This window comes from Malus sylvestris, chromosome 6, assembly GCF_916048215.2.
Source record: "Malus sylvestris chromosome 6, drMalSylv7.2, whole genome shotgun sequence".
NCBI lineage: Eukaryota > Viridiplantae > Streptophyta > Magnoliopsida > Rosales > Rosaceae > Malus > Malus sylvestris.
The window spans coordinates 5,651,289-5,723,377 of NC_062265.1; the positions used below are offsets into that span (position 1 = coordinate 5,651,289).

The following is a 72,089-nucleotide window of genomic DNA, read 5'->3' on the forward strand; positions in this document are numbered from 1 at the left end:
TAAATGATTTTGACTACGTAATGTACGAGGAATGGATCCTCGGAACTCTCACAAAAAGGATATGGATTCAATTAAAATCATCAAAATAACATTTTCTTTATCATGTCGAAACAGGTTACTCGCGTGTTACTCTCGTATAAACCTGTTAAGAACCCATTATTAACGGATTCTTATTGTGTAACTCGATAACGACCCGATAAGTTATCGTGTTGATCCAAAACTCGTTATTTTCGTATCATTTGTGTTGTGTTAACGGATCGTGTAAAAAATTACCTGGTCTAAATGTTATTGTTAATTATTATTCATTAAGGTAGTAATTGCCTTTGTCTAATTGATGGGATAATTATTGCCTAAGTGGGGTAAAGTTTTTTTCTTTTTTTTTTATTGAACAAACAAAATTATATATAATAAGGGATGGGGAAATGGGCTCATGCTTTATAATAGGATATCAATAATATGATTCAAATTTATGTTTGACAAGAATCAAACTTAAAACCTTTTATTTACAAATGAAGATAAATATTACTAGATCGTAGGATAAGAGGCTAGTGGGATGGAGTTTCTCTTAATAATTCTTTTTTTGTCAAATGATAAATTTTGTTAAATTAAATATTAAATTAGTCACTGATGAGGTTCAAATTCATACTGTCATGTAAACGCCCAACATATTTTCATAAACAAACACTTGCTGCTCTTAATAATTTCACCCAATGAATTATGAAGAAGTCGAAAAGTCGACTTTACCCTCATATGCATAGCGTAGAGCACATAGGCCGTGTTGACATGATTGTCCTTTTCCTCATTAAAAGGTGCTTTTAAACCCCAGATTAGGGTTTTAGAAGCAAAGCGAAGAGTGAGTGAGAACCGCAGACGCACAGGGTGGCCGCGCTCTATCTCTCTCAACCGTCTCAGTCCTTAGGGTTTGCCCGCAGCCGGAATCAAAATTCAAAGGTACTCATTATCTCCTCGACTTCTCCCAGAGCTTGATAATCATTTTTCAATTTTTTCGTATTTCTGCGCTTGTTTCATGTGTTCGTACGACAAATTCCGAAGCTTTTCTGAGTTTCGTATGTCAGTAGCTTTTACATTTCTGAAAATATCAAAGGGTTTGATAGATGCTAAGAGTAATCTGTTTGCATAAACAAGGTGGAAACCTAATCACTGTTGTGGGTTTACTGTTATGATTGAGGGATGCTCTGATTTCATGTAAAATTTAAGCATAAATTTCTTCTTTTGTGTTTTAGAAGTTATGGGGTGGGAGATATTGTTGTTCATGTGCTAGCCAAACATGCCGCTGCACCGATAACTATTGTATATTTTATATATTATGTGTATAGGAAAGGTATTATCACTGTGCATGTTTTGTACATCTGTTGGGGTACCTGCTGTTTGTGTTTTGTTGGGTCTTTTTTTTTTCCGAGAAAAAATTGAGCGATATTTTGTTCTGTCTAATGTGCAGGAAATGGTTTCATCTGATGATGACCGATTGGCCACTGAGGCTGTGGAGAAAGTAACAGATTCAGAGAAGAAGAAGAAGAAGAAACATAGGGACAAGGACAGCAATTTGGACAAAGACTTCATGATCAAGCCCCAGAGCTCAACTCCCTCCTTGGACACCTCTCAGTGGCCTATCCTTCTTAAAAATTATGACCGCCTCAATGTTCGAACGGGACACTACACTCCTCTACCCTCAGGGTTTTCCCCCCTTAAGAGGCCTCTTGCTGAGTACATCCGATATGGTGTTCTCAATCTTGACAAGCCTGCAAACCCCTCGTCGCACGAGGTTGTCGCTTGGATTAAGCGCATCCTTCGTGTTGAGAAAACTGGCCACAGCGGTACCCTGGATCCTAAGGTTACAGGTAATCTCATTGTCTGCATTGACCGAGCCACACGACTTGTCAAGTCCCAGCAGGGTGCAGGGAAAGAGTATGTTTGTGTTGCCCGCTTGCATTCAGCTGTGCCTGATGTTGCCAAGGTGGCTCGGGCCCTTGAATCCCTGACTGGGGCTGTCTTTCAGAGGCCACCTTTGATATCAGCCGTCAAAAGGCAGCTTAGGATTAGGACTATCTATGAAAGCAAGCTTCTTGAGTATGATGCAGATAAACATTTGGTTGTTTTCTGGATTTCTTGCGAAGCAGGAACCTATGTGCGTACGCTCTGTGTGCATTTGGGTCTGCTTCTTGGTGTGGGAGGTCATATGCAGGAGCTTAGGAGGGTCAGGTCTGGGATCATGGGTGAGAAAGACAACATGGTCACAATGCACGATGTCATGGATGCTCAGTGGGCTTATGACACTAATAGGGATGAGAGTTATTTGAGGAGGGTCATCATGCCTCTTGAGGTTCTCTTGACTAGTTATAAGAGATTGGTTGTCAAGGACTCAGCAGTGAATGCCATTTGCTACGGTGCCAAGTTAATGATTCCAGGGCTGCTCAGGTTTGAGAACGATATCGAGGTAGGAGAGGAAGTTGTGCTGATGACTACCAAAGGAGAAGCCATTGCATTGGGAATTGCTGAGATGACCACTGCTGTGATGGCAACTTGTGATCATGGTGTGGTGGCAAAGATTAAGAGGGTGGTGATGGATCGGGATACTTACCCAAGAAAGTGGGGATTGGGACCGAGGGCATCCATGAAGAAGAAATTGATTGCTGAAGGAAAATTGGATAAGCATGGGAAGCCCACTGAGAATACTCCGCAAGAATGGATGAGGAATGTGGTTTTGCCTGTTGGTGGGGATTCTATTGTTGCAAGCACTGCTGGTGCACTTGCCACTGAAACTGCTGTGGCAGAGAAGGAGACCACTCTCGTAGACAAGGAGAAGAAGGATAAGAAAAAGAAGGACAAACATAAGGATGAAAAGGAAGCTAAGGAGGGGCGTAAGCGCAAACTAGAGGAAGCCACAGAGAGCCCTGTTCCAGTTCCTGCGAAGAAAAGCAAAGGCGAAGAAGTTGAGCCTGAAGTTGAGAAGTCAGAAAAGAAAAAGAAGAAAAAGGACAAAGAGAATGGCACCGTGGATAATGTTGAAGCTGGTTCACCTGAAGCAGAAAAGTCTGAGAAGAAGAAGAAGAAGAAAAACAAAGATGCTGAGGACAATGGTACTGTGGCTTCTGCCGGCGCTGGTGATGGCGAGGCTGATAAGAGTGAGAAAAAGAAGAAAAAGAAAAAGAGTAAAGCAGATGCAGAAGAAGTTTAGAGGACTTAGGATTAGAATCTTTAAGTGGCAGAACTTTTGAATGTATGCCTTTCTTTTATTCCATCTACAATGAGAGTTTCCGTAACTGACACTGGAATTTTCGTATCTCATATATGTAATTTTAATCGATTTTCCGCAGGACTAGTTTTTGTGGTTTAGCTTTTCATTGCAGGCTGTTTTTACTTGGCCAAGTATTTTCAATTCATCGTTTTACCTGTATCCTTTGCTTGTTTCTACTTCCCTGAAAAGGGAAAGTATGAATGAAAATACAGTTGCTATATGGTTTCTGGAGTCTTAACAATTTAGTGAGGCTACTGGTTACAGTTCTCTGCCTTTTCAGAGGGACCCCAACTTAAGCAGCATCACTGACCGAGTCGAGCAAACTCATGGATGCAGGTATGGCTTCAGCTCCTAATTTGGATTCAGCTTGGTATATTTTCTCTGTTTTTCTGTTGCACTGCTCTTGAAAAGACATTTCATTAGGGAGAGCGTTGAGTTAAAGAAGCTACCAGTAATAGATGAAGCTGATGCGCAATTTGCTACCCTGCTTAAGACTTGTTCAGTAACTTTGAATTGTCAATTCCATTAGTTTTGGTTGTCCAAACTATGTACAAATTTGCATCATTATCTTCAAGTGATGGATTAATAGTTTGGATGACGGTAGATTAAGGTTCGGAAAGAAAGCCCGCATCTGTGTTTTGGTGACCAGGATTCTTACCAGCCAGACTTAAAAGTGACGCGTTATACAAAGAGTACCGAGATAAGACGATGTTTCCGTTCGTTATTCTAATTTACATTAATCAATATGCGTTCTCATTTGTGATTTGTTTTTTTATCTTACCATTGATATGTATTTTAACTTCCGAGCAGGTACATCAACCCCTTGAGTATTTTCACTTGTGGAACTTTACTGTTGTGGTGATCCTCCTAACTCTTAACTAGTTGCGTTATGTGTGGTTTTTGCACTACAATATGCATCGACTATGCTCTAAAAGATTTAGTACTTAAATTATGATGTTTTATGTAATGATGTTCCTAGAAATTTGCGATAGTTTCACCATATTACAAATAGTTGATGTTGGATTGAGTATCCTATTTGAGGAGAGATTTTATATGTTGGCTGTATTTTCCTATTGTATGAAACTAGGGTTTATGGAGTAATACGAGTTTAAGATTCCTCCCCGCATTTGAGAAGAATAATACATCCGAATTATTCCATAAACCGTAAACTCATATTATTTCATAAACCGTAAACTCATATTATTCCAAAAGCCCTAGTTCCATATTTTAGCATGCTATCAGAGCAGAGATCCTGGGATTTATGCTCTACTTCGACACACGTAAACTAAACCCTAAGGATTATGGGAGAGGATCTTCCAACGACCTTACTGACAAGGGAAGCCATTCGATGAGTCCGATGATTTCACAATTTTTCAATGAATGCTATATGTTCAATGAATCCAATGCCCTTGCCAATTTTTCATGACTATAAAAGTTGTTCATGTACCGTCCCATCGTCGAACTTGGTGGGAGCCACTGATCATGCATGATCTACTGCTATGATCCATGGCACTTCCGCTGCACTAATTGATACCTTGTTGAATGGTTCCGATGTCTCTAACAGATTATGATCTTACCCGGATAGCCAGACAACTATGGATTTGCCTTCTACATTATTAGTGGGGTTGATTCCTCAGGTTAGATAATTGATTCTGGTGCGACTGATTATAGCACCTTTGATTTTGCTGTCTTTGCCTCTCTAACGATTCCTCAGAGAAATTGTATAAATGACCGTATGTCGGCCAAGTTACATCGCAATTGGAATGGTGCGTACTAATTTATTCAACATTTTGTTTCCTACAGGATATTCTTAATAAGGAGATTGTTGGATCGCACGTTCCTCGTGGTTACTGGAATGATGTTGTTGTTACTGTTGTTTATCTGTCGAATCGAATGCACTCTAAGGTCTTGAATTTCCACTCCGTTGAAGACTCTTAAAAGATTAATCTAATAATATATGTTTCCCCTTTTTCAGGAACGATGCAATCCATGAAAATACAAAGAAACACACCAAGTTGAAGGCGTAAATTTATGCTTATTATGTCGTATGCATGAAATCGATTCGTCATCTTTCAAGTATCAGCCAACACGACCTTGTTTCAATGTGTATCTGGATATCGGGGTCGGGTTGATTTTCTTTGCCCAATTAAACAAATAATATTATACCAGGAACAGAGAATTAATTTATAACTACAATGGCTTACTCAGAAAAATTTGGCAGTTTACGAGCAGCTGAATTCCTCTTCTCCCAGGGCCACGAATTTTTATAGCGATTCACAATTTCTTCCATCTTTGCAGCCAAGGCAGCTGCTGTAGGACAAACTGGGAGCTGCATGTCATGTGTAAACGGCAACCAGCTAAGGCATTTCAATCACCCGAAAATGCATAAGAAGATCACCCACAGCAAAGCCTGTCATAACTTTGAGTGCTGTCTCCAGGGACATCCGCCTTCAAAAGCCTGCTCTAACACATCTTCCATTCGCTTTGCTAGTATTATCTGTTATGGGAAAAATCACAGATTATGTCGTTGATCATAATCACATATCACGTGTCCAGAAACCATACACGGTATCTACAGGCAACAGCTGAGTATGCAATAAAAGCAAGCTAACAAGCTATGGAGATAAAAAAACTTAATAAGCTGGCCTCGATGAATTTTACATCACACACATAATTGAGAAACACCTTGCTGCAAATAAAACCAAAATTACCTCAAGACCGGAAAGAACAGCTGACGGTACATCAGTTAAATCCTTCAGATTCCTCTCTGGAAGAATGACTCTTGTAATACCACAACGGTGGGCTGCCAATACCTGTAGCAATATAGATTCAAATGATCAAACAAAGCCTCTGGCTCATTACTGATGTACCAGAATATTATATGCATTAGCAGAGAATTTTGCTTCAATTTTCTCACCTGTGGCTTTAAGGTTCCTTTAAATATTATACAAGAAAAACGTGCTATAAGTGTTTTGGGAATGACACAAGTTTCTCGAAATAAGCTTAAAAAGTTTCTCAAAACAATTCTGAAAATGGTGTAAAACGTTGATGATCAAGAAAACCAATGACAGAACAAATGAGAAATAAGCACATTTCCAGAAACCTGTGTTATTCCACTTGGCTAAAATCCCAATCAATTTTCCATCAAACATCCACTTACCTAGACGATGGTTATAGAAAAAGATATTAAAATGGAATGACTATAGTAGTATATAGCCTGGAGATTATAAAAATGACAGTACTAAGAAAAGTGAAAATCTCTGTGCCAAACAAGTTTGATGTACAGTATATTACTTGCATATGAAAAACAAGGTCACATATAAGGATAATGTTAAATGCCCAACTAGCAAACAATTCAAAACACTTGACGGCAGTAATCGTATAAAAGCATGAATATGACTAGATCTCAAAACCATTCAGTTCATACAGCATGTGTTGTACATGCAGACAGACTTACGTACAGAATCACGGATTATCATAATTAGATTGGTAAATGAGGTGAGTATACCTTGTCCTTGACACCACCAACAGGTAGTACGAGACCCCTCAATGTCATTTCTCCAGTCATTGCTGTATCTGCTCTTACTCTTCTCTGACAGAACAATGAAACCAGTGCTGTTACCAGAGTCACACCTGCAGAGGGTCCATCCTTCGGTACAGCCCCAGCAGGAAAGTGTATATGAACATCCCGACCCTCCAAAAGATTGGCTGCCTCAGCTGTTGCGAACTTAAGATCCTTTGCCCTGCCTCTCACCTGAGACATAAGTAAAATCCTCAGTATCAATCATTATAACCCAACATTTACAGAGCAGAAATTGTAGCATCATGGTTGATGCATACTGTTTTATATAAATTAAAAAACACTATATACTCTGTGCACACAGGGATATACCAAGTTCAAGGAATACAGATTACAACATTTTTCTATACTAACCAGTCCCAAAAACCGAAGTAAATCTGACGGGATGATCGGGATCTCAACATAAATGTCTGTCAGTAACGAAGCATTCCGATTTTTTTTATTGGAATTTTCGGATTTAATATCCCGGATTTGATTTCGTTGTGCCAAAATGGGAAACTTTCGGATTGAGTTGGTCAGAATCAGAATTTCCAATCTAACTTGCTTATATGTTCCTCTTCTTTTTCATTAAAGTACAACTATGATTACCTTACACAATACCTATTTGAAAGAATAAACCCAAATGGCAAGAATAAGTGCAAGTCATGTGACTGAAATAAAATGGATAATAACAGTAAGTTGAGTGCTGTTATTATCTCTTAGTTGTCTTAAATATCAGTTTAGAATTTTTTTTTTTTTTTTTTTTTTTTTTTTTTTTTTTTTTTTTACAAGCCAGACTTCAAGCAGTCTTACCCCTCTATGACAGACTGCTTGAAGTCTGGCTTGTAAAAAAAAAAAAAAAAAAAAAAAAAAAAAAAAAAAAAATATCAGTTTAGAATGGTGCATGAACAATTCAAAATTGTGACCATCGAGTCACCACCATAAATGTTTGACTCATCATGAAGAGGAGTATCAATATTTCAGATAAATAAAATTAATTTAGAAGAAACATTTTACCCATGTCAATGCTATTTGTGCTGATTCTTTGATAACATCTCCAAGTTGACCAGTGAGATGCAATTCACCCTTTCCCCCCATTGCTGTGGCCTCCACAAATTGAACCTCTCCACCAAAAGCAGTCCAAACAAGCCCAACAGAAACACCTGGTGTTGCAACTCGTTCTGCAGCTTCTTTGTCATCAAATCTTGGAGGCTGCATTACAACACAAACAGACAACCTCAGAAACTCTTAAGCAATAATGACAAATCAAGCTGGAATCTCTTGGGCGATATGCGTATGTCAAGCTGAAAAATTAATACATGGTAAAACCAAGATACGTTTTTTATAAGAAGTATTCCTTGAGCCCAAAACTCGCTCCAAAAGTATCCTACATATTCGTTTACATATAAATTTTGACATTGTAAGACTTGTCAAAATGGCATAGTACCTTGATTGTATCAAATCCATTGACAAGTCAAACTAATTGAGTTTCTAAATTACAAGCAAACACTATGCTAAGTCCAATTATGAAGTAACCTTTCTTAATGATTTTAAAAAGAGAATAATTACCCCTAATACTTTCTCCAGCATATCCTCATCCACAACCAATGGCGAATCAATCTTGAAAGTGCTTGATATCTCATGCTTATTCACACCCATCGGAATAACCTCCATTTCCACTTCAGCTCCATCAGCAAGTCTGTTTTCGAGTAGTGGTGAAGCAAGCGAATGTACATCTTTGCTCAGAGGGACAGCTTGTTCTTGCTCTGCAACTTTTACTGCAGCTGCACGAGCCAAGGCAGCTAAGTTTCTCTCCAGATTCCGAACACCAGCCTCTCTAGTGTACCCTTGAATGATAAGTTTCACCATGGCCTACCACAGTAGACAGACAAGTTTCAATATGATATTTTCATAAACCAACATTGGTTACGAATGTAACCATTGTTTTGTGAGTTGTGACATAAAACTTGATACTGGAAACTAGAAAGAGGGTGCCTATTTTCAGATCTAAAGAAAGAAACTATTGGAAACCACAAGTTCAATACCATTAATACTTGTACTTGATACAAATCGGAATGAACATACCTCTGGGATTCTAAGAAACTCAGAATTCAACCCATGCTGATCAAGAACTCGGGGAATTAAATGGTGCATGGCTATCTTCAGCTTTTCTTCAGGTGTATATCCAGGCAGCTCAATAACTTCCATCCTGTCCAAGAGTGGTGGGGGAATAGGCTGCACCCTATTTGCAGTTGCCACAAAAATCACCTTTGAAAGGTCAAAGGGAACATTCAAATAGCTATAGGACTTGAATTAAGGAATTGTGTCAATATAGAAACCCTGTTTGCAATGTTATTTGGTAGGGGTTTAGGGAAAGCAGCATCCTTCTTTTTCAAAAAGAAATATAAAAAATTATGCCGTTTAAAAGTAAGCAGCCATGTAATATTTCTTAAGCCAAGCAATCATGTCACAGGCCATTTTGATAGCAACTATATCTGTGTTTGTTTTCTACAAGAGTTGAGTGTAAGATATGCATAGGTCAAACCCAAAATCCATACAGCATGAGGATGTTTTCAGATTAACTAAATAAATAATCAGACCTAAATAAGGTATAAAGAACAGGATACTGATCATTGAATGTTTTATTTTGCTCAGGATCAAGAACCTCCAGTAGAGCTGAAGCTGGATCACCGCGCACATCAGAACCTGTCTTGTCAATTTCATCTAGCAGCATGACCGGGTTGGAAACAGCTACTTTCTGATATACATCATAATTGAGAAAAACTTTAGTGCAAGTCCTAGTACATCAATCCTATACTTGGCTGGGTGTGGATATGGATAAGTGGTTTTTGTTGTTGTGTCCAGTAATGACTTAAGCCGCATACAAAAAGGAGAGAGCACAAAGGAGGCTTCTTCAATTCTGAAATTTGTTTGTCTAAAGGCAGTGATGGTGATCCGATAGACAAAAATTATCACTTATCAATTACAAAATACTGTATTTTGTCTTCTTTTTCTTGGCTGGTTCGATACCCTTAGAAGATAGCATTTTGATTATAAGTCGTGACTGACCATCAAACCCATCACCATCCCTTACCAAGCATTTGAATATCACACCACAAGTCCATGAAAATGTTGACTTGGACGAAATTATACCTTTAATCCATCAATGAGCCTACCCGGCATGCTTCCAATGTATGTCCTCCTGTGTCCTCGGATATCAGCTTCATCCTTTACACCACCAAGGGATATGCGTATAAATTTTCTGCCCAAAGCAGCAGCAATAGATGACGCCAAAGATGTTTTTCCAACACCAGGCGGGCCAACAAAACACAACACTGGGCCTCTGGCATCTGGTTTTAGCTGCAACACCCACATAACCAACATATTAACATCAAATATTTTTAATAAAAAAATAATCAGACAAAAACTAAACAATTTGCCACCTTGCGAACAGCCAGATATTCAATAATCCGCTGTTTAACCTTAGTTAAACCATAGTGATCACTGTCAAGACGCTCTTTTGTAGCCCTTAAATCCAATTCATATTCTTCACTGGCCTTCTGCCAGGGAAGATCAGCAAGAAGCTCTAGGTAAACACGTGAACTATTATATCCAGGTTGTTGGGGTTGCATCTTTTTCAGCCTCCTGAAACATGAGGGGAAAATAAAATAAATAAATGAATGAGATCCCTCTAAACTCTAGAACTTGAAGTACAAGGCTGTGTACTAGAAAACAACAATGAAAGCAACCACTTCTGGACCAACTTAACAAAGCCCAATTTTTTTTTTAATTATATTACCACTGACACCTAAGAATTAGTGGCCCCAGACATTTTGCGTAAAGCTGCATATTTCAAAGTGGCTTCAGATTTTAAAATGCAATAATATACACTGGCCGATATCCTCTTCTTTACTGAATACCTTAAGAACAATATATTCAAAACAACTTTAAACACACCAACATTGGCAATGATGTCAGGATTATATAATACTGGGGACCAATTACAGTGTCATCATTCCCTTTTCTCCAAAACCCTTTATGTCAGACACTCTCTGTAAAAGGATGGTAATCATATCTTACTCGACATGGAAAAAAAAAAGCCAAAGTTAAGATTACATCGAAGTTCTAGTAGTAATACCAGTATCTATAGTATGGAAAATTTTGTTGGAAAAACAAAAGGACAAAACTACTTGCACACAAGAACACAGTAACCCTTGTTCCTTTCTTCTAACCAAATCATACCTCAGCTCTCTCTGTGCGTGCTTCCAGATGTTTGAAGGCATTCCTGAACTTTGCATCTTTCTTTCCAGAGCAACAACATCGTCTTCATCGTCATCATTGTCGCCAAGCTCCTCTTTTATAGCTCTCATCTGCAATACATTTCAAAAAGTAGAAAGGAATTGGAACCATCAGCCAACTAAATGATAGAAGAGAACAGTATGTATCTCCAATTCAGAGGACGGTTTCTTTAGATATTTCCTAAAACATTCAACATGTGAATCCACCTAGGGTAAGTATTTTCAATATCAATATCCATCAAGGTCCATGATATAAACAGATATTAATACATTGCAAACCTAGAGAAAAAAAGGCACTACCTATAATTAAGTAAAAACTAAAAAGTAAATTTCATCAACCCAAGCAGCCCCTGACTTTCCATGAACCACAAAAGATGAATTGTATCCTTTACAACCTTCCCAGGGGTATACACATGAGAAATCAGAAATACCTCTGAATATATTTTTCTTTTTAAAAAAATAAAATAAAACCTATTTGATAAGAGTCCTCCAGCACTACAACAAATTGTGCCAATCCTAGAAATTTTCACATGTGCATAATTAAAGCTAACCTATCAAGTGAAAAATAATTACATTTAGAATCTGTTAAACCTTGAGATTCTACACACAGTAAATTAGAAAACCATTCCTTCATTCTCAAAATTCTTTGATTTTATTTAAAAGATCCCTTGTTAAATTTAAACATCATAAAAATGTGAAGGCGACTATTTTGACAGATAAGCTATTGGGTTGGTTGAGGAAATTATACTATTAGGCCCAGCATCACCACAAAATTAGCACATTCACCTTCATTCATAAATGACTAATTTACAAAAACAAAAAAAAAAAAAAAAAAAAAAAAAAGGTTTAATAGTTCCCATAAAGATCAAATTCTGAATTTCTTATTTGTTCCACCCAAAATTTTCTATGGCACTTCAAACAGAACAAAACGACTGAAAATGCTACCAAAAGTAAGTTTTAAAAAGAATATAAATAATGAGCACAATACTTTTATCACTAAATAATGAGCACCAATATTTAACTCAGTCAGAAAATCAAAGCTGATGTGAGAGTGCAAACCTGCTGGCGCAAAAGAAACTCCTTCTGCGATTTTGATAATTGACCCTCAACTTTTTGCGTAATCTTCTCTGCTACATGGATAGACTGTCACAAGGTAACACCAACATGACTGCTTAAACACTCGAGGAAGTGTAAAGATGATACCATGTGAACATACTAAGCATCAGCACCAGTGAATAAACAATTACCTGCAAATGCCTGTCAACTAGCTCAGTAGCTTTGGAAAGTCTTACTTTCAGATCAACTGAATCCAACATACACAGTTGCTCCTCAAAACTTATCTCAAAGCTAGCAACAAATATATCTGCCAACTTGTGAACCGGAACTGTCTCCAGAAGAACTTTTGTTCTTCCTCCAGTCTTTTGTTTCTACAAGCACAAAATGAAAATGAGAGTTACTGATTCAAGTAATACAAGGTTACGCAGTGTTTTATCAGCATAGTAATACTATCAGCAATATGTAAATATGTATATAGATATCTTATGTCTAACAATATCAATATTTCGCAAGAATTCAAAACAAAAAGAAGCCCAGTTAATGCTCAACCAAATCAAGGAATTTCAGGCAAACGATATTCCCTACAAACCTTAAGCATGAACCACAACAAAAACCGAAAAAACCATTTTAAACACAAAGGATTGTTCAACCAAAGGCACGCAGCCTCACAGCTTGAAAAGGAGGTTAAAAGTTTTTAGAGAGGGTAATATCATAATAGGTATTAGGGTATATACCATAATAGGTATTTGTGTGTCAAGCTTTTGTAGTTTCCTATTGATAGTCTGATACCTATATGACTTATTATTTTGAAGAAATTTGGTATGATAAGCCTGCACAACTCAAAACTATATAATCAAAATTACACCAAAGTGAAAAAAGGAAAAAAGAAAAAGAAACAAAAAAAGCAAGACTCTTGGTATCCATGTAATTTTATTCACTGAAATATGCAAACATCACAAGTATTACCTGCTCAAGAACAGAAATCAGCTCCGTAGCAGTTGCTTTGAATTGGCGAGACAATGATATGAACTCCGGATCTTGCTCCACTTGCTCCATTTCTCAAGAAGATAAGAAAGATAAAACAACTCAACATATTGGTATATAAGGGCACAAAACTCATCACCTAAGATTCTACATATAATGTGATAATGATAAACTAATCACAATCATAAATCTTAGGGACAACACCTCAAATAAACCACAAGATACACTCAGGTCAACACATTAGAAGAAACGAGGAATCTGCATATGTTAAGGATAAAACATTGAAAAAATTGTCGATTGTTTAAAGAGGAAAAACATAGTAACCAATGATATCTAACCAGCTCTTCCTAAGAAACAATGATTAAAGAATTTATTCTTTTCACATGAGGGCCTTAAAGTGACAGAACAGTTATGGGGCATGCATTATGTAGTCAGATTCTCAGGAACAATACCAACATGGTATGAGCCAGTGTGTGCGTGTTTGTTTGCAAGAGTGCGCGTGAGAGAGAGAGAGAGAGAGAGAGAAAAAAAACTTTCAGAAACACCCCTAGTCATGGAAAACACACTGCTAATGAACTAATGAACCAGGACCAAATACATAAAGAAATGTGATATACGTGGCAGATGTTACATTAAACAAACACTTAAGATCGGAAGTCTGAAGACAATTACTTGTCATTGAAACAGAAAAGAAAATTCAAACCAAGGAAACAAGAGCTTGGGACCATATGTAGTAAGCCGACCAATAAACCCTAATATCTTCTACCAAAAACAAGCCCATGTACCAAATTGATAACATACCAGACTTTGTCATTTCAAGTGGAGATATTCGTGCAGTATAATATGTTCCCCTTGTGCTAAGTTCCTGGACGTTGAATCTACACAAGCCTTCAAGGACAACTACATACGTAACCCTCCCACTTGGCTTCTCAACTCCTCTTGAGAGATGTAAAGCCCGTGCAGCAACTCCCCTAAGAGTATAAACAAAACTTATTATCAACATAATTACTTTACAAACACAATCTGCAAAAACACCGAATGGAAAACTTATGAATAAACGAACAGAATTAAGCACCAAAACAGAAAATCAGATGAACAGAAAATCAGTAAAATGTAGAATGATCCAGAAAAACGGGTAATGGCCCATTCAAGTGCTAAAGGGCAATTAAACTGATTGAAATAAAGACAGTCACAGCACATGACATGATTAGATGGACCACTGCGTTATCTGTAATGTTAAGTTGTGGCCCCACAAAATAGAAACACTTTCCAATGAAAAACAAAGTAGATTTTGATTCAAGTATACCTTGTATGCCAGTGAATAACTTCCTGCTGATTTTTTCCATCTGGCCTGTGAGAATCGGAAGTACCAACTTGAACTCTAGAGCTTCGTTCACCAGAATCACTTCCCACACCTAAAATTAGGCAAATTCCCAACAAGGCAACAACAACAACAGCAAAAGAAGACCTCTTAGATTTGATTTTCCAATAACCATAGGCATCCACTCATCTGTATCGAATGGAGAAATAAGCAGAAATCACCTTGAGACAACACAGGGGCCACTGTTGCAGCCTCGGCAGCATCTCGAACGGGAAGAATACCAATTAACCCCTTCTCTTCGCGCTGCCATAACTCTTGCTCCACCAATTTGACACTACATTAATCAAATTTCCCAATTTTATCAATTCCATAATCCAGCAGTTAGAAATTCACAATTCCACACCCATATAATGATCAATTACATAGAAAAGGGAAAAAGGAAAGTTGGCATTTGAAATTGATACTGGCAACATTGAAGAACAAAATACGCAACACTTTTGGCAGCAAAAAGTAAACGACACGGTTTCGGCAACCAAAGAGCATGAAAAGGAGCATAATTTCCAAGCAAGCAGAGTAATTGGAGAGCTATAAAGTTAGAGCTGAGCTCAAACAGCTACAATTCAAGTGCATACAGCAGGAATTAAACAGAAAAAAACAATCAATCAAAAGAGTTAGGCTCAAAGGTACCTGCTGGGGGATGTGCAGCGAATTCGAATGATGGCGCCGGGTAAGAGGACCTTGTTTCGGAAAGGAAGGATGCCGAGGCGAGTGGGAAGCTCCACCGATTCCGCCATCTTTGCAATTTGCAGAGAGAGAGAGAGGGGGGGGGAGGAGAAGAAGAAGAAGAAGAAAGGAGAGTCAGAGGAGGAGGTAGAAGAAGAAGGGAAGGTGATGAATGCAATGTGTGTGGTTTTGGTTTTATTCAGCTTTTTTCTTCGTTTGGTTGGAAGATTCTGGGTCGCTCGCTCTGATTTTTTATTTCTTCGAAACCTCGACGCCTTTGTTTTCACCTTTCTTTTTCTTCGAAAGCGCGACCCTACTTATCCCAAACAACAAAAAATAATCCTAAAAATTTGTTGCCTAAGAAATTGGGAAATTTACAATATTAGAAATCTTGAAATGCGTTTTTCTTTTATACCCAATTTGTATCTCTTACAAAACTAAAACTTTCAAGTTTGTGTCACTTTAATATTAACCGTCGACAAATGTTCTTCAATACTTATAAGTGAGTTTTAGATTCGATTCTCGCGAAAAGCGAATTTAAACCATATTATTGCTAATTTATTATGAAACTTAATTCACTGTAAAGCTTAACTCACCCGCGCACTCCTTAATGTATATAATATCGAATGTTAAAAATAAAAAGAAGAAAACTTTCAAGTTTGTGGGACGTGAAAAAAAGATTGTGTTCTTCTCTTATATTTGAATATAAAATTAATAAAAATAAATCACGATGACGTATCAATTAAGCATGATTGATATTTTGATTAAAATTTGATGATATGATGATTGAATATTGACAAACAGTTCCGAACTTGCCAAGTTGCAAATTGAGTGGATTTTGAAAGGTAACATTCTAAGATCATTTTTAAAGAAAATATCAAAATGTTCAAATCAACATTAATAGTAAAAAAAATACAACAACAATGTTTTTCAACCGAACAGTCAAATCTGATGTAGCATGATATGGATTGACATATCTCCTCTTGCAGCCAAAATTGTCAGCAGCTTGAAACTGTTTTAATTAATTATGATGTTTTATGTCTGCTTTTATTTAGACTGAGAATTTATATTAGTTTAAATGGCCAACGACCTTGCAGATGTATCGAATTGCAGCTTCAACACGCATCGCAGCTTCTTCGAATTTGACTGAAAAGCCTGCAACACACATCTTGTAGCTTCTTCGTATTTGCAGCTTCAACACACATATCTTGCATCAGGTATGACAAGCCTGATGATTATTGAATTGGATTTCTATTTTTATTTTTTTCGATTAATGGGTTGTCTTTTGTTTTTTTTATTTTTTTTTTTTAAATGTGATAACTGGTGTCAAGTTACGGTTATAGGAAATTTCATCATATCTCTCGCCATAATCAAGCAAACTCACCAGCTCAGAGTATCGAACCAGGTAGGTTCCATATTTTTTTTGTTTTTTGGAGAGCCGCATTCTACGCCCTACCTTTACCGCTGGGCCACTTATATTTGTATTATATTGTTAACTAATAAGAATTTTTATTATGAATTATTTATAAATGTAATATTTAAAACATAAATCATAAATTGTGAAAAAAATTAATGTAATAAAATAATAATTTAATTTGACATATGGGGTGGAAAGTAAAACTTTAAAAATTGTCAAATTGCCACATAAGCTATCAAATTTGAATTTTGTATTTAAAATTTGACATTTTTTCTGGATATGCTCTAAGAGTGCTAAATCATGGTTATCCACCCGTTCTGAAGGCTGGGAAGACTAGCAGAGGCATTTCAGCATCCCCCTAACCACAAGTCTAGCTTCCACGTAAGAGTTCTAATATTGTACCTTTTCCAAAATAACTAAATAACTGAATCTAATGGCACTTTTCTTAGTTTTCATAATAATAATATTTTAAGCACATTCACCATCTAGCTTTTAATCCTTTGGTTTAAATTTCGACCAGAAGTCACAATATCAAATTGCCCCATTAATAACAAAAATAAAAATAACTAAACTCCATCACATCACACCGCATGAGTATTTACACATGTTTCTTAACATTGTATTTGGATGAGTAAATTTAGGGGTAGTTTGGGAGTGAGGTGCTTAAAAAAAAAACACTCATGAAAAAAAGCTGTGAGGGTTTTAGGTGTTTGGTAAACTGAAAAAAAAAAGCTTATTTTGGAAGCTGCTGTGAGAATAAGCTGAAATCAAAGGAAAAAGCTAAAGCTGCTATTTGCAGCTTTGGAAAACTGGTTTTTTTTCAAATCACACAGAGCTACAGTGCTCCTTTAATGAAAAGACCCACTATCAGACTGTTTTTTTTTTTCAAAAGCACTTTTACAAAAAAGTTTACCAAACACTTTACTGATTTTTTTCACAGCCGCTTATTCTCACAGCAGTTTTTTTTTCAAAGCACAGCAATACCAAACCAGCCCTTAAGATTATCAAAAAAATCTAAAATAACAAAAACTAAAATGACGGAATTTTATTTTTTAGAATTTGTGAATTTTATTATTCGGCTAACCTAAAAGAACAATAAATTTCAAATTTTGGAATTTAATGTGTGTATAAAGTCATTAATATAAAAATGACATATTGTAGTTAGGATATGTGCTAGTAAAGGTGGTGGTGATGTGGTTGTGATGACGGTGATGATAGTGGGTGGTGGCGGTGGCGGTGACGATGATGATAATGGCGGCAACAATGGTGGAAACAACGATATCTAGTGATGGTGGTAGGTGGTGGGTGGTGATGGCGATAATGATAGTGGTGTTGGCGGCAATGAGGGTGACAATTGTGGCCGCTCATGGTTTAGTTTTTTTTCCTTAACTCGCATAGAAATTTGAAAATGATTACACGGAGGTTAAACTTGGGAATTGGAAGTTCTAAATTCCAAGTTATTTTTTTAACACGAAAATTCTAAATTTCTATGTTTATGAATCTAAACAAGGGAATTGATGCATATCAATTTATAATCTGACTTGTCTGAATTCCAAGTTTATTTCTTTCATTCAAACATAGTATAAGGCCTTAGGTTCATTCTAGGGGTGGGTTAAAAAAAACCAAAAAAAAAAAAAAACCGAACCGAACACCAAACTTAAACCGAAAAAAATCGAACCGAACCGAACATTATTAGTTCAGTTTCGGTTTTAGAGGTTTGAAAACCAAACCGAATCCCTTTGCACTTTATGAATGTATGTCTATGATGTTTTTTTTGTGAAACTTTGTTGCCAAGTTTGAAACTAAGCCTATGGCTTTTTCAAGGAGCATACTTGGTTCAATTAGAGACGATATTTTATGGTTATAGAGAAAAGTTTTGGAAGGCTTTGGAACTTGGAAGAACTTCTCTATTTGTTTGCTTTTTAAATAGATACGCTAATCCTTTTTCTTTGCAATTAGGATTGTTGATAGAATAATATTGGTTTATATGATATTTGTATATGTATAACTACATTCCCACTTTCCCTATTTTCTTATTAGTAGTCTACCAATGCAAGCCTCTTTTATGAATTTCATATTAAAAAAAAAAATCAAGTTTTATAAAATAAAATAAAATAAAAATCGAAACCGAACCTAACCAAAATTTCGGTTCGGTTTCGATTTTGGCAAAAAAACTGAATCGAATGAAACCAAACCCACCCCTAATTCATTCCAATCATTCTCTAGCAGAGAAATGCTAATGAGACCCTCTCAAAAATGGGACTCTCCATAGACTTTGACACTTTATGTTTTTGATATAATATTTTATAATGTTGGAACAGGATTTGATGTTAAACTGTAAAGTGACAAAGAGTTTATGAAAAATCCTACATTTGAGAGTCTCCTAATCATTCCCTCGAAAATCCCTCTTTTTTTTTTTTTGGTGTTTTAAGGACTTTGGTCAGATTAGCACATATCAAATCATGACTCTTACTCGTTATTACGCAAAGTCGGATTTTTGGAAATTAATTTTTTTTAATCTACTCATTGTCCTGCACGTTCTTCTTTGTTCAAATGTGATGATTTACATGGCACTACGGCCTTAGTTTGTGGTGGTAATCATGATTTAGGTTTAAGGAATTATTTGATGATTCTGAGTTGTATGAGTTTGACACATATTATGATAGATTTTAGAGAGATGAGTTTTTAAGTTGTTTGTGTGACTTCTGTTCGCATTAATTTTGCTTTTTGAATTCTTGGTTTTGCAATATCGTTAAGATTCATGTTTAAGGCATATCAGGTGGATTGAAAGCGCACAAACAACTTAAAAGAAAAATCAAAGCACACTATTGAACTAATTGACAATGTCAATTTTGAATGGCGACACAGACAACTTAAAAGGAAAGTCAAAGCACACTATTCAACTAATTAACATTTACTTTCAATTTTCAATGGTGATTTGATGCCCATCCCTATTTTAGATAACAAACCATTACAAAATGTATAAATGCATTTGTTTAGGGTTTAGGGTCTTGATTCCGTAAAATATGATCCTTTAAATTTATTTAGGAAGAGGTTGAGAATACCACATTTATTAATTATATTAGTGTATCATAGGATGTGACGATTTGTCCTTAATTTTCTATATAATTTTCTTCCCGAGTGTGTAAATTGACGTTTATGCCCTTGTGGGCAAAGTGACGTGGACGTGGTTATTCGGTTTGAAATTATTTTCTCGTTATCGCAATTAAATAGTACTTGTTGTTATGAACATGTGAGCGTGAGTTAGGCTCAAAACGGACTTGTAACGAAAAAGTTACGTTTAATTAAAGTGTGTTAACAATGGGTAGAATTGTACACGCGTATGTTAATTTTTCAATGTTGGAAATACTGTTTTTGATAAGGGGATAGATTTTGTGTTCCTTTGGATTGCACCAAATCTTATCCTTTTTCCCTTTTTAAAAATCTGTCTCAAGCCCTATTATTTTTCCCTCACCACCAATCATTTCATTTCCCACACTATTACACCTAATCAGATTTTTTTTCTTCTTTTTTACCCAATCAGAAAACCTCTCTCTCTCTCTCCCCCCGCTCTACCCAATCAAAAGCTATCTCTTGCTCACTCTCATCTTCTCCTTCTCTTTCTCTCACCCGTAACTCTCTCATCTGCAATAATAAAGACCATCATCAAACTCCAGAGATCGAGCCTAAAACCATTACCATCGAGATCCTCTCATCCTCACGAACACATTTGTATGAACCGATCACGAAATGGACAAGTTTTGAGTTTCCAACTTGGAGCTTCGACTCGGGTAGAGGTTCCCCGTCGATTTCCAGCTCGAGTTACAAGGTTTTGGGATTTTTGGGAGCACCTAGGCAACTCCTCGAGGCCATTAACCTAGTTTTGAAGTGGAGCAGACAAGGAAACTCACGGTTTTGGGACGTCGAGTTTAGGTTCGAAGCTTTTGAGGCTTTTTCAGCCCTTTTCCGAGTTCTTTTTGGACTCTTAAAAGGTACAATCTTATTCTCCTTGTCATGGGCTTCACTTCCATATAAATTTTGTTGAAAATGGTTAAGAATTGACAAAGTTAAAGAGTTTTGAAATTTTTTCCAGAAACCTGCGAATCAGACGGCAACGTCGGCGTTGGCGAACGGCAGAAGACCATCGAAAAAGAAGACCCAATATTTCGTCAAAGTTGACGCAATATTATGATGCCGTTAGGTAATGCTGTTACCGTTTGCGGAATATTCCCTAGGTGAGGAAGCATCCGGCCTCCGGCCGACATCTGGTCATCGTGTACGAGTCCGTGACTTTGTGTAGAACATTTTCGTATATTTAAACCCTTCGTTTAAGCAAACTATGGGGGTATTTCCTAGCCTATTTGTGTATGTGTTAATTAACTAATTACTACAGTTATTTCTAAGAGAAAATTATCCCGAGGACGTATGAGGTCAAGTTGTGACAACCCCATCCCTAATTTTACGTTTTTATTAATTCTGAAAGTGTGAATTTACAAAAAAATACCTCTACTGGCAAGATTGTTGATTTTTGTTGATTGTCATTTAGTGACGCATGCAAGTTACTATTTTATAGTATTCTCAAAGTTCTCGACGGGAAGATCTCGTAAGCGTAATTTGAATCGAAACCAGAGTTATGATAGGGGTTTTACGGAACCACAATCTGAAAAAGTACTTTTGTAAAGATTACTATTTATTATTTTATATACTTCTCATAATTATTACATTATTATTTTAACATTATTTTGTTATCATATTATTATTTTAATATTAATTTAGAGAAATGAGAGAGATGGACAGAAGAAAAGAAGAAGAACATGAGGGAAAATGAGGGAGGTTGGCTGAATTAGGAGAGGAGAGAGGAAAAGGATGGGCCAATGGGAAGAGGGGAAATGAGGGATTGAGAGAACAGGGATAGGAAGCCCAGTGGGCCAGGTCACAGATGGACCCGCAGACCTGTTAGAAATTTACGAGTTTCGATGCAAATTCTGGCTGTGAGATCCCACATCGCCCAGGGGAGTGGATCATTTATGCCTTATATGTACATGCTCACCTCTATATAGCACAAGACCTTTTGGAAACTTACTAGCTTCGGGTTCCATCGGAACTCCGAAGTTAAGCGAGTTCGGGCGAAAGCATTCCTAGGATGGGTGACCCATTGGGATGTTCTGCTCGAGTGAGTTCCCAAAAACAAAACCGTGAGGGCGTGGTTAGGGCCCAAAGCGGACAATATCATGCTACAGCAGAGTCGAGCCTAGCATATGGTGGAGCCTAGGTCTGGATGTGACAATTTGGTATCAGAGTCAATCCATGGTCAGAAGTGTGCCGAAAAGGACGTCAGGCCCCTAAAGAGGGTGGATTGTGAGATCCCACATCGCCCAGGGAAGTGGATTCTCTATGCCTTATATGTACATGCTCACCTTTATATAGCACGAGGCTTTTTAGGAATTTACTGGCTTCGGGTTCTATCGGAACTCCGAAGTTAAGCGAGTTTGGGCGAGAGCATTGCTAGGATAGGTGACCCACTGGGAAGTTCTACTCGAGTGAGTTCCCAGAAACAAAACCATGAGGGCGTGGTTGGGGCCCAAAGCGGATAATATCATGCTACGACAGAGTTGAGCCAGGGATGCAGTGAAGCCCGGGTCAGGATGTGACACCGACGATCCAAGGCTCGCCACCACCTGGAAATCAATCACCGTCATCCCCTCTTCAGTTTACACCCAAGATTGTTGTGCTTTTGGCCCCGTATCGCGAATAACAGAACTGTCGGTTCTGAGGATGCCACGGCAGAAATCTGCTAATCGCGCGTGAAAGCTACGTCAACCACCACAACCACGAAAACACTCATCTTGAGGCCTGGAACAAAGCCCAATCAATTGTAGGGGCGGCGGAGCACCGGAGGTGACAAATCGAAGCCACCAATTTCTAGGGTTTCCAACTAGTTCGAAGGAAATTAGAGTTTTTCCTGGCCAAATTGGACTTGGCCATAGGTATAAAACTTACTCTACTCATTAAGATCTTCATTCCTATAAAATTTGAGAATTTTTTGAAATAGTTGAATTTTCCGGCGAGTTGGGGCGGCCGACCACCACTTACGGCAGTGCATGGCAACGGCGCGTGGGCCGAGACCCCACCTAACCATCCTAGGCTAATTTGATACCCCGATTCCATAATTGACATCCGTTTAGTGAAATCCTAATGTTTTAATATAGTTACCACGTAGTTGGTAGCCGCTTGGTTATTATATGAATAGACGAATCGACTATTGGATCGGCACCAAAATTTAATACATGATAGTACATAATATTTATGGACATTAGGAACTTACAAATCGGGAATCTGACTTATGGATCTTCCCGAATTGAATTTCTAAAGTTTGTAAAATATAACTTTGACCGCCACTTGAAATTGCGATTGGCGGAGATCCAACAATTAGATCGTAAAGAAGTTTTAGTATGTTGTTCTAGAAGCATAGTGTGGACTTTGGGAAGTCAAGGATCTGAAATCCATGGGTGGATGTCCCAAATTGACTTGTGTAGGGTTGTGGACCCTCCTTAGCATATTTTGAAGCATTGATTCCGAATCCGCCGTCCGTTTTCCGAAGTTCGACAGTTGTAGGATAGTTCCTTTATTAGCCATGTTTTGTACGAAAACATAATTTCATTTGCACGTTATATTTACCTAAATGGTTTCGTTTCTAGGCGAAACAGATCGCAAGGATTCTCGATGCTATGAGATGGGTTAGACTCGGCAACATGATCTGTGAGTGGGTCTTTTCTTTGATATATATATATATATAATGGTTAGTTTCCATATATACATTTACAAGAAATGCCTTATGGTTGAGAAAGTATGAAATAATCATATGGGATGCTCAGGTAAGCTTACTATAAGGAGATGCTTTAATTATATTTATGTTCATAAATAATGTGATGTTGACTAGAGTTATCGAGTCATTGTCGCAAGACTACATTTATATTATTTGTTCATCATATACTGCACCCGGTGTTAGTGCTCGCCTATAACAGGGCTAGTCTTTCATGTGTATGTTCACATCCGCACCGCATGCTCACCTTGGATCCAAGTAGGTGCCATTCCTGTCGTAAAGGTTGCAATAGGCAACTCCGACTCGTATGTGACCACGAATAGTGCCAGTCTTCACGTGATTGTAACACTAGAGCGTATATTATTATTACACCCTGTTTGTACCATACTTGACCAATCCTGAAACTACTGAGCATCAATCAACGTTATACCGTCAAGGATTGATAGGAGCATATTTATGCAACTTACTTAGCTTGTTTCTTGGCATTTATGTTTTTAGTTCGTAGTTATTTTAGTATTTTAAGCTATTTTCGTGTGTTTGTAGGTCCAAAGGGTTAATGTGGCAAAGAAGTGCATTTTGGAGCATTTTTTGGCATGGAATGGATAGCATATGCTTGGAGCAAAAGGAATGGACGAAATTTGAAGTTTGTGCATCATCCTCTCCCTATAAATAACCATTTTAGCACACTCATTTCACCCAACACATTCACTCATTTCACCCAACAAATTCACTCATTACAACCACCCAACACATTCACCTACCACTACATCCACTCATTTCACCCAACACATCCATTCACCTACCACTACATACACTCATTTCACCCAACACATCCACTCATTACAACCACCCAACACATTCACCTACCACTATATCCACTCATTACCACCACCCACTACATCCTCTCCTTAGCCTATAAATACATCCATCCACCCTTCACCATAGGGGGAGAGAAAAAATCCATCCAAAGACACTACATTCACATCTCACAACTCCATTCCTCCATACAAGCAAACCTTAAAACACTCACCAACACCTTGTGCCGTAGCAAAGGAAAGGAAGGAAAGTGCTTGGACGTGCTTGCTGTCCAACTTGGATCGTTTGAGCGTTTAGGTGTTTTCTTTCTTTTGATTCTAATGTTTAAATTCATTTCATTTTGTTTTGTTGTAAATATGAGTGGCTAAACCCCTCTTGGTTAGGGGTGATTTCAAAGCCGTGATTATGTGTGCAATATAATTTGATAAATTCCAATTATGAACTCTTGAATCGTGAATGCAATTGGCTTAACTATTTGATTGATAACTTGTTTGTATTTGTTAATTAAGGGTCGACACTTAATTGGCATGCATAAATTCGTTGCTAGAATATAAGGAAGTTCCACATAATCGTTACAAACTTATATTCACATGTAGTGAAGGTCGCTTATAAACGATCGCGTTAAGTTCAATTCCTAGCATGAGTGACATGATGTCATAGTTGCAAGTGCTTTGTCAATGCTTATGATTTTCATTAAACGTAATGATCTTTGATAGTATCTCTATTATGATGTCATGTAGGGAACTTTTGAAGAATGTTTTGGGTTATCGAATGATGTCATCCAATCCAATAAAACAAGGAAAATCTGAGAGTTAACTAGTGATGTCACGGTTAATTTGGGGCATTGTCGTTCATAATTCAATGAAGTAGTAACTGGAAATCGAGTTATTTGCATACATGTCATGTGTGGAGAAAAAACCTCTAGCTATTCCATCCATCATCTTATTTCTCAAATTTGTTTTACAATCTGTCTAGTTTTTCATACTTGTTTGTTTGTTTCAACTTCATCCAAAACTCAATCCCCCTTTACTTTAGTGTGTCTAATTAGTTAGAATCTGTTTTAATTTGTGTTTTTAAATGTTTTGAGTCAAATAAAAGTCAATTTTCGTCCAAAGTCATTCATAGTGTCTAGTTTAAGTTTATTTAGTTGTTTTAAGCTGTTTTGAGTATTTTAAGTTTGCTTTGAGTCTTGTGAGTCTTGTTAAGTATTTTTAAGTTTAGTTTTATATTTTTGAGTCAGTTTAGAGGTTATTAGCAAGCCCTCTTAATCCCCGGTCCAGAACGATCCCTACTTATACTTATACTACAGTTGTCAAAAGAGGGTTAAATTTGTGTGTTAAGTTAATTTTCGCATCAAGTTTTTGGCGCCGTTGCCGGGGATTAACAACTTTGCTAATCCGTTGTTATTTCTTTTTGTTTATTTTCGTGTCCTTTGTTTTCAGTTACTGACTTTGTTTCTGTTTGTGTTTTTTTTTTTTTTTTTTGGTTTTACTTTTGATATTTGATTTAGTTTTGTTTCCTTGATTTCAGGTACTAGAGAAGTAAGACATGGATTTTGCTACCATTCAAGCTCAATTGGCGGAACTTACTTCTCAATTGTCACAATATGCCGAAAAGACCACAATGCAAAGTGTCCCTACATGTGGTGTGTTTTATGGACAAGGATATCCAACTCAGCAATATTCTCAATTCGCTGCAAATGAAGATGCCTGGGGTTATCAAGGCCATAGTCAATCATGGGACAACATGTTTTCCAACCCTTACAATTCGGATTGGAGAGATTATTCAGATTACATAGAACCTCAACAATTCCAACAAGATGGATATTGGCAGCAATCTAATGAGTTTTATTTAACACATATGCAGCCACCACAGCTTTCCCTACAACAATTCCAATCAAATTCAATTATGTCCACGGATAATGATCAAAATTTTCAATTACTAACCTCTTTGGTGCAGGGGCAGCAAAATCAAAATGAAACAATGCTCAATCAAGCTAAGGAGATGAGCGAATTGAAAAATCAACTTGGAGAGATTATGGAGTTCACGGCACAAATTCAAGAGCAAAGTGAACTCTCCAACTCAACTATTGAAAATTTGAAGGAAGATTTTGAAATCCATGATGCTATCACTTTGGGAAGTGCTATGGAGGTTGGAGGTGAACCCAAGACATCCAAACCAAGCCAAAACATGGATGAACAGCTGCTGCTTGAAGAAGAAGAGAATAACAAGGCCACGACAAGGGAAGAACCACCATTGCCACAACCCCATATGCCATCTATGCTATCCACTACAACCAAGGTAAGCCTAAATTCAATTTGTCCTGACCCCGTTTCACCAAATGTCCTTATTCCTTGCAGGATCATGCAATCCAAGGAAGAAGAAGGTGAGAAAGGCATATTCGAAACCTTTCCAACGAATCAAGAGCAAGAAGTGGATGGGGAATGTCTAGAATTCATCAAAGAAGATACACTTGAGACGAAAATTCCCAAAGAAGTTGGATTTTATGACACAAGACAAGTCATAACTCTCAAAACACCAAATCCGGCCAAGTCCCATATCCCTGCAACCTTTAAAGATATGGTGTTCGTAATTGAGTTTGTGTTGAAGCAAGCAAGTAAGCCATCTTCTCTAACTTTGATTTTATTATATACTAACTTGCTGATTTTGATTATTCAGGCACCTACACTGGAATTTAAACCATTGCCGGATCACGTCAAGTATCACCTTCCATTCAAGCATCAATTCCATGCTATGGGCCCTATCCAAGTTTAGAAGGAAGTTTCGTCCGGCTGGAAGACGTTAAAGCAAACGCTTCTTGGGAGGAAACTCATGTATTCAAATAAGGAAGGTTTTTGAATTGCTCCACAATCAGTTTTGCGTTTCTATAAACCTTCCCTTTTCTGTAGTATTATTTTGCCATGATTGTCATTTTTATTTGTTGCTTGTTTAATTTTTTTTTTGTGTGGGTTTATTTTTTGAAACACTGACAGTTATGCAAGGTATTTTTACATTCATAAAAAAAAGGGAACATTAAGTAGATAAATACAAGAGGGAGCCTTCACAAAGGCTGCTTAGGAGAAATCTCAATAGTCGGCGGAGCCCCAGAAGGAAGAGGCATCGGAGGTTGATCATTTGGAGCTTCATTACGCGGTACAGCCCCAGAAGACGAAGGCAAATGTTGTTGGAACAAACCCACAAACCTCTGATGATCAGATTCCTGCATCTGGTCAATCTTCCTCTTCATGTTTGTAGTATAGTTATGTGCGAGCCTGTTCAACTGTTTATTCTCATGCTTAAGCCCTCTAATCTCGTGTTTGAGACTCATCACTTCAGCCGCCAATGATTCAACTTGACAGGTTCGGGCAAATAGTCGTTGGGCCATATTAGACACGGAACCTGCACACTACACACTGAAAGCCAGAGAATCCTTAACAGCCAACTCATCAGACCGTTTGGCAAGTAGTCTGTTATCTTTGGGAGTGACAAGGTTCCTGGCCACCACCGCAGTTGTCATGTCATTTTTCATCACCGAATCCCCAACGGTAAGGGGACCAGTAGGGGATATGAAGGATGGGCGCCATATGTTGTCTGGAGAAGGCGAGACTGCCTCTTCACCAAGGTTCAAGTCAAAACGACGGTCGGAGGGGCCAAACATTTTCAAAGGTGTTAAAGAAAGAAAAGGTCGGACAAGTCAAGATCGTAGAAGTGCAAGAAGGGAGTTTCTACAGGCGGAAATTCAAGTGTACTTTGAACGTCCTGCGTACCTCTATAAAAATCAGCACTCGATGGGATTTTAGAGATCGAAGAGGCGAGCTTAGAAATCAAAGAGGCCAACTCAAAAATCAAAGAGGCGCTAGCTTTCTCAAAAGCTGGGCTTGCTCAGAAACCACGGCCAATCTTCTTTTCCAGATTTGTCCGCACTTGTCACATGTAACCTCTGCACTCGACAGGATAGAGGCCGAAGAGGCAAGCTCAGAAATCGAAGAAGCATATGCTTTTCCAGACGTGTCAGCATCTGTCACATGCAGAGTCAGCTTTGCAGAAATCACGGCCAGTTTGTCGAAGCGTCGAGTCTAGATATCGAAGAAGCATCTGCTTTTCTAGACATGTCAGCATCTGTCACATGTAGAGTCAGCTTTGCGGAAATCATGGGCAGTTTGTCGAAGCGCTTTTCCAGACGTGTCAACATCTGTCACATGCAGAGTCAGTTTTGCAAAAATCACAGGCAGTTTGTTGAAGTGCTGATTCCAGATATCGAAGAGGCACTTGTTTTTCCAGACGTGCCAGTGCCTGTCACATGCACACTCAGCCTTGGAGAAATTACGGGCAATCTGTCGAAGATCTCTTGTGAAGTAGAAAGCACGTGAAGTTTACTATTAAATCATCCAACGGTTGCTGACAAAAGTGAAATAATAGTACCGGTTATTAATTCCTATAAATGTCACCTTTCACCCTCCATTGCAAGGTAAACATACATAACCTTTCTTCTTCTCCGAGAATGCCTTTCCAACAAACCCTTTCGAGTCACTCAGTGTTCCTTATTCCTTGGGGTACCACTGCAAACAACTCATCCAAAGCAAAAGTATTTCATATCATGAAGGTTGAAAGCAAAAGTATCTCATATCATGCTTTCTCCCTATCCTTTTCCTTGTCGTTGTTTTAGGACAAGGAGAAAGAGAGCAATCAGCCAGCATTTGGTATCAATCTTCCGATCTGGAACCGACTGCCTGGAACCCCTTCCTGATTGCTTACCTAACCTTGCTTTCGAGTACTCATCTTCATCATTTTATGCTTCCTCTTCGTCTACCACATCTGCCTGTGGAACAGATAAGGGAAGTGAAAATGATACCTCGAAACATGTGGAGACAATTTACCAATTCATCCTCAGCTAGGGACAAGGAGAAAGAAAGCAAGAGGTGGGCACTTGGAAAGATTGAAGAAAGAAACAGGTCAACACCTCTACCTCGTGTCTGTCTGCCGTGTAGAAGAAACAAGCAGAGAAGAATGCAGACTGCACAATCAAATCAACCCAGCAGAAGGAGTCTGATTTGAAACCAAGGAACTCTCGCTCAGAATTCCGAACCAATTCGAGATCAAAGCTGTGGAAAGATAACAAGATCATCTATCTCCAAAACCAGATTTGCGTTCTTAAACTCTACTCTGTCTGGTTTTTACTTTGCCATACTTGTCATGTTTATTCGTTGTTTGTTTGATTGTTTGCTTGTGTTTGTGTGAGTTTATGCTTGAAACATTGAGGACAATGTTCGATTTAAGTGTGGGGGGTAACCAAGTTGTTTTGCATGAAATTCGTGGGAGTTTATCACCCATTACTTCTAGTGTTGTTCCTTGCTGTTTTTAAGTGTTTTTATGCTGTTTTGGAGTGTTAGTGTGTTTTGACATAAAAATCCGAAAATCTCATAAAAATTTGAAAAATTGTTTTGAAAAACCCAAAAAGAGTTGTTTTTGTGGGTTTGTTTGTGTCTTAGGGTATCTTCCAACACAATGATGAGGATTTGGTTTTTAATTACATGACTGTTAAAGAGAGTTATAAACATGGATGAAAATTTGATTTACTCTTTGGTGTATGCTTGATTGTGGTTATAATTTATGAATTCACATGCAATCATAAAGGAAAAATCAGTTTTTGTAACATGCTTGAAAGAAGGAACTCAAATGAACGGTACAACCTTGTGAGACTTGAGCCTAAACGTTTATTTGGAGAGTTAATAATATGTGCATCATTATTTTCTAAAGTCGTTGCATGATCTCATTATTCTTTGCTTGGTTGCTACTTAAAAGGCGTTTCATCATTTATTTCTAAATGCTAGAACTCATGCATATTTCATTCAAAGCATGCTATTGATTTGCATAACACATATTCAAGATGAAGTTGTGTAGTAACCACCAAAGCCAAATTGTCGTGCCCCTATTTCATTATGTGTTTAAGTTAACCCCATTGAGCCTTGTTAAGCCTATGTTCTTTGTTAACCCACACTATCCTTACCTAGCCTAGTGTTAGGACCATCCGTACCCTTGTTCTTGAAGCATAGTAAAGCATGACTTAAAATGAACTCTTTTTTTATCAATGTATTGCAGAAAGCAAGTGTGGGGGAATTGATTCTTGTGTGTGCCAAAGTTTTTAATAAGGCACGGGTAGGAAAAAAAATTGAAAAAAAAAAAGTATGAAAAAGAGCTCTATAGTGTTGTTTGTTAAAGAAATGGTTCAAAACATTGAATTCGACCCTAAGTGTTGCATGAATCTTCCCGTTGTATTTAAAAGTTAATTATGCATTCTAAAGTGATTTCCAAGTGTCTATTTCATTGCTTTGCTTGCTATTGCTTTAAGAACGTTTGTTATTGCTATACTTTCTTTATTAGCCATTACCCCCAAGCCCTGTTACAACCCTTGACTTCAATCTTGAGTGTTGTGTGTTTCAATTTGTGGAGTTCGAAATTGGTATGAGCATATGGTGTCACTGGTTCTCGCATCTAAGTAGTAGCATTCCATTCATGAGATCATATCTAAACATGCTTAATAACTCCAGAAAATTGTTTTCTTTGTTATAACATATGTGAGTCCTAGTCTTTCATGTTTACATCAAGCTTCTCACATATAACTAGTATAGGGTGTGTAGTCAGAAAATGTGTGAAAATAGAGAGTATCTTGTAAGGAATTGAGCAAATTCTCTAAGGCATGTTACTACATTCAAAACATCTTTTTAATTGGTTAATTGTGAACTAGTAAGTGGTGACTGTGATTAAGTATGTGCTCAAGTGTGAAGATGACCAAAATATGTGGGAATGATAATTTTTAACATGTCATGTTTCATTAAAAATCCATGAAGTAATTGTTGAAAGGTCTAGGTTGTGTTTTGTTTTGTTTTGCTCGAGGATTAGCAAAAGCTAAGTGTGGGGGAATTTGATAGGAGCATATTTATGCGACTTAAGTAGCTTGTTTCTTGGCATTTATGTTTTTAGTTCGTAGTTATTTTAGTATTTTAAGCTATTTTCGTGTGTTTGTAGGTCCAAAAGGTTAATGTGGCAAAGAAGTGCATTTTGGAGCATTTTTTGACATGGAATGGATAACATATGCTTGGAGCAAAAGGAATGGACGAAATTTGAAGTTTGTGCATCATCCTCTCCTTATAAATAATCATTTTAGCACACTCATTTCACCCAACACATTCACTCATTTCACCCAACACATCCACTCATTACAACCACCCAACACATTCACCTACCACTACATCCACTCATTTCACCCAACACATCCATTCACCTACCACTACATCCACTCATTTCACCCAACACATCCACTCATTACAACCACCCAACACATTCACCTACCACTACATCCACTCATTACCACCACCTATTACATCCTCTCCTTAGCCTATAAATACATCCATCCACCCTTCACCATAAGGGGAGAGAAAAAATTCATCCAAAGACACTACATTCACATCTCACAACTCCATTCCTCCATACAAACAAACCTTCAAATACTCACCAACACCTTGTGCCCTAGCAAAGGAAGGGAAGGAAAATGCTTGGACGTGCTTGCTGTCCAACTTGGATCGTTTGAGCGTTTAGGTGTTTTCTTTCTTTTGTTTCTAATGTTTAAATTCATTTCATTTTGTTTTGTTGTAAATATGAGTGGCTAAACCCCTCTTGGCTAGGGGTGATTTCAAAGCCATGATTATGTATGCAATATAATTTGATAAATTCCAATTATGAACTCTTGAATCGTGAATGCAATTGACTTAACTATTTGATTAATAACTTGTTTGTATTTGTTAATTAAGGGTCGACACTTAATTGGCATGCATAAATTCGTTGCTAGAATATAAAGAAGTTTCACATAATCGTTACAAACTTATATTCACATGTAGTGAAGGTCGTTTATAAACGATCGTGTTAAGTTCAATTCCTAGCATGAGTGACTTGATGTCATAGTTGCAAGTGCTATGTCAATGCTTATGATTTTCATTAAACGTAATGATCTTTGATAGTATCTCTATTATGATGTCATGTAGAGAACTTTTGAAGAATGTTTTGGGTTGTCGAATCATATCATCCAATCCAATAAAACAAGGAAAATCTGAGAGTTAACTAGTGATGTCACGGTTAATTTGGGGCATTGTCGTTCATAATTCAATGAAGTAGTAACTGGAAATCGAGTTATTTGCATACATGTCATGTGTGGAGAAAAAGCCTCTAACTATTCCATCCATCATCTTATTTCTCAAATTTGTTTTACAATCTATCTAGTTTTTCATACTTGTTTGTTTGTTTGTTTCAACTTCATCCAAAACTCAATCCCCCTTTACTTTAGTGTGTCTAATTAGTTAGAATCTGTTTTAATTTGTGTTTTTAAATGTTTTTATTCAAGTAAAAGTCAATTTTCGTCCAAAGTCATTCCTAGTGTCTAGTTTAAGTTTATTTAGTTGTTTTAAGTTGTTTTGAGTATTTTAAGTTTGCTTTGAGTCTTGTGAGTCTTGTTAAGTATTTTTAAGTCAGTTTAGAGGTTATTACCAAGCCCTCATAATCCCCGGTCCAGAACGATCCCTACTTATACTTATACTACAGTTGTCAAAATAGGGTTAAATTTGTGTGTTAAGTTAATTTTCGCATCAATGACCCAGAAGAGTTTCCCTCCAACCAGGAGGCCAATCACAACGCAACACGTGTTGACATCAGAAGCCAATCATAGCGCGACACATGTCAACATCAGAAACCAATCACAACACGACACGTGTCAATGTCATAATGAAACTAGAAACTCTCTTCTATAAATAGAGATCATTCTCTCACAATATTTCCTAATGTCATTTGAACTAAATCACTCACTAGTACTCACAAAAGGAGAGCTTGAACCTATGTACTTATGTGAACCTATGTACTTATATAAACCCTTCACAATTAATGAGAACTCCTCTACTCCGTGGACGTAGCCAATCTGGGTAAACCACGTATATCTTGTGTTTCCTTCCCTGTCTCTATCCATTTACATACTTATCCACACTAGTGACCGAAGCAATCTAGCGAAGGTCACAAACTTGACATTTTCTGTTGTACCAAAGTTCTCACTGATTTTGTGCATCAACACACCCAATCATGTTTATGTTAGAATACCTCTACATGAATTCGTGTGTCAGCATGTGTTGATAAGCACCTAATATGATATGTTGCTTATGTGAGATTTTGTGATTATGGATGTCATGCTTTTATTTACGAGATATTGTGCCGTAATGAATTCTTGAGATTTTGCAAGCTACGGTAAGTATTTTTATATTATACGTAGTAAGTATATTTTGGAAACTATACTTGTTTTACGGCGAGGGATTATAATGTTTTTATAAAGGTTTTTATAAAACTTTATTTTCAGACCCACTCACCCTTGTTTTTCGCCCTTCCAGGTTTTAGTAGATGAGCTTCCATATCGACGAGGATTCTTGGCAAATCTTGGTGTAGACGATTACCTTCGATGGTATAATTCTCACCTTATCTTAATGTATTGTACTGTACTTATGCTCTGACATCACATGTGAAATGGGTTCATTCTCGCTCACAGCGCATTCTTATACTTAGGTACTTTTAGGTTTAAATTTACTCACATTTTCCACATCACTACACTTTATGGCTTTGTCACCTTCCAGGTGTCGGCCATCACAGCTCGATTCGGAGTTTGAGTGGACATTCTGGGTCGGTGTGTGTCACAAGTAAGGCTAGGAGGCTACGATCCATCGACATATCAATGAGTGGGCATTTGTTTTCGTGTATATATAAAAACTTTAAGTTTCCACAAATGCTTTTGGATTGATTTATGCCTATCATGCCATGTTTTATTTAATTTTAGAAATGTTATTACGTGGTTAAGATTTATATACTGTCATGGCATGTTCGTATGCATTTTACCTGCTCATCATACATTGTTGCACCTGGTGTCAGTGCTGGCGCAGGGCCAGGGCCAGTGTTTCAAGTGTATGTTCACATCCGCACCGCATGCTCGCCTTGGATCCAAGTAGGTACCAGTCCTGTTGTATAGGTTGCAATAAGCAACTCCGACTAGTATGCGACTGTGAATAGTGCCAATCTTCATGTGATTGTAGCACTAGAGCGTATATTATGATTACACCCAGTCATGTTCATGTTAGAAATCCTCTGCATGAACTCGTGTGTTAGCATAGATTGATGAGCACCTGATTTTATTATGCTATTGTTGAGATATTATGATTTAGCGTATTTCTAGATTTATTCTTGACTTACAGTTGTTTTCATACTTATACGTAATATGATTTTCTGTAAACTATACATGTTTTATGACGAGGGGTTAGTATGTTCATAAAATAAATGTGTTTTATAAAACTTTGTTTTTGCCCATTCACCTTTCTGTTTTTCGCCCCTCCAGGTCCAAGTTAGCTGGATTATTCTGTGGCGTATGAGGAATATCTGGCGGTTCTGACATATTCATAAATAATATAGGGACTTTTCATGTTATGTAATAAGTACTTAACTAGTTTCGACTGCACTACTTATGCGATCTATGCTCTGAACATTTGTGCTTTATGGGTTCTTCCCATTACTATGCACTTTTTACTTTAGTTTAAATTTATCAATATTTTTATGCTTCACTTCCCTTTTTGGTTACGTCACCTTCGGGTGAAGACCAACATGCCTCGACTCCAGTCGGGGTGTGTCATAGGATGTGATAAGTAATGTGTACAACAACAGAAAAATTTATACCACTAAGTGAGATTAGTAGTGTGAATCCTAAAACGTCACTACGCTCGGTTTTGAACCAAGTTTATAAGTGATGCATACATGTTGCTAATTATTGAGTTTATCTCATTAGATGTTGATTGTATGTATGAAAACCACATTAAGTTATACACAAATGCAGTAAAAAAATGTTGTATTTCTAGCACTAGCATTACTCGTTAGAATTGTTAGATATTCAGAGAGACAAGTCACTGGTGCATTCCTAACCATACAAATATTGTTCCAACCTACTCACATATTACTAGGTGTAGAGTTTTATGACAAAATGTATCGATGTTATTAAGAGTGGATCTCAATTCCTTTATGTAGGACTTTTATTCAACATGGTTTGCTCACTTGGACCACCACATAATACACACAGTGGGCCACACTGGCAACTAAACCCATATCGGACATTAAGCACGGAAGCATAATGTTACATTAAACTCATGGGAACGTGCACTCACTACAAATCACATTGATATTGTTCCAACTTAATAACATATTACTAGATATTGAGTTTTATCACAAAATACATTAATGTTATTAGGAGAGGAACCATACACTGTACTTTATTTTTTCAAAATTTTAATGTGAGGTTTTATATTTAACAAATGTAACATATTATGATATTAATCATACCACACAATATGGTTTATTGCAATAATATAATCGAACAAATGTGATAAATATTGGGAGCTGATTTTCACACACATTTTATAGCTTTTCCCACACCCCTCTTTGTTCTAGGACATCAGATTGAATAAATCAAACGAAAATAACGAACATGATTAGCCAAGATGTGTAGGAAGCTAAAAAAGGTGTGTGTTTATCATTTCCCTAAATATTCTAGCATTATTTTGATTACAAAAGCTAAAACAAGGAAGCTGGTAATCATTTATTAATTGAAGAAATTTTTGATTCAACATGCAATGAAATCAAACCAACCACAAATGACTAATTTTTTATTAATTATGAAATTTTGATTCAACACGTTGTTGATTTAGTTGGTCCGCCAAGGATTAATTTGGGAACGTCCCATTCCCGATAATTAGGACCGTCGGACGTCGGGTCACCGGATAAGGGTAGGTCGGTGGAGGAGCTTACGTGGGCCAGCTCGTGTGTGTATCGTCAACACCACGATGTAAGCTGCTGCGTCAGCAGTGGACAGAGCGGGACCCACCGTAGCTTAAGAAAAGTAAAGCAGAATGGATGTGTATTTGTATGAGTAGACTGGAGGGGTGTTGAAGTGAAAATGATAATTTTCAGATCTCTTCTACTAAATTCATCTAATAAATTAATTTGGGCTATTGAAATTTGATCTAAATACTACAAATAATGGGTCCCTTTAAAATTTATAATAACTTTAGCCGTTGAATTAAATTTCAAAAGTCCAGATTAGGTGATTGGGTGGATTTGGTGAAAGGAATCCGGAGACGATCATTTTCCATGTTGAAGGCCATACAAACTGGATGACATTGATCAATGGTCAGCACAGCCCGGTACTATGTGCATGAAATCGATTTACTGTCAAGTGATGTTTTGGGTTAAAAAAAATACAATATTTGCGTTAAGAAACTTACACATATTATTATTTATATAGATGGACTAATATATAGCCTCTATGAAAGAAATTCTCTCCGGATCTCTCTCTTCAAAGCTCACGGATCAAATGATTTAGACTTTAAAATTTTGATCAAACGGCTAAAAATAGATAAATTAGTAAAACCTTTTAAAATCTATAATAATTTTAAACGTTAAATCAAATTTTTAAAAATACGGATCACTTGATCGGTAGGTTTTGAATGGAGAGATTCAGAAAATATCTCTTTCTACATGGTTGAGACGAGAACTTTTATACGTCATCCATGATTGGTGAATGTTCAAAGGCCTTAAGATGGTAGTTGATTCACGTGGTTGATGGTGAAAGCTATTTGCCAGTCAGTCTTTTTGCCTATAAAGAAACGACAACCCAAAAAGAAGGAATTTTATAAGGGGACGGAAAGTTGGAGACGTCAATGCATGCTTGGTTATCCATCCAGTCAACATATGTTGTCCTCATTTTTGCCACTCAAATCAAACTCCAATATTCAACATTTGCAATTGAGTAATGTTAGAGATACTAAATTTGTTAATAAAATTTTAAAAACTAAAGAACATAAAAATTGATGATTAGTTTATTACTTACACGTTGATAAACATGTTTATTCTTATTGATGACATATAATTTAGTTTGCAAATTTAATCTCCAAATTTGGTCTCCTTAGCATTACCCTTTGTAATTGCATTCCCTTGCTGTGCCACAATAATGTAATTGTAGCATACGTTGTGTTTGTTGTCGAAAACAACTCGGCCTTGGAGGATTTCCAGCCATGTTAAATTGACGTGATTAGATTCACTATGTTAAATTCACGTGATTGGAGTTAAATACGACCAAAAACATACTTTCACTTATTTTTGGGTCGCCAAAGCTTAACAGTTATGGTTGACACCATGTCGATTATGAGTCCAAGCCTAAATTTCTGCCGCAAATGTCACTGGGTCACCTTTATTTTAATTTTTTGTGCTTGGCAATTGCGCCACACATGCCCGCCTAAGAGAGTGGCGCGACAGAAACTGACGCTTGGGGCTTGCCACAACGGTTGGCTTGGCTTCCAAGGGCTACTTCAATAGCCACTAGCCACGTGACCATATCTCAGACGTCCGTTTCAAATTCTCACTTTGTTCAAATTCTCGGATGTCCGTAATACAATTTTTTTTAAATCCAAAAAATATCAGAAAAACAAAAAAAATTCGGTTACTTGTAAATCTAAACAAGATTTTTGATAGATATGGACACATGGCATCATAGTCACCTATCTAAATTAATCTCATGCGTTCAATAATACTAAATAATTTGAATTATCCATTAAAAATAAATTGTAAATAGTAATAGCAATGTAAGTTACTATTTACAATAGTAAATAGTAATAGCAATGTAAGTTACTATTTACAATAGGTGAAGATTGAACCAAATTTGGTGGGACCTATGCAAATTCCACACAAATTTTGAAATCCAACTCCAAATTTTGGAGGAATTGGATTCCCTACAATTTGATTGGAATTGAGTTTCGGATTATTGGAGAATCTAAACGGATTTTCCCTCCTCATTATACCCTTATGTATTTCTAAATTCAAATATTACCCTTCGCATTACCCAACACTAAATTCTGTTGTCTCAGCTTAAAAAAAAAGAATTAAACATTTTTTCACAAAGTTAATTAAAATAAAATAAAGTTTTACCAAAAAAAAAAACAATAAAATAGATAATTAGAATAAGGGCATTTAGTAATCACATTAATTTTCATTCCGATTTATATGAATTGGTAAACAACTTATATAGCTTAGTACTATTTCTACTCCGATTCTTGAAATTTTAGTATACAGTTTCAACAAGAATCTGATTCTGATTCCATCATATTCCAACTCCTCAATTCAATTCCTTTCTTTCTGATTATGGATTAGTAAATGAGCTATAAGTATCAACACCACACTTGGATCATCTCTCAGGTCCCTAGATTCACACTATATAAATAGGGAATGGTTCAAGATATAAATATCCAAGTTCGATTTGGATTTGCTTGAGATTACTTATGTTGGAAACACTTCTAATAACATATACTTTTTTTTTTGGTGCAACGATACTTAAACGCTCATGTTAAAAGTATTTTCATAAGAAACACGTTTAAGTTTTTGTTAGAAACCTAAGTACTTAAAAAAAAAAAAAAAAGAATAGCCCGACCAAAATATAGAAAAAAAAGAAAAAGAAATTGGATCAACTGGCCCATTAAGACATCCGGCCCATTAAGACTCCATTTTAGTACCGCGTCGCCGATACCCCTTACCAAACAGCAACACAATTCCGCCGCTTCTCTCTCAGAGCGGAAACCAAAAGCAAAACCCTATTCTTCTTTTTGTTTTTTTTTTTGTTTTTTTAACTTAAATCTTTTTTTTTAAAACAAAAATCCCCAAAAGAAAATAAAATGCCAACAAATCACTCTTCGAAATCTCTCTCGCTCTTTCTCTTTTAATTCATAAAAGCACAATTCGGTTCAAAAAATTTATAAAACCAATTAAAATACAAAACCCGATTTCGCGCTCTTATGGCAGCTGCTCCTTCGCCCTCGCCTGCCCTAAGCAACTCCAGCTCCGGCGCCACTCGCCCAACCACCACCGCCGCAGCCGACGCGCCTACAGTCGCACCCTTACACCCGGTGCACCGTACTGGCACGCCGCCCAAGACCCTTCGCGGCCTTAACAAGCCTAAGTGTAAGCAGTGCGGCAATGTCGCGCGCTCCAGGTAATTCATTTGAGGGAAATTGAATTCCTTGTTTAATTTTCCTTTCCGGTTGTATTAATTTGCGTTCTGACAATTAGGTTTGGGAGACCTAAGAGGATTATGTCATTTTTGTTTTTTAATCAAAAATTGCCTTGTTTGTTTTTTGCGGTTTTGGTAATTAATTTGAGGGAATTGATTTCATTGGGCTAAACAGTGATGTTGTTTATGGTCTTAAAAACAAGTAATTTGCTGTGAAATGCATGGATTTAACTATGCCTAATGGTAGATAGTAGAAGCTGGATGACGAGATCTTGGTGGACTTGTTGCAATTCTGTTTCTCTGCCTCGATTTGATGGTATTTTCTGGTAAAATTATGATGTGATTCCAGTGAGTGGGGGCTTTACATTGGTGAAGCCGTTCGGTGTCAAAATGACTCCTCTCGCTGTTCAGATGGTATAAAATTCAAGACAGAATGCCTCTGAATCAATTTTAGAATTTGGCGCAAAACTATAATATAGGAATTTGATATAGCCGGTGCTGTATGCTTTTGTATGAATTAAGTTATGCCGTGACCAATGATTAGGAACTTCTTGTTAATATTTGAATGTATTCAGCAAGTACAGTAGTTATTTTTGGACAAGATTAGGTTTTTTTTAAATTTTTTTTACCATAATGCATTCCCTATACAGATTGGAGAAATGGCTACCCCGATCTTTTCTAGATGTATTTCGAACTTAGTTCCATCTCCTATGTGATATAGACTAAAACTAAGAGTTTTGAAGAAAAGTAAAAAGAAATTAGGAGAACTCGAGAAAGAGAGGGAGGAAAGATGGAAGGAGAAAGTTGCTCTCCATGGCGGGTGATGACTGCTGCAGAGAAGAGGAAAAGATGAAGGTGAAGTGTTTAAACAGCTGCCACGACAAAGTAGGAATTGAGTTAAAAGTTGGATGTGATTCTGGCTGCCAGAAAATACGAATAGGCTGCCACATGTTCTTATACTATCATTAATTGATTCCCACTAACCGACATTCCATCCCAATTAGCATTCTACAATTATAGAACATATTTAAATCACCAATTAAAAGCCAGATAACCTTGCAGATGCCGCAGTGGTGGAAAGCAATCATGCCTATGCACTCTAGTGTGGGTTCGACCCCCTGCAATCCCCCTCCCTCCTAACAACTAACAATTTAACCCAATAACGGACTCTATAAATATAAGACATAAAGTTGATGTAATATACCAACCAGGTATACCATATACCCCTAACTGACTCTGTACCAAAGAAGCTAGTATACCCCTTAAGTAATCTCGTTCCATGTATCGACAAGACCCACTACCTAGGTAACATTAGTAAGTATTCTTTCCTTGGTAAATTATTGGTCTAGCTTCTCCATAGTGTATTAGGATTTTACATTGATGTGCAAGCCTTTATGTGATATACTCAACTACTCATTAATTAACATTCTTCGAAGTTTTGAAGTTTGTGGTGAGACTCCTAGAATGGCGTTAATGAGACTTTAAAGTTGACATTCTTCTTCATTTTCAGTTTCAAATTTCTGATTTTCAGCCACTCCTTAACCCCATTCAAGTACCATTTGACCCTAAACATGCAGTTTAGGAGCTTAGGATAATCCATTTTTGTTACCATCTAAACAAAGAAAGAGTGAAATTACTGTTTGACGGTTTTGTTCACAGATCTCACTAAGGCACATCCAAATATAGTTTTCCATGTTAATTTCAATTATTGATCCTTCCCCTTCCAGCCCAATAAGAGATAAGCCTTAATGCGCTGACTTTCTTGATATTCTAGACAAAGGTGGAGGAATTTTCTTTTTCTTCATACAAGATGTGCTATGTTATTAGTATGTTTTTACCAAATGCAATATAGTCTCTATTATGTAGAAAATATGTTATGTTTGTATTACTACATTTAGAATAATATTCCTTCTTTCTGTTTCATGTTATTGAGCTGCTTCGAATGTGCAGGTGTCCATACGAGTCATGCAAGAGTTGCTGCTCAAAAGCTCAAAATCCATGTCATATTCATGGTATGTCTGTTCAAGTCTATACTTTATCAAAACATCCTTGAAGTATGTGGCTATTTTGAAGACCATATAATTATATTCAGTTTTCTTTTCTTTTGTGGAGGGTTGGTTGTGCTTTTGCATTTTGTGAAGTTTAGATGTCAACTAATGGAAAATTCATTGTGGTGATGCTTTTTTACAATTGGCATTTCCAAGATTTATCTTCTACAATTGTCATTTCAAGCTTCGGGACAAAATCTTGTATTGCTTGCTTTTGTTTGTATGGTTTCCAACACCACTTAAAAGAGTATAAATTTCATGTGGAAAAGAGTGATGATAACAACTGCAGTTTATTGAGGGGTCTGAGAAATTCTAGGTATCTTATGTAGTCATGGCTTTCGGCTTTATGCATGGTGATCGCTGATGGCTTTGAGCAACTACTTTGATGAGCGGCAATGAGGGAAAATTGATAGTTTCCTCTGTAGATATATATATATTTTTTTTTTTTCCTAAAGTGCCAATTCCACTAAACATCCCTTTTTCCTAAATGGAGAAGGGCCGGATACCTTTATGGTTCTTGTACGGATGCGTGCATGTTCCACCACCCATGACATCACTTATGCAGAGGACTGAGTAAGCTATATGCGGCAATGTTGGAATCTCAAAGTGGAGTCAAAGGAATAATGATGGCAGCTTAGTGTCTTTGAGCTGCTGGAAGCTTCATGAATAGTCTCAGAAACACTACATTCCTAGCCCTAAGATATTCGGGTGTGTTGGATGAATATCCATATTTGATATGTTGCACAAATTAAAGATGGCAGGGCATCTAGTTAAATGTGATTTTGGTATAGGTTTCGCATGCTAGTGGGTAACTATTTATGCTTAGAGGCATGAAGTGGCATTCCGTGCCATCAGTGGATAAGATGGTTATGTAAAATTTTGATCATAGTTGCTTACCTAGGCGACATGCCTATTAACTTGTGCGTGTCAGAACCAAGTGCTCACTTACACGACACAGGAGACAACAATGGTGTCTTGATAAGGGTAGGATGTGGCATGTCTTTGAATGATTTCTTGGGTTATGTGTTACTTATGATAGGTCGGTTCATGTTTGGGTTTGGGAATTCTCACCTATCCATTTGGATTGGTCTGCCATTTTAGATTAAGTGGGACTGTTTTCGTTGGTTTACAGTTGAGTTTGCTTTTCAATTGTATTTTAGGTGTTTGAACCTGATGGACTGCATGTCGATCATTGTTCTTTTTTGTTTCTGATAAAAAGTTCGGTCATCAATTTTGTCCTTCTTTTATTACTGTTTTTAGGCTTTTTGGCCAAAATGATCCCTGAGATTTGCATAACACATATAAATGGTCCTTGACATTGTCCACCATCCATTATTTTGGTCATTCCGTAAAAAACTCCGTTAAGTGTCCCGAAGCTTTTGGTCGGAAGTTTGGGCAATTTTCAGAGCTTCGTAACTCAATCGTTTCTTAACCAAATTCGACCCATAATATATCAAAATGAAGATAGGAAAGTGTAGAACAAGATTATACCTATTTGGAAGCCCAATGGTTGCCGGAGATGGCTGGAAAATTGCCTGAAAGGTGACTGGTCCGTGGGAAAACTGGAAAACTCACCGGAAATTGAGTAAACTTCAAACGTTCATAATTTCTTCAATACTCAACAAAATCGATTGATTCAAAAACAAAAATCATACTTCTAGATGAGACGAAGAGAATGGTACCTTTCTCGATGGCTAACTTGTCGTGGTTTGGCCGGAAAATGGCTCGAAAGTGGCTGTATTGGTCTCCAGTTAGCCACTTTCGAGCCGTTTTCCGGCCAAACCATGACGAATTAGCCATTGAGAAAGGTACCATTCTCTTCGTCTTATCGAGAAGTATGATTTTCGTTTTTGAATCACTCGATTTTGTTGAGTATTGAAGAAGTTATGAACGTTTAAGTTAACCCAGTTTCCGGCGAGTTTTCCAGCGGACCAGTCACCTTTCAGGCTCTCCGGCAACCATTGGGCTTCCAAATAGGTATAACCTTGTTCTCCACTTTCCTATCTTCATTTTGATATATTATGAGTTGAATTTGGTTAAGAAACGATTGAGTTACGAAGCTTTGAAAATTGCCCAAACTTCCGGCTAAGAGCTCCGGGACACTTAACGGAGTTTTTAACGGAATGAGCAAAATAATGGATGGTGGACAATCTCAAGGACCATTTCTATTGATTTTCAATCTCAGGGACCAAAGTGATGTGTTAGGCAAATCTCAGGGACCATTTTGGCTAAAAAGCCTTGTTTTTAAGATATAACTATTAACCAAGCATTCAAACCTAGTTTTTTTTCATTCTCAAATATTTCAAGAGATCTGCATTGAGCATCATTTTATGGTTTTGATTTCTATGGATAGGCCTAGTGGTTCCAAAGCTCTTATTTAAGGAGAATTTTTTGGTCTTTTAAAAAAATTTCTGTTTCGATTTTTCATCCTTGCATGTTTGTTTCTGGCTTCTCCTTAATATATATGTATTGTCTCTGCAGTTTTGAAAACAAATGCAACTTTTCCAGACAAGGCACAAACCTCAAACTCTCCTCTATTTGACCATCAGTCAACCGAGGCATCACCATCAGGGTGAGTTCAAAACATCAGCAGCTCATTTAACATCTGTTTATATCTTATAATTCTTGTCTACACTTGCACTGTCTCTAAGATTCCTGTCGTTAAATTGTTTTCCTACAAAACTCCATTGCTCTTCTACCATTTATATAGTAATTTGTCATATTTTTCGAAGTTTAAATTGTTGACAGCAAAGCCAAGTTTATTGTCTAATTCACTATGACCTAACTTGAGAATGGATTTGTCAAAATTGCTGATTTTAATCGAGTCGAATCTTCCTATGGAAGGTAATTGGCTCAAGATTTGCACTGGTTTCTAGCTTGTTCTATAGTCATAACTTTGATGGTTTTATTCCCTAACCTTAACAGTTGGCTTTCTAAGCTTCCCATGTTTCAATTGTTTATATTTTTTCTTGTTTGCCTTGGCTGCCATGGGAACTTCATTCAGGAAAGGTCTTCAAAGCGAGAACTGTTTTCGTTCTGGGTGTAGATTTTCTTAAATTGTTGGCTGTATTTCAGGAATTCCCATAGAGTTGCATCATTCCGGCAACTTTCGAACAATTTTGCTCAATTCAATAATCTGCATATTCCGCTTCGTTCTAAGAAGCCTTTGACCAGAAAGGTGCATGTCCTTGGTACTATCTATTTGTTCTTGTACAGTGAGAATGACCTGTTCTAACTATAAAATATTAATTTCAGGATGCTGTGGCTATTAATGAATGGAGATTTTCCAAGTTAAAGGAATACAAGGAAAGAAACATTGAAGTGGAAAATGAAGCTTTCGATCGATACATGCAGAACGTCACCCTATTAGAGGAAGTGTTTTCTGTGAAATCTATTACGGAGGAGTCAATTGGGGATGGATCATCCATATCAAACTATGATACTACTAGTACTATGGAAGATGAAACTGAAGCTATGGTGTCAGGACTGAAGTTGAAGTTGAGATCAAATCCAATGAGAACCAATAACTTCCGAAAGAGGATACAGCAAGTTGTTGATGAGGGACTAAAGAAGCTTCAGAAACGCGAGTTTGATGACGGGGGCAAGAAATCAAGTGGACCAAATGGATTGGATAAAGGGCCCCAAAAAGAAGAAACATGGTGGGCTGAAAGGGCTTCTGCTTTAGGTGATCTCATTGATAAGCTGAACAAAGCCCGAAACGAGGAGGATCTGAAGGCGTGCTTGGAGTTGAAATCTCAGCTCTTCAGTGAACACAAATTGACTAGTAGATCAGAATCTGAGGACGCTGACATAACGAAGAAACAGACTGCAAAGAATGATCCGGACCCCCGAAAGGAGTGGAATTGTTTGTTTCCTAAAGTGATTAGCACTACCGAAATTGATCAAGAAACTCTGAAAAGTGTGGATGCTCACTTCTCTACCCTTGAGCAGATAGAAGGTTTGTGATGAAAGAGATTTAGAGGTAAGAATGCAGTCGAATTTGTAGTTTTAGTTAATTTTAGAGTGTCATAGGTTTGAGAGAGGTGTCGTAGCTTAGTGTAATTTCATCCTTGAGTTGCTCTTCTGGTTCATATATCAACAATGTTTTATTTTTTCGATTTTATATTTTATTTTGACAAATTTCTAAAGATGTTTTTATGACAGTTGCTTCTAATTAGCGTTTTCTGTCTGCTGAATCTTTACTGCAAAGCTGTTATTATTAGTATTATTAAAATCAGGAGGTTCGTCGAACGAAAAGCATCTCTGTTTCAATGGTGACACAAAAATTAGCAAAGCAGTGAGGATGGAAATAGGGTTAGACACACAGCGCTCAATCAAGGTTGGTTGTGTGCGCTAAATTTTTTCAGAATCCAGAAAACCTAATTCAAATAGAAAGGAAAAATATATAGTGGATACACAAGTGGCCTTTTTTGGTTTCGACTTTTATGAAGATCGACCTTCCATATGCAACTGCAGGTTCAAGCTTCATAACATTGTTCTTTCCTTCCAGCATCGGCACTGCTCCAAACCGTCTCTGCCGGTTTGAGAGTCGTTAGCATGCTTTCTCGACGTTTACGTTTGTTGTCGCTTCCCCGACATCCTTCATTGTCTCACCTGTTCTGCTCTACTGCCCCCTTTGCAAACCCTAATTCCAGTTATGCAGCCTTTTCCCTCGCATCAGTTTCCCCATTTTCCCTTGCATCCCCCGACACCTTCATCTTCGAACTCTCATCACCTCCCCTTTATCCACACCAAAAATGAAAATTTCGAGTATTGGACTCGATTTGGGATGTAAATCTCTACCAGACTGCCACATGCTTCACCGGTAATGTTAGAAAATTTGGGCGAATTGTTTTGTGACCTCCGTCATAGTAAGGGAGTTTTATACATTACCTTGGCCCTCCCCACCCCCATGTTGTGTCACCTGGGTTCTCTTCTCGCAGGTTTGGTGGTTAGGGGTACAGCCTAGATGACTAGGTCGGTTGCGACGCTCAGAGATTTGATTTTTGTTGTGGATTTTCTGTTCTTTTTTGGATTATTTGGTTGTGCTCGACTCTTTGCGGATTCTCTTTTGATTTGATCCCTACATGGTTGTCACTCCGGTGGTTGCTGCGATAGTTCAGCGGTGGGCATTTTGTCGGTGTGGGATGGGGCCTCCCACAGTTTATCTTGGCCGTTAGTCTTTGTAATATGTTTTAAGTTTAATACATTTTATCTTTTCGAGTAGAAAAAAAAAAGCAAAAAAAAAGAGGCAATTTTCAAACATTTAATAAAGGAAAGGGCCACTATTCGTGTTATTTGCTATTTCCCTTTGCAAATCCTACAGCTAAAATCAAATGATTGTTGGTTGATCTAACGGTCCTATCGAACTTTTTTTTGTTCTCTTATTTGCTTTTACTTATAATACAACAGCTCTGATAAAAAATATCAAATGTAATGATAAAAAAATAATCTAAATTCTCAAATTAAAATCCAATGGCTAAAATAATTTAAAAAAATATTTAATTCAAATTTTACCTCAAAACTTTATAAATATCTTTCCCTTTGTTCATACATCCACATAAATTATTTTAAATATTTTTAGGTTAAAATGTTTGTAAAATTAAGCTAAGTTTAATTTAAACAAATATTATTTTTCATAAAGTTAAAGAAAAAAGAAATTAGGCTAAATCGATATTTAACAATTTTGTTGTCCAAGGTTTGGGTCATACCATTGGAAGAGAAACCTTGTTTTTGGCCAAAAGCCTAAAGCCGAATGCCTAAATTTGTTTTGGCTTTTTGCTTAGGGTGGGAGTTGATCTATATGAGAGGTCTTAAGTTTGAATTTCAATAATAACGAGTTTATAACTATTTTATTTCTTATATTTTAATATGAATATATCGTTATATCAAAAAATAAAAGGAAAGAAAAGAAAAAAAAAAGAAAAAAGAAAAGCCTGGGCAGCTTGTTTGGGCTAAGAAAAGTGGCTATCAGAGAGGGAGAGAGGCTCTTAAATGCAGGCCATTTAAATATTTTATCATTTTCTGGTAATCTCCTTACCTTCCAAGAAAACCCCAATTTTTGGATTACGTAGTTTTTAAATGATATCTTGTCCTCTCCTCTCACAATTGCCGACGTAATACATTATCTTCTTCTTCTTCTTCTTCTTCTTCTTTTTTTTTTCTAGGTCGCAATTTGAGAGAAAAATACTAGGAGGGTTGGTGGATTGGCCGATTAGAGCAGCTCTTACATTACAGGAACAAAGTTGAATGAGATGATATTATACGAGGGTTTTAATTATTTTTTTTAAGAATCCTGACTAAGCACGTAGTTTCGGTTGCCCTAATAATAATATAACTTTTCCTTGATAGTTGTTTGATTGCTTGTGCTATTCACTTGGGACAAGAGAGGAATATTATTTGGTAATGTAGTAATAGCAACAGTGTGTAACAAACTTTCATCTCGATTGATTGGCAGCCAAAATTGTTAGCAATTAGCGGAGGGAAGCGTGCATCCAAAGTGACTTCAATCACAAAAATAAATAATTTACCACACATAAAGAGACACAAAATATAATGTGGTTCTCCAGTTGCTTCTACAAACAAGAAAGTTAAGGTTAGGAAAATGCAAAAACCATCTAATCCAACACCTTTAATTTGATCTTGAAAGATTTTCCATCATTTTATTACTCCTAAAACATCTTCAAGACTTGCATCACAAGACAAATTCCAAATCTAGTAACTTACTGCACAATGATTAGAGTGCATGATTTATGGGGATGTGTTTGTTTCAGCTTTTGAAGAAGATTACGATATTCCATTCATTGATAAAAATAACATTACAAATACATATCATGAAGATCTCGGCCTCAAAAGAATCCTTCAACTTAACGTCACCGATCATACGTACAAACTGCAAATTTGTTATTAGTATCTTCAACCTAAGCTATAGGTCCTTAAAATCAAATAACTTACTTAATAGGTAAATTAAAAAAAAAAAGCACGAAAGTTCTTAATAATCAAATGACGAACACATGTTAATTCTCATTATAAACCACATGGATATCCATAGATTCATTCACATACATACATATATTGGAGGTCCTCCAACAAGGTTCATTTGCATTATAAACTAGATGAATAAGTATAAACCAGATTGATGAACATGAATGAGTTACTTATAAATTTTGACATTTGCAGCAGCTTTAAATATACAAATTAATTGAATTCTAAATAAAGGTACGCATATCAAACAATAATAATAGATGAAATGTGCAAAAATATGGGTTTGAAAGCCAAACAGGTTACCAAGTGTTGGGTTTTCGAGCGTATTATTAAGATAAATTTAAAGGAAATTATCAAAAATGACTTATTTTCTTAATCTATGCACTAAAATAGAATTTTTGGGATATACACAAGACATGCGACATACATAAAAGCATGATAAAAATAAAATTTTCCTAAAATTGAAAATGACATAATTACCCTCGTATATAAATGGGTTATTTCCTCTTAACCGCTTAGCATTTACACCTTTCTTCAAAAATCTCTCCCGCCCAATCCCAGCTCGGAAACCATAACCCCAAACAGTTGTTTCAATCTCCGATTTACAACCGACTCTCTCGCCCAATCCCCAGCTCGAAGGAAAATCGCCGATGTTTAAAAGGGGGAATCAGAAAGTGACAAGGCACGTCGAGGATTTGCACAGAGAGAGAGAGAGAGAGGCGTATGGTTGGCATACGGCTCTGGCTCATGTAAGCCCCGACTAATCAGTCCAACAAAATATGACTCTCACATAGACGCACCACCACTTCTTCTTCGTTTTCCATAGGAGGAGGAGGAGGTCACGTCATGCTATAATTTTGTTCTTCTTCCCTTCGTTTCGCAGTGGGTGGGTCAGGTTTGGTTCTTCTTCCCTTCATTTCGCAGTGGTCAATAGTTCTCCCTTCCTCACTCTCTTATCATATTGATTTTGTTAATTCTGTATTGACCCTCCCTTATACAAAATCACAATTTTGATTTTGTTAATTTTGATTTATTTTATTTTATCATTTCTCTTATTTACACGTGGGTTTTTATTTCTTCTAGTCTTCTCCCTCCCTATCCAAATTTACGAGTATTAAAATAGGGTTTAGCTTTGGTAAGAGGAAGATAGTGTTGGAAATTTTGAGTAGAATTTCATTGTTTCATATTACTCACCACCACAAGATCCCGTCACTTTATACGGCTTTGTCCCTTATAGAAAGTAATTGGAGTGATGAACCTTGAAGAATAAAATTGGGCTCACCATTAGGGTTGGGCTTTGAGGTGTGCTAATTAATTGATAATTAATATATAATTAATTATCAAGATGGACCTTGGGCTTTGGGGCTCGGGCTCTAATAATTAAATACTTTAATTAATTATTTTCATATTTGATTAATTATTTTTAATTAATTTTGAATTTAATTAATTAATTAATTTTTTATTATTTTAGCAACAGACTCATCATTTAAGATAAAATCTGAAGTGTGAAAGAACACAGAAAGAAAACACCCCTTTGAGAAGATGTCTCCTAACAGATGCATTCCTTCCTCATACCTGTTGCAAACAGACATAATCATATTATATATACATTCATCTACATGGCATTTAGGACACATAAAATCAAAATTCTTCTTCTACAATCACAAATATCCTTTATGAGAGAACCACATAGAAATTAGCCAGAAGTCAAGTTTTCCGGTGTAGGAATTTTGACTTGATCGTTGAATTCTGGTGAAGCAGACGTTTGTAGAACTACAAGCACTGAGTAGGGGCGAAATTTCTGTTTCAAGGACATTGCGGTACGCAAGTCTCGATCTTCAATATTTCTATTAAATATTATTTCATTGTTCATACACTGTTTGCATTTTAGTATTTATTAGCATATACAAATTCATCACAGATTGTTGACATATCTCCAACAAATAGAAGGATATGGATGAAATTGTTTCGTGAACTCGTTCGCTCTCTTCGTATTAAGATCGCTCATACACTGTTCAACCCAAAAACCCAGAGCACACTGCCCTCTCTTCGAAATCAAGAAATTGACGCAATGAGCTATGAATTTTTACAATTTATATGTGGGTATTTTCGTCATTTGCTTTTGTGCATGGTGTGCATGGCCGGTTTGTCCTATTTTAGTCCAAAGATTAAGGAAACATGTCATTTCTGGCAATTTACCTAAATTTAATTCAAATAATTAAATATGCAACGAAAAAATAATAAATAACGTATAATATATTATCCCAATTATATATCTGGATAGTTGTAAATGATAAAGCAACAAAAAAAGATGGCGAAGAGAATGACTTACAAGATTCCTTAGCCATGCGTGTGCCACTTTGTAGGATTATTCTTGTGCTTATATTCTTCTTCTTCATGATTGATCACGTTAAGTTCCTCAAGTGTTGAGCATTTAGGAGTATCCACACTTATACACGGACAAAAGATGATGGAGAGAGAGCTTCGACTATGCTAGCAAAGTAGCAAGATCTCTCCCTTCGAATAATTTTGTGTGGCACACTAGGATGTTTTTGGCTAGGGCTCCTCTCTCTTTTCTCTTAGGGACAAAACCATTCATAAGATAGTATCAGAGAACATATATGAAATTTGTGAAACCGTAGCCGCACCCTTCGGTGGCTTGACACCAAGGAGTCCTACACTTTGTGCCAAGTCCATCACTAAGCCCACTTGGGCTTGTGACCTGGATCCTTTTTAATTAACTAAAGCAAAAGCTTATTTTAATTAAAATCTTGTCCAATAGGTCCAAATAAGTAATCCAATATAATTACAATTAATTATATCTCATCATCAATCTAACGTTGTTAGTACTATCATATAGGTGTGTTATCTCTTAGGTTCTAACTAAAGTCGAAGATACAATTAATTAATAAATTGATTTAACTCACAAGCTATGAGTGACACCTAACAACATTTATTGGCTAACCAGATTAGATAGAAGTATACATGAACTAATCATGATACCCTTTTGAAACTTGATTATAGTTACAATTCAATTCAGTTCTTCTATCATCCATATTCGATCAAGATTTATGTGTCATGAATTTATGTCAAATCACATATAGATCACCATGATGCATCTCATATTTAATTAGTTCTTACAAAACATAGCTTGATCAACAAGTATTCCAACCAAAATTTTTGAGGTGGATCTTCAAGTGGCTTCGAGGGATATCTCCTTCTATTGAACAACTACTAGAAGGTGATAGATTCCTTATTGCATTCATGTACCGCCATACTCATACACGTGAACCCAAGCAACACACTATCAGGCCCTGCGAGCTAGTGAGGGCTTTGAGGTGAAGTCAAAATTCATTTCTATACGCACAAGGTATCCAATGATGCATGAGGTCCAAGAACTATTTGCATACTACAACTCAAAGCTTTGTAATGTTTGACATGTAGTTAGCATCCATACGTTTAAGTTTCTTGGGCCGTCAATGTTAAGTGAACTTGTTTAATAGACAAGCACATGTATATCCACCACGTGTCCAACATGCATAGTATGAGACCCTGCTAACCTTAATGCGATATACATCGGCCTTTCCGAATAGTCAATGTCCAGTTGACTTTCCAAATGGCTAGGAACTTTGGTTAAGGACTAAGTGACTATAGTATACAAGTCTCCATACCCTAACCTCATTTAGGACCTTGCTTCCATATCTAAAATCCTATGGAATCATTCATAGTATACTATCTCTATAAATATAAAGCCAAAACTCATGAATGAATTAATCTTATCCTATTTTTAATTAATTAAAATGAAATTATTTACATAATATCCACTATTACAAAATTGGCTTTTAGGGTACAAATCTAACACAAAGGCATATTGGGCAAAACCAAACAAACCGATCTTCCTTTTTGAATTTTGGACCGCAAGATGTAGTTGAATTAGACCCAATACAATATCATGAAATAGGACCGGAAACAGGCATCCAGATTCATTAACCAAGTCAAATTTGAATGTGAGGCATGACACACACAACACAATTAATGTATCCTTTTCTCATTGTCATTGTTTGTCTTGGAATCAAAGTCTAATTAGTTTGAATGGTTTGCAGGTGACCTCACGAAAAAGAAATCGCAAATGGGTTCTAAAGGGACATACAATTATGACAGAGAAATCCCATCTTCTGAAATTTTCACATAAAGCAATTCAGTTGTTGGATTGGAGACGCATTTAGCTTTGTAGGTTAGGTTTTCTGAATGCCCTAGTGCTTTTTTTCTTGTTTTATTCTTCTTCATATATATACTTGCCTCAACCCACAACTACTACTTTGTTGGTGGATATCATGTATCATCAAACCTTGTTGCCCATCTTTCCTTGAAACAAGGCTGTCATTGCATCATGCTTTCAATTTCAATGGCTCTACTCCATCATCTCAACATCACCTTTTTCCCCCCTTCTGTTTTTGCATTTTTATCAACCCCATTATCATAGCCAGTGCTCTTCAACCTGTTCATCTTAATATATATAATTAATCATGATTAATTATTCTTTTTCTCATTGATCTAAACTAGATTCACTAAATTAATCATATTTACACTAAATTATTGGCCACCTGAAAAGAAGGCAATAGACTAAAATGTTATGTTATAAAATGAATAAAATTGGAGTTGAGAGATGATGCCAAGGAGGATCTTGACATTAAAAAGCAGAAATCATTCAAGTTTTCAAAATGGTTGTACATACTTGCACATATATAAAATAAATTAATCAATTAAGAAAACCTCCTGTACATGAAGTGGGCAAAGTTAATTGCATCGATGATTAAAGCAATCCAATTTTTAAAATATTTTTTCGTCAGGTATATACATATGACTTCCCCCTCTGATAATAGTCAAACTTTACTTGACAATATCCCATCCAACATGCATGCCTCTCACTTAAGATATTGATTCTTTGGACAAGAAAGATCATTTCAAATAACTCTCTCATTCACACATGTATGCTTTCCATCTGGATTCCTTTGTCATTGAGATCAAATCGGTGTATTTAATTTAGGCCACACGGTGAGGACTGAGGAACCATGATTATGTTGGTGATAAAGATTGGTGATTAATTAAGAGCATATTCACCCGAAATTTTTAGGTTCGATTTCTGTTTTTTCTTAACATTGCTTATATTAAAAATTGTAAGATTAATAAACAGAAGGAAGCATCTTTACTGTAAAATTGTTTTTAAAAAGAAGCATATAAATGTATATAGTACATTATTCTAAGTGACTATCACCAAAGCCCATGCCAAGAACAATAAGGAAGCATCTTTACTGTAAAATTGTTTGGTACATGCTATATATCTTCCACTTTTCATAAAGTCTTCATATATGTATGTGTACATGTGCAGCCAAGAATCATGGTTTCTCTATGATTGTGTAGTAGTTGTACACTGTTGGAGCTTTTGATTGATGCGATTCCAATGCCACTGGTTTATGTGTTTTAAACTGTGCTCGAACTGCTCATGTTTTGCCTTGTCAACTCACACACCACCACATGGGCTTTGTGCGCTATTTTTAATTTGCTCAACATAGAAACTCACTTAATGACTCCTACATCATGCATTGATGTTGGTTAAGGTTATGTCAAAAATCAAGATGTCCAAATCTTGTTTCAACTTAGATGGAGACGGTAAAAATATTAGGTGTCATTGTAGGAGTCGGGTTATAATGATACGTCATACTCAATGATATTAGTTTTATACAAGATGTAACCATTACAAGATTCATTAGATTATTACATATAAGATCTAAAACCTTTTAATTTTTCGGGCTACTTAATGTCAGTGGTACATACCATAGAAGAAAAATTGGTCAATATAGATGACTCACTTATACTAAATGGAATTGAGAAAATTTTGATCGGTAACATGTGTATGTACATATATGTACAACGAGAGTTTTATTCGTAAATTTTTGTAATTTTTTTGGTTGAGTTCAATAATCATATTAATCATAAATTTAACAAAATTAACGATATTGAGAACTGTCATGCATTAGTATCGTTTAACAATATGACCGGAATATTTTTATTTATTTAACTTATTGTTTATTGTATGGCATTGAATTAAGGAGGTAAAATATATAGTTAGGCATGCAGTTGAGTCCAAGAACCAAGATGTGTTATGTTTTGGACCATGTTGGCTAGCTGAGGTCACATGTTTCCATAAAAACCCAGTCATTTTATTCATGGACAGATAATATGGCAAGGCATAAGTTGTTTCTGTAGCATGAAATTGACACAAAACAATGACATATTTGTGTTAGTTATTAGGCAAACCTGCGGAGATGATGCCAAATCCTTATGAATAATAACAATTATAATAATACATTAATAAAATAATGATCCTAATCCAGAATTGGTGCCTGCCTGCCTTGCCTCACATGGTCCCTACTAATACTGCACGCAGCTGTGCAATTCTTGTCCCAAACCATAGTAAACATGTTCCAATCACTATGGCTTATCTTAAGTTTAAGAAAATGTGCCATTTCATTGAGTTGAATACACCAAAATTATAGAGATTAGATTATGCATATATATTGCAGAAGAACCGTCTTCTTCAAGGGATGTGAGCAGACAAAATTCAATTGATAATTTCCAAACCCAAGTTAAGTTAAGGTTTACAAAATGTTACGGAATTAGTGATTTACTGAAAAGGAAATTATATACAGTAAGTAATCTATGATGATTATTATTATGAATGAATTCCAAGATTAATAGTTGTCTCTCTTTTGGTGAGCTTATTTTAGTCATAGCAACTGTTGGGATAGAGATTTGAGCTCAACTTTTGCAAAAGTTCAACTTCAAACATTGAACCAACAATCAAATATATAAGACAAAATACAAGATAAAGAACTGGCAAACTTCTTTTCTGCAACGAAGCAGTCAACCACCTAGCATTCCCAACACCGACCAACCCTCCCACATTTCCCTAGCTTAGTTACCTAGTCGTGCAAAACTCAAAGACTAAACACCATATATGCATGCATGCTAAGTATATAGAAAACTGAAGCTTTGATTTTGTAGTTGCAGACGTAAATTTACTCAACTCAAGTTCACGCCGAAAAAAATGGAAATTGAGTACTATTGATTTCCTTCACCACTCCAAAGAAAGGATCCGTCGATTATATGGTTTTAATTTATAAATACATAATATTTTGCTAATTCGCAAGGGACTTGCAGTTAAAATGATAATTAAGCAAATTCCCATATGCTTCCAAGAAAAAAAATGTTGTACTCCTTCATGTTATCCTATGTGATAAGTGTAGTGTTACTAGTGTTTGTTTTGTTAAGTAATTAAAGAAAAGCGCTCGAGCTCTACGTAGCTTAATTGCATCGCATAGATATTAATAATTCAAGGTGGTTGGTGTTGCGTATATTTAAATTTCATCTCGTCTACGTTGAAAGAAGGGCTTGGTCAGAAAATTGCCTAAACCAAACATTTAGTCTTGTTACCCCATTTTGATAAGGACTTGAGAAAATTGAATCTACACGTACTCTAATGAGGCCAAAAACCTTTGGGGAAAAAAGCCTATCTGTTAAAGAGCACCTCAACAGTAATCATGGAAAACAAACAAGAGAAAAAGAAAGATAACCCATTTGCTTTGCTTGAATATTCCCTCTCCAACACCAAGCTAAAACTCTATATTGTATTTAGTGAGTGTCTATTTCACACTTGTCAGAGTGTAACTTTGCAATATGTTTTGGTACTTTTCACATGCAACTTCCAAAGGAAAAATATGCCAATTCTTGTGAGTGACTATTGTTTGTTTGCAAGCTTTGTTGGATTCTACCAAGAGAGAGAAAAGATGTGAGAACCATGCATGATTCTTGGTTCTATGTTAGTGCATGTGTGTCTAACGCGTGAACGGCATTAATGCATTGGGTTTTCCAAGCGCAAGAGAAGGTGTGACTCGGTGTGAGAGCGATGCACAATGAGTTTTCGAAAAGAGTGATTAATTTTTTAATAAAATTTAGCATCGGTTCATAATTTTCATCGTAATTTAGATTTAGTTTCTGTGTTGAAAACTTGTTAATTAAGGTCTTTGAATCTAACAAAATGTGCATGACTGGGTCCTCCCTGAGATTTTTCATCAATTTGATTATGCGGTAGGACACATGATCCACAATCTTTCACTGAACACAAAGTGATTTTTCAACGTACGTAGAACACTACCACATGACGTTACTATTTCACTCAAGTTATAACACGTGATTGTTTTATTAATACAAATTAGAACTGGGATATATCAAACATATCGTCCACGTATTATAACACATAAAACAATACACCACGTGACTTGTGTTCCTCGCATCCATATATAAGAATTTATCCCTTCGCACATTTTTAAAGTTGGATATCTAAGATCCATATGTATGCCACATTATCAAACTAATAGAATACTCGAGAAATATTGCACCATTTTTTTACGTGTGAAAGGACTTAAATAACCTTAATTAAAATCAAACCTATACCTATATAGTTCTCATTGCTCAAGACCCCCTTTACCACCAAATATGATTTTTTTTTTAATTTTAGAAATCGGTGTAGATACATTTTCAATGCTTTATTTCTCAAAAATAATTATTGGATCAAGCTACCAAATTAACACATTTTCATATCATTAAAATGCAAAGTTCTATTTATCTTTTGCATTTACATAATTATTAAAAAATGTTTCATAAAACGTTACTTAGACGGATCCTAGGCAGTTTGAAACAAAATGTAACCAATTCGATATTAATCAAAGTGACATGTAAAGTTTCAAGAAAGAAAACAAGTTGGATGTTTCGTTTCTCAATTGAGTTGAAGAATCCAAAATAAATGGTCACTAGATAGATATCGGGAATTAGGGTTTGAAAGGGACAATGCATTTCTCTAGCTCCCCTTACGAGAGAAAGGCTAGCATTCCAAATAAAGAGAGCTTAGAAAGAGGAAAGCAAGTTTGTTGAAGTAATTATATTCCATTGGCACCTTTGAAAGGAGTGAGAGGCTTCTCTTGTTTGCATCTAAGGTCAATATATATATATATATATATATATATATATATATGGTGCCAATTACGACTACGCAAAATAATTTCAATGAATTCCAGCCCATGGCATTACATATTCCCTTCATCATCAATCCTTGCTTACCTTGCTATCTCCATGGTCCCCATGAAAGTGAAATCAATTTGATGCAAGCTTAAAAATAATGCATATTAGGGTTTTGATTAGTGTGGGACAAATATATTTTGCTTCTTAGTGTGGACAAAGGCCAATTCAAAAGGGAAGTTTCATGGGTCTTGCCTCGTGCTTGAGTGGTTAGAAAAAATGAAAAGGTAGCTACAACCCATGAGTCATAACCTCATAATAGTTGGTTTAGCATCGTGGTCGTGTTAGATCATCATCACACATTATATTACCACCAAATCGCTTTCTTTATACGTATTGCTCAAGGCGTATATTCTTGTTTTATCATATAAGTATACTTATGCATGCATGATACAGTTCTCTAATTGTTTGCTTCCCAATAACCATTTAGAAAGTGGACAACAAATCAGATTGATTACTTCTAGCTGCTCATCCCTAATCCTATGTGTTTTTTTTTAATTAATTAAACCCTTGGTGTTGGCCGACAATGAGTATCAAACTACTCAGATCAATTTTACATGATATTTTAATTACCTGTTACAGAATAGTTTAATGTTGAATTCGACGATAAAATTCATATATGTCTATTTGCTACTTGCTACAATGCTTTTAAACCGTGCACACTACATATATCATGACAATAATTTCTAATTCACATATCACAATAAGTACAAGTAGGTAAAGTAGAGATGATTAGGTTCATATATATTGTTTGGGCAGTGCAATTCACACACTTTTTTTTTACTTCTCACATAACTTTGTTAGTCTTTATTTATTGATCTTCTTCAATTCATTCGATCTAATGACCGGAAATTGAGAATTATGATCTTTTTCACTTCTTCAATTCTTCAATTCATTCACCCATATATATATATATATATATATATTTTTTTTTTTTTTTACATTTTTCTTCTTTTCTCACCTTGTTTTTTCTTATTTGCTTCTGTAAGCACCTTCATCATCATTTTTATTATATTTTTTAAATATATTTAGGCAAAGTTGGAGAACAGAGAAAGGTTCAAAATATCATAGCCGCATCCATGCATATGACATACACAAGGGCTTATATCACCGCGTGTCCTCTCGTGAATATCTTTGTAAGCTTATTCGTGATATTACTTGGTCTAAACGATTTCCTCCATACAGTGATTCAGTCGGTCTCTGGTTCTAAATCACATGAAATGAACTTTAATATTTATTTGATAAATTTATTTTTGGAATATTCTCATGCTATTCGTGATACAAAAGATAATATATTTTCCTCAATAAATCCCCAACATAGAAATTTATAGGGCTTTGACAGGCAAAGGCGAAATTGGAGCACCCAAGAACAAACACCGACATCATCTCGGATTATTTTTAAGTAGGGTTAAGTATATGATTTGCAACAACGTAAAACGACATTCATTTGATTCATTTGCAACAACCAAATCGTTATGAAAGCAGCCTAAGTATTCTGTTTTGTTATATTCTTCAAGATGTGGATGCAGGTTTTGAGTTCATTAGTGTCATTCCTCCTTCGTACCAATCTCACCTGGATTCACAGCTGCAATGTTAAACTCCCATGCATGTTAATTTACACCAGTCAGAGTCTCGCCTAGCTTGCCAGGGAGAAGGTGATAATTGCAGACATGTGTCCCTTTGTAAATAATGAATTCGATACTAATTTATCTTTTACATTTTAATTTAAATATAGTATTGTGTTATAAAAAAATTTAAAAATAAAAAGCATATGCATGGGATATAAGGGACCTAATTCACCTTTGCGTTATGGCCCTCCCTCAAGTATGCCCCGTAAATGGAGCCATGAAATTGAACCCCACTTGACTTGAAAAAACTCACATCGATCAATATTAGTGCATATATTACGGTACAGGCCACCTGTGCATGAATTGATCGATCCCCTCGTAAATGTGGATACCCTAGCTCATAATTTAAAGAATAATCAAAATGGAAATTTAGGTCAAGAGTACTGCACTACCATATATGTGTTGCATATCAACATGTGACTGGTCATCAGCTGCACATAACACATACTTCAAAAAAAAAATTATATTTTTTTGGGTGGTGAAGTTTTATGCTCTACTCAAATTGTGTAAAAGAAAGTGCATGACGGGCGGGTATCAAATACCAATGTACATTAATGGTCGACTCATCATTATCAATTTTGATAGGAACTATCAATCAATATAGTATTAACAAACTATCAATAATGTACCATATACAGTATATTGAGTACATGCTATGAAGCAATCTTCTCTCTTTTATTAAAGTGGTTTTCTTGTAGAATTCTTTAAATCTTTAGTGAAAAAAAAAAAAAGAATACTGATAATTGCTTAAGCATCCTTTTATCAATTATTTGTGGAATGTTGTAAACATTCCTAGTTTAAGTATGATTGTGTAAATCCTAGATAAGATTTGATTCTAGTTATCCTTTCCTATTACAACTTGTATTACTTGGAGAAGAAGGAATATTTTTTCTCCCTTTACTACTATAAATAAAGGCACAATGTAGGAGGGATAACAACACACACATTCCCCTACAATTCTACAAACACACATCTCTCTCCTCTCTCTCTCTGCCGCCGGCCCTAGTCCCTCTGTCAGATAAAATAGACCACAACACGTTATCAGCACGCTCTTCACGCTGTGCTTAGAAGAATTTAAAGAGAATTTATTCGTCTACAATCAGGGGAGTATTACGTTTCAATTATTTTTAATTGATTAAATCTTGATTTTATTGAATTCATATATTGTTATTGATTCAATTTATTTTTCTTCTTATGTTGAACGTGATACAAGCTTGAAGATGAAAGCCGAAATTGAAGAAATAATTTTTCTGCATCAAACCAGTTCATCTATATCATCACGCAATCAGGTTCTTTCCAAACAACGGTTTTTAAATTGATATTTTGCAAGCCCTGATAGCATGAACATTCACCATGATGCATGACCCAACTTTACGTTTTACGTATTTTAGATTCTACATAAATTGTGTATGCTTCATAATCAAAATTGCTACAATTATGTGAATTTGATATTTGTCATGAATTGAATCCTACATATGTACATGCATTGAAACTATTATTTGCATATGCATCAACGTAAATATGTGATTCATTAAAATTATACATGCATATAATATAATTGAATACAAAAAAAAAAAAAAAAAAAAAAAAAAAAAACGAAAAAAATTTTTTTAGGGCTGCACACAGCAGCCCATTCCCCTCTTCTCACCCCGTGGGCCTGTAATCCCACCTGAGGGTTCTTGGCCTATATTTTTAGGCCCCGAGATTTTATTATTTAATATTTTTTTTTAAATATGGGTTTTTATATTTTCACCCACACTTTAATTTGGCCCCGAAGACCAAAAATAAATTAATTCACTTATCATTATACAATATTTCTGCATATATTCTTGGCATATTTGTTTGCATATATATTTGTGTTTGCCTGCAGGAATATATGAACCTGAAGTTCATAATTACTTTGAAACCCGAAGTTTCTTCTAAACATGCCTTGTTTGAAAACCCGAAGTTTTCACTTAAATATATCACCCATGAAAACCCGAAGTTTTTCATGCAAAATTAAACCAATACATGTCTATTAGAACCGGTATGTTCTACTCCTATGTGAATGGATTGATTTTTCTCCATTACACTAACCACATCTTGTCCATCTATTTTGTGATAGGAACATGTCGAACTTGAACAAACTCGACTTCACCGCTTTGGAGGTTTCTGGAAGGAACTACCTCAAGTGGGTTCAAGATGTGAAGCTCCACCTCACTGCAAAGAACTTGCGTCCTGCTATTGAAGAAGCAACAGATAAACCTGTTGGCGAAGCTGAAAAAGCCACTGCTATGATCTTCATCCGAAGACATATCCATGACGCTCTACAAACTGAGTACCTTGCTGAGGAGGATCCACGTGCATTATAGGTCGCTTTGGCTGATCGTTTCGATCACCAAAAGGACATATTCTTGCCTGAAGCAAGACACGACTGGCAGCACTTGCGCTTCCAAGACTTTAAGTCTGTGAATGAATATAATTCTGAAGTTTGTCGAATCCGATCACTTCTCAAGTTTTGCAATGAAACTTTGACTGAAGAGGATCTCCTGGAGAAGACCTACTCGACCTTCTCTGCTTCTAATATTGTCCTGCAGCAACAATATAGAGCTCAGAAGTTCACTAAGTTCTCGGATTTGATCTCTATTTTACTTCTTGCTGAAAAGCAGAACCAGCTGTTGATGAAGAATCATCAAGCTCGACCTACTGGGGCTACTGGTGTGCCTGAAGCACATTATAGCACTAATCAGCACCCAAAACGCCAAAAGAGGCGTGGTAAGGGCGGCCAGAAGCCATCCCACCAAGGTCAACAGAGCCAAGGCCCATCCAAGGGAGGAAACAAAGCCCAGAAGCGCCCAAACCTCGCTCCCAAGGCCCCGAACTTCAAGAATAAGGGCAAAGCACCTGCCACAATGAATGACGATATGTGTTATCGTTGTGGTTCCAAGGACCATTGGTCCCGTATTTGCCGTGCTCCCAAGAAGGTTGTGGATGCATATCATTCTCGTCGTACGAAGTTTGAATCAAACTTCCTGCAAGTGGACGAACCGGAGACTACAAAGATGGAGGTTTCTGATTTTCAGGAGGATACCACTCCTATGGAAGATTAGAATCTTAGACATAGACTTATTTTTCAGTTAAAATAAGACAATTGGGGCCGAATTCCACCTAGTGGCCGAACCCCACCTTGTTTTTTGGTTGATTTTGAACAATTTTCCTTTATGTTTTGGATTATTAGTTGGCGATTTATTTTGGATATTAAGTTTTTTCCTTGAATAAATGAAATTATTTTGAATTGATACTTGTTTTTATAAACTTTTATGCATGTGACCGATTCAAATTAATTTTTCATTCTAGGTATGACTAGTGGGAAAGTTAGTTGTCTGGCAGATAGTGCAACCACGCATACTGTTTTGCGTGAACGCATCTATTTCACTAACTTCGTACCTAAGAATGCACCTCTGACAACCCTCTCAGGCCCATCCAACCTGATCTAAGGATACGGTAAGGCACGTATAATGTTGTCCAATGGTACAATCTTGACCATTGCTGAGGCACTCTATTCTCCACGTTCCGAAAGAACGTTACTAAGTTTCAAGGACATTAGAGATAACAATTACCACGCTGAAACCCACGTAGAAAACGGAGTTGAATTTCTGTGCGTAACTTCCTACGAATATGGCCAGAAGCGTATTCTAGAGAAGATGGAGCGTAACCCGAGTGGTCTGTATATTACGACCATACGCCCCATAGAATGCCACTATGTGGCCGGCCCTACCACAGGGACCGCGCACGAAATTACACTTTGGCATGATCGTTTGGGACATCCTGGACGAATAGCGATGCGCCGTATCCTCAAAACTTCACACGGGCATCCACTAACCCGAAGCTTAGGTTCGATCCATGAAATTGCATGTCAAACATGTTCTATGGGAAAGCTTATTACTAAGCCTTCTTATGACAAGATTCGTTCGAATCCTCCCATTTTTCTACAACGGATTCAGGGGGACATTTGTGGACCGATTCAACCTCCCTGCGGACCATTTAGATATTTTATGGTTTTGGTTGACGCTTCTACACGTTGGTCACACGTGTGCTTGTTGTCCACAAGGAACGCTGCATTCTCCAAACTGTTGGCTCAGGTTATCAAGCTCAGGGCTCACCACCCTGATTATCCGATCAAATCTATTCGATTGGATAATGCTGGAGAATTCACATCTAAAACTTTTGATGACTATTGCATGTCGGTTGGGGTTGAAGTTGAACATCCTGTACCCCATGTTCACACCCAGAACGGCCTGGCAGAGGCTTTCATTAAGCGTTTACAAATGATTGCTCGATCGTTGGTCATACGTACCAAGCTCCCGATCGCTGCTTGGGGCCATGCAATATTGCACGCAGCAAAGTTGGTCCGTCTGAGGCCTGTTGCGACACAACCATTTAGTGCCCTTCAGTTGGTCACCGGATGCGAACCCGACATATCGCATCTGCGCGTTTTTGGTTGTGCGGTCTATGTGCCGATCTCGCCGCCCTTACGTACAAAAATGGGGCCTCAGCGAAGGATGGGAATCTATGTCGGATATGATTCTCCTTCGATTATTCGTTACTTAGAACCTTTGACAGGCGATCTGTTTACCGCTCGTTTCGCGGATTGTCACTTCTATGAGACAGTCTTCCCGTCGTTAGGGGGAGATAAGAACGTCAACGTTCCTAATGAACGACGCGAATTATCGTGGACGACTCCCACTTTGTCTCATTTAGATCCCCGCACCGCTCAGTCTGAAGCTGAAGTGCAGCGCATATTAGATCTCCAGAGCATAGCTCAGAGCATGCCAGATGCTTTCACCGATCTAGCGCGCGTGACAAGATCACATATTCCAGCTGCGAATACGCCTGCAAAGATGGATGTACCAAATGTACGACGGACTACCCTCCTGGAAGCCCGGGACGCCAATTCTGGTGATCCAAGTACATTAGCGGCTAGCCAATCATCTGCCCCTACACAAAAGCGTGGCAGACCCCTTGGTTCAAAGGATTCACACCCCCGGAAGAGGAAAACCACGGCACAAGGTCCTGAAGAGCCTACCGTGAATCCGACTATCGCTTACTCATTTTACCCAACTCATGAGGAAATTCTAGATTATGGAAGCGTCCTTGAAGAGACGAATCCTCCTCCCGAGAATCGTGAGATTTCGGTCTATTATGCTAGCTTAGATGATGTGTGGCGTAGAAATGAGATGATTGTCGACGATGCATTAGCATTTGCAGTAGCTACTGAGATCATGTTGAGCGATGACATTGAACTGCGTTCCGTTGATGAATGTCGACGTAGAGCTGATTGGTCAAACTGGAAACAAGCAATCCAAGTCGAACTTGATTCACTTGCGAAACGTAAGGTGTTTGGACCTGTAGTTCCTACTCCTCCACATGTGAAGCCCGTTGGCTACAAGTGGGTTTTCGTTCGGAAGCGTAATGAGAAGAACGAAATTGTGCGTTACAAAGCTCGTCTTGTAGCACAAGGTTTCTCACAACGCCCCGGGATTGACTATGACGAAACTTACTCACCCGTTATGGATGTGATTACTTTTCGATACCTTATCAGTTTGGTAGTTTCCGAAAAACTGGATATGCAGCTGATGGACGTAGTAACCGCGTATCTCTATGGGGATCTTGATACGGAAATTTATATGAAAGTTCCCGAAGGACTTACATTGACTGGTTCAAATATTTTCAAACCCCGGAACACGTTCTCAATTCGGCTGAGGCGTTCACTATACGGTTTGAAACAATCCGGAAGAATGTGGTATAACCGTTTAAGTGAGTATTTGACTAGTCAGGGATATGTGAATAACGAACTATGCCCTTGTGTGTTCATTAAGAAGTCACATTCCGGATTTGCGATTGTTGCAGTATATGTCGATGACATGAATCTCATCGGAACTCCTGAAGAGCTCGCGAGAACTGCTTCGCACCTGAAGTCGGAATTTGAGATGAAAGATCTAGGTAAGACTCGATACTGTCTCGGCCTCGAGATAAAGCATTGTTCGGATGGAATCCTAGTACATCAATCGAACTACACCCAGAAGGTGTTGCGCCGTTTTAATGAGGATAAAGCGAAGCCTTCGAGTACTCATGTGGTCGTTTGTACGCTAGATGCAAAGCGAGATCCCTTCCGTCCGAAGGAGGATGATGAAGAGATTTTGGAGCCTGAAGTTCCTTATCTAAGTGCGATAGGCGCTTTATTGTACTTAGCTCAATGCACTAGACCCGACATCTCATTCGCTGTTAATCTTTTGGCAAAATACAGCAATGCACCAACACGCAGACATTGGACTGGCGTGAAAGACATCTTCCGTTACCTTAAGGGTACTACGGATTTGGGCTTATTCTATCCCTACGAATCCTCGAGTGATGCCGCACCCTATGCTCATCGGGTTGATTCTCGCCTTGTTGGTTATGCCGACGCTGGATACTTATCTGATCCGCACAAGGCGCGTTCTCAAACGGGTTATGTCTTTACCGTTGGAGGCACCGCAATATCTTGGAGGTCAACTAAACAGACCTTAGTTGCCACTTCGTCTAACCATGCTGAAATTCTCGCCTTACATGAAGCAACTCGGGAATGCCTTTGGTTGAGAGCAGTAGTGGACCATATTCGAAGCTCCTGTGATCTTCATCCCGCCGTTAATGCCCCGACGACGATTTTTGAAGACAACGCAGCTTGCATCGAACAGCTCAAGAAGGGTTACATCAAATGAGACAACACCAAGCATATTGCGCCGAAGTTCTTCTTTACACATCAACAACAAGAGCATCAGAAGATTGAAGTCACGCAAATCCGATCACAAGACAATCTGGCCGACCTCTTCACCAAATCACTACCGAAGGCGACGTTTCAGAAGCTTGTTCATGGAATTGGTATGCGTAAACTTTCTGAGTTGTAACTTTGCTATTTCTCTGTGGAATTATGTCAAACTCAGGGGGAGTATCTTCTAGATACTTGCTTGATCTTAATGTACTCTTTTTCCCTACGATTAGGAGCATTTTTCCCACTGGGTTTTTGCTACCTAACTAGGTTTTAACGAGGCACCCACCTTGGGCTGGTCATATCCCTGATGACGTCCTGTAGACGTTTCTTTTGACTTTGCATTTCTCACGCATTTTTCCTTAGACTATGGATTTTGTCCCTACTTGGGTTTTTGCCATAGCCTTAGGGTTTTTTAGTGAGACTTACTACTTATGCAAGTTCCTACCTTATTGAGAATAAGCGTTGTTCCTTGGAATCAGTGCCAACGAGTCGACTTCCTCAACTTCTGCATGATGCTGAATCTACCTTGAGTATTTACCCACTCAAGGGGGAGTGTTGTAAACATTCCTAGTTTAAGTATGATTGTGTAAATCCTAGATAAGATTTGATTCTAGTTATCCTTTCCTATTACAACTTGTATTACTTGGAGAAGAAGGAATATCTTCTCTCCCTTTACTACTATAAATAAAGGCACAATGTAGGAGGGATAACAACACACACATTCCCCTACAATTCTACAAACACACATCTCTCTCCTCTCTCTCTCTGCCGCCGGCCCTAGTCCCTCTGTCAGATAAAATAGACCACAACATGGAAAAATATCTTATAAATTCTTAAAACCAATATTGTATTGTAAATATAAAAAATTATATATCTGGTGTTTGGGTTATAAATAAAAATAAGGCATGCTATGAGGCCTATCCATTTTAATTTACGCAAAAGTCGCAAGATTTCGACTCACCAATTTCGAAGCCCAAGTCAGAGCTTGGACTCTCTAACTTGTCTGAAGGCTCAGATACGGTTCTCTCCTAGGTATGTCCTTAAGTGTATGTGATCCAACATGCTGATGTCATTATCGCGATAGTGTGAACTGCTTCAAGGCATAACTGAAGGTAGCTCCAACTAGGAATTACAATCACTGTTAGCTCTAAATGACCAATCTATCCTACTCCAGCTCAGGGATATGATTGAGGTTGCTCCTTTCCCACTACCTATAAATAAAGCCAGAGGCCTTCAAGCTCAAGACCTTTGTCAAATTCAACTGCAATGATTATACAAACCTTGAATGATTCTTCAATCAGCCAAATAACTTTTCAGCACAAACCCAATTGCTTTTCTGGAAACACCGCTTCAACTACAATCTCAAAACCTTCATTCGAAGCAAACAATGCGACCTTTCCTACTTTAGTTTTCATTTCTCTTTTATTTACATTTTAGGAAAATACACACAAAGTTACATTGAATTTTAAGTCCTCATTCACTTGAGGCACAAAAAAAGACTTAGCAGAACCAACATCTCACTTGGTGCACAATCATTTGGTTTTGAAGTCAGTTTACGTTCAACCTTATACTCACTCAAATACAAACATTGTTTGTTGGTAGCATCCAACAGTGGCATGCGTATTCTCTGTTTTACTCAAGCCATCTCGCGTCATAGGGACCAATTGGAAATATGCTCTAAAGGCCAATCATGAAATGATGCTTTATGGACATTTCACATACTAAACTAATTCAGTTTAATATAGGGGCAAAATTTTTGTTTAAAGACGTCTCATTTAATGTTAAACGCCAAAAGAATAAGTCCAAATAATATGTAATAAAGATAATGTAATTCAAAGAGTTTATTCAAGAGACCTTTCTCTTTCATACACATATCATAAATGTTCCTCATAGGATTGTCGATAGGGCATTGACAATCTAGAAAGATCAGTACACACTATGCCTTCTCTTAATATGGAGTGAAGGGTTTTGAGTCATTGATGTGAAAGACACCAGGTAAGTATGTAGGTGCTCAATAGAGAATGCGTTCGCTAAAGACGATCAATCAGGAGTTCTCATATATACTCATGTCATATGAGAACTCATTAATTGAGAAAATGCAAAGTAGCTCTTTGACCTAAGACACCATAGTTGTATTGTGGATACATTTTTGATCATTTGCCGATGCGCTATAACCTCATGGTTTGCTCCGCGCATTGTTAGGATCAATGATTAACAAAAGCATGTGAGTGTACAATAATGGATCTATAACCTTCAAACAGCTGAAGCGGGATAATCTATGATATAATTCAAGAGTTTTTGGCTAGAGACCATGAATATGATTTAGTAAGTATGTTCCACGTCACATTCACAGGAATCATATAGATAAGAGAATCACATCGGATAGTAGACAGGAATAAACTATCATCCAAACAAATGTGATCAAGAATATTGATTTAGAGAACTATATTGCATTGTAATTCCAACTGAATAGGTTCTTCACCTCTTTTGATTACGTGGTAGTCATGATATACTGCTAGGTGTCACTTATGATTTGTGGAAGCCCTCCAGATTAGCAATCACTAAACTTCATTAAAGAGAGAATTGAAAGTTGGTTTGAATTCATGAATGATTAGTAAGAGTTTTAATCTCTCACTGCCTCGCTAATTAGAACTTAGTGGATCGTACCCCGAGTAAGGTAGTGATTGAGGAGGAATACAACGGAGTTATGTAAATACAATTAATGGTTTAACTGTAGGATTAACTAATAAGTTAACTACTTGAACAAATAAGTTATAAATGAGCTTAAGGTTAATTTCAGGTTTCATGACCCATAATCAATTAAATGGTTTACTTGCTGATGTCACTACCGCTATCGTGTGAACCACCTCATGAAAATGCTGAAGGCCACCACTAGGAATTATAGTCACTATCAATGCCAAATAATGATCTACCCTGCTCCAGTTTAGCAATATGATCGAGGTTGCTCATTCCCTACTACTTATAAATAGAGTCAGAGGCCTTCAAGCTCAAGGCATTCGTCAAATTTAATCTCTACGATTATAAGTAATTCTTCAATCAACCAAATTGTCTTTCAGCACAAATCCAATTGCTCTTCAGCAAACTCTTGGCAGCCTCTACTAGTGGCATGCCTATTCTCTCTTTCACTCGAGCCATCTCTTGGCAGAAAGACCCAAAGCAACACCCAAAGCAAAATATGTGTTGAATTATGTGCCAAGCTTTGTCCGAGTTTTGGCACCTACATGTGGCTGTCCATTTATTATCCTTATGTATTTTATTAGTTTCTCCATGATATATTCGAAAATGAGAAGGGGGAAATCAAATCTAAAACATTAAGTGCATGATTTAATCTGGTGTACTGTGTTGCCAACCTGATGAAAGTGGGGTTTCAATTCTGAATTGCACAAAAAAAACAGAGAGTCCTTACCAAAAGGCTTCAAAAAATATTTACCGCAAGCTTGCAAAATAATTATGCCCTGCACCAAAATGGGCCAACGAAACTATATAATTTCTCAAAGTTGGTCCCGCGATGATGATGTACCCCTTAATTAGGGATGTGTGTCAGATTAGGTAGCAAAACAGAGACTGCCTTCGATTGGTAGCTCTTACATTTATATGGAAACCTGTGAGTGCGAGCTAATGCAAAATTCATACCATTACAGACTGCATGCATGCATGATGTGATGATAGGCTCTCGTCGGTTCGATTGGGGGACCACTGATTATTATTATTATTATTATTTTGTATTTATGACTTTTTGTTCTTTTAAACAAAAAATTTCTTCACATTCATTACATATGTAGTCATATGGTGTGCAACTTGAGCCTCCTTTTCTTTTTCAAAATTTTCGTTCCTGTATTTAATTTTTTTGTCAATGTGTTAAGAATATTGCTCTTAATTTGAATCCAATGGAGAACATCGTGCGTCGGCGTCTAGACTGCATAATGGGCCACTTGTATTCACATTGGAATGATTTCAATAAATTATTCTTTTTCAATTTACGTTGGTGATTTACGACTTTTTCTTATGAGTAATGTTATATTTATTATAATTTAAATTTCATATTTTTGTCATCGTTCTAATAAAAATAGAACTCACCAACAAATGTAGATCCCATATCTATTAGAGAGAATACAAATATGGTTTGAAAATTGTGATAAGAGTAACATTTTCGTAACCCTAATTGTATATTTTATATGCGTTTATAAAGGTTGCAAGTTATTTACGAATGAGTTGAAGCCCAAGGACCGAATGATTTAAAACCCTAAAGATGTTTTGTTTAATCTCATCTAATTTTCCATTAATCCATGACAATATATATATATATATATATATATATGTGTGTGTGTGTGTGTGTGTGTGAGATTTATCAAGACAATACTTATTAACCATATAAAAAAGAGTAATGTTATTCATACTATATTTTTGTATCACATTTTTATACTACCTTAGGTGGCATTTGATGTGGACAGTCATCATTTGAATTAATCAAGTTTTTAAATTTAGTTCATTATTTAATAAACTAATAATTAAGAAAAACTAGTTAATTAAATGATGATTATGGTATACGAGAAGTCTTTCTCCTTCCTTTCCTTGGGTTTTGCAAATTTTTCAAATGATGTGGTTGTTCACGTCAGATGCCACCTAAGGTGGTATGAAAATGTGGTATAAAAACATGGTATGTACTATGAATAGCATACCATCTTATGTGACATTTGATGTGGATAGCCACATCATTTGAATTAATCAGATTTTTAAATTTAATTCATTATTTAATAAATTAATAATTAAGAAAAACTAATTAATTAAATGATGATTGTGTTATACGATGAGTCGTTCTCTTTCTCTTTCCTTTCCTTGGGTTTTGCAAATTTTTCAAATGATGTGGCTGTTTACATCAAATGTCACCTAAGGTGATATATAAATATGTTATAAAAACATGGTATGAATAACATTACTCTAAAAAAAATATAAAAAGAAAAAAGCAAGAACCTTTGCATGGGGCCATGGGCTCTGAAGTTGTGCCCACAATGCATGAGGGAGGGAGGGGTTAGGGTTGGGATTGACAGTGGTAGAGATTTGATTCTCCTGCAGCAGCAAATGCTAAAAGACCCACCACCACCACCACCATCCATCACCACCCCACTCCACTCCACTCCACCACACCCTGCTTTTTCTTGCTTCCCCATTACCCTCTTCGATCTCTTCCATCTGTTGCACTTCTTGTGACTGCCATTATATATCATCACCAGAAAACACAGTGCCTCCAATGCCTAAAGTAAACCCTCATAAATTACAGTACTACCACCATTCACCAATCAAACCTCTCCCACTGACATATTCATAAATCATATACATGCCTGCCTTTGCCTTTCAATATTCCTCATCCTTTAAATTATTTGTGCACATTGAAATTGATTTTGTTTAATTTTCATGTTTGTAATTTAGCTTGAAAAAAGAAGTGAAAAGTTGTATAGAAAATATCGAAATGTTTTGTTATATTAAGTGTTGGGTAGCAGTGGACGGCACCCATGTGCTTGTATGTACTAAATGCCATGAAAGAAAGGAAAAAACACAAGCATAGAAAGTGGGTCAGATATATATGCATGAAATGTAACACCCTCTCGATCTGTTCGCACAAATAATTATACAAAGGAAAGAAAAGTAGTAGTCTTGGTTGGTTTGCAAGACTTTGCTGCTGTTCAACCAGTAGCGATGCAATTAATAATATGCACAAAACATTATCAAATCAATCACAATTACTATTGACATAAAAAATATATATGTCAATGTCATAAATCATGTATGGTTGATATGCTACAATTAGATACTGGAAAATACGGGATTTGAACAAAATACAGATAAACGTAAACATTATTTAAAATAATATTAGAAAACTAATAAAATAAAAACAGAATATTACAAGAATACGGTTGGAATCCTCCATCAAATAATTATGTTAAATTCAATTTTGATAGTAGTGTTAGAAGAAGCTCTCTGAATTTTGCAGGCTTCAAGCAATAAAACAAGAAATCTAGATTCCTTGGAATATATATATATATATTATAACTATAATACAGATACCAAATAATTTTCACAGTTCAGGTTACACACATTTTTCAATAAGCTAGGA

At 36.8% G+C, this 72,089-nt stretch overlaps 3 protein-coding genes and 2 long non-coding RNA genes across 6 annotated transcripts; 4 read left to right on the plus strand and 1 right to left on the minus strand.

Annotated features, from left to right (window-relative positions):
• Positions 1 to 794: 794 nt before the first annotated feature.
• LOC126625371 (H/ACA ribonucleoprotein complex subunit 4-like) lies at positions 795 to 3,334 on the plus strand. Its single transcript, XM_050294470.1, has 2 exons — positions 795 to 951; positions 1,460 to 3,334. Exon 2 carries the CDS (start codon positions 1,463 to 1,465, stop codon positions 3,194 to 3,196), a length of 1,734 nt encoding a protein of 577 aa, XP_050150427.1. The 5' UTR covers positions 795 to 951; positions 1,460 to 1,462; the 3' UTR covers positions 3,197 to 3,334.
• A 1,937-nt stretch (positions 3,335 to 5,271) lies between these two features.
• Positions 5,272 to 15,479, minus strand: LOC126625370 (lon protease homolog 2, peroxisomal). Its single transcript, XM_050294469.1, has 17 exons — positions 15,162 to 15,479; positions 14,696 to 14,808; positions 14,460 to 14,568; positions 13,955 to 14,124; positions 13,136 to 13,227; positions 12,361 to 12,540; positions 12,173 to 12,256; positions 11,058 to 11,185; positions 10,259 to 10,460; positions 9,969 to 10,175; positions 9,443 to 9,573; positions 8,901 to 9,114; positions 8,385 to 8,687; positions 7,833 to 8,027; positions 6,765 to 7,010; positions 5,968 to 6,069; positions 5,272 to 5,753 (listed from the first exon to the last, which is right to left on the minus strand). The coding sequence occupies exons 1-17, from the start codon at positions 15,266 to 15,268 to the stop codon at positions 5,670 to 5,672; spliced, it is 2,667 nt and encodes an 888-aa protein (XP_050150426.1). The 5' UTR covers positions 15,269 to 15,479; the 3' UTR covers positions 5,272 to 5,669.
• An 821-nt stretch (positions 15,480 to 16,300) lies between these two features.
• On the plus strand, positions 16,301 to 32,038 carry LOC126625126 (uncharacterized). Of its 2 annotated transcripts, XR_007624341.1 has the most exons (4): positions 16,301 to 16,414; positions 16,541 to 16,602; positions 23,981 to 24,550; positions 31,850 to 32,038. It is a non-coding gene; the product is annotated as an uncharacterized LOC126625126 (long non-coding RNA). The 2 variants fall into 2 exon arrangements; XR_007624340.1 differs by lacking the exon at positions 31,850 to 32,038 and having other exon boundaries at positions 23,981 to 24,730.
• On the plus strand, positions 20,030 to 21,143 carry LOC126625125 (uncharacterized). The gene is made up of 2 exons (XR_007624339.1): positions 20,030 to 20,606; positions 20,708 to 21,143. It is a non-coding gene; the product is annotated as an uncharacterized LOC126625125 (long non-coding RNA).
• Positions 32,039 to 38,911: 6,873 nt separating the features above from the next.
• Positions 38,912 to 45,607, plus strand: LOC126627204 (uncharacterized). The gene is made up of 5 exons (XM_050296654.1): positions 38,912 to 39,356; positions 41,325 to 41,386; positions 43,904 to 43,994; positions 44,498 to 44,600; positions 44,678 to 45,607. The coding sequence occupies exons 1-5, from the start codon at positions 39,160 to 39,162 to the stop codon at positions 45,386 to 45,388; spliced, it is 1,164 nt and encodes a 387-aa protein (XP_050152611.1). The 5' UTR covers positions 38,912 to 39,159; the 3' UTR covers positions 45,389 to 45,607.
• The last annotated feature ends 26,482 nt before the right edge of the window (positions 45,608 to 72,089 follow it).

Bases quoted from the DNA above. Each gene is read 5' to 3' on its own strand.
- LOC126627204 (XM_050296654.1), top strand. From the start codon at position 39,160: ATGGCAGCTGCTCCTTCGCCCTCGCCTGCCCTAAGCAACTCCAGCTCC. The intron at 39,357-41,324 runs GTAATTCATTTG...TCGAATGTGCAG, and splicing joins GGCAATGTCGCGCGCTCCAG to GTGTCCATACGAGTCATGCA. The intron at 44,601-44,677 runs GTGCATGTCCTT...TATTAATTTCAG, and splicing joins AGAAGCCTTTGACCAGAAAG to GATGCTGTGGCTATTAATGA.
- LOC126625371 (XM_050294470.1), top strand. From the start codon at position 1,463: ATGGTTTCATCTGATGATGACCGATTGGCCACTGAGGCTGTGGAGAAA.
- LOC126625370 (XM_050294469.1), bottom strand. From the start codon at position 15,268: ATGGCGGAATCGGTGGAGCTTCCCACTCGCCTCGGCATCCTTCCTTTC. The intron at 11,186-12,172 runs GTTTGCACTCTC...AATGTATTGCAG, and splicing joins AGTTTCTTTTGCGCCAGCAG to ATGAGAGCTATAAAAGAGGA. The intron at 10,176-10,258 runs GTGGCAAATTGT...TGGGTGTTGCAG, and splicing joins AATATCTGGCTGTTCGCAAG to CTAAAACCAGATGCCAGAGG.